The sequence below is a fragment of the Lygodium microphyllum genome, chromosome 3 (assembly GCF_053477565.2).
Source record: "Lygodium microphyllum isolate KBCC chromosome 3, Lygodium_microphyllum_v1.1.10, whole genome shotgun sequence".
Lineage (NCBI taxonomy): Eukaryota > Viridiplantae > Streptophyta > Polypodiopsida > Schizaeales > Lygodiaceae > Lygodium > Lygodium microphyllum.
This window is the reverse complement of record NC_141137.1, coordinates 167966541-168038629: the sequence shown is the minus strand read 5'-3', so window position 1 is coordinate 168038629 and position 72089 is coordinate 167966541. Positions and strand designations below refer to the sequence as shown.

At 40.9% G+C, this 72089-nt stretch overlaps 1 protein-coding gene and 1 non-coding gene across 4 annotated transcripts; both read left to right on the top strand.

The window, feature by feature from the left end:
• The first annotated feature begins 27169 nt into the window (after positions 1 to 27169).
• On the top strand, positions 27170 to 27240 carry TRNAG-GCC (transfer RNA glycine (anticodon GCC)). Its single transcript has one exon. It is a non-coding gene; the product is annotated as a tRNA-Gly (tRNA).
• Positions 27241 to 31708: 4468 nt separating this feature from the next.
• LOC148039146 (uncharacterized) lies at positions 31709 to 64154 on the top strand. Of its 3 annotated transcripts, none has more exons than XM_087675036.1 (15): positions 31709 to 31855; positions 32273 to 32405; positions 32629 to 32672; positions 32820 to 33609; positions 33703 to 33774; positions 33941 to 34033; positions 34114 to 34193; positions 34391 to 34553; positions 56659 to 56743; positions 56929 to 57020; positions 57108 to 57176; positions 57296 to 57466; positions 57551 to 57740; positions 57889 to 59009; positions 63265 to 64154. In XM_087675036.1, exons 2-14 carry the CDS (start codon positions 32334 to 32336, stop codon positions 58989 to 58991), a joined length of 3024 nt encoding a protein of 1007 aa, XP_087531162.1. In that variant the 5' UTR covers positions 31709 to 31855; positions 32273 to 32333; the 3' UTR covers positions 58992 to 59009; positions 63265 to 64154. The 3 variants fall into 3 exon arrangements, with proteins under 3 accessions (XP_087531162.1, XP_087531161.1, XP_087531160.1); XM_087675035.1 differs by having other exon boundaries at positions 34388 to 34553; positions 63269 to 64154; XM_087675034.1 differs by having other exon boundaries at positions 34388 to 34553.
• The last annotated feature ends 7935 nt before the right edge of the window (positions 64155 to 72089 follow it).

Below are 72089 nucleotides of genomic sequence, written 5' to 3'. Positions count from 1 at the left end.
AATGTGAAGTTGAGTGGCGACTTTTGGGATGAGATAGAAGACCCTACTATGTTCAGGAGGATAGTAGGGAGTTTTATTTATATGACTATCACAAGGCCAGACTTGATCTATATTGTTGGTCTCGTCAATCAGTTTATGTAGATGCCTAGAAAGCCTCATTTGGATGCAGTTAAACATATATTGAGGTATGTGAAGTCCACTTTTCATTATGGAATTTTTTATGAGATAGGTAAAGACATACATATCTTTGGATACACAGATGCAGATTAGGCTGTTAGCATGTTAGATAGAAGATCTACAAGTGGATTCATGTTTTCCCTTGGTAGTGCAGCAGTTACATGGAGCAGTAAAAAGTAACCTATAGTTGCTTTATCGAGTACAGAGGCTGAGTATAGAGGTGTTGGTATGGCAGCATGTGAGGTGGTAAGGTTGCAAAAGTTATGGTGATTTGGATGTGCAGGGAGATGGTTCAGTTGTCATTCATTGTGACAACATGGGGAGAATAGAGCTAGCTAGGAATCCAGTGTTCCATGCTAGGACAAAACACATTGAGGGGCACTACCACTTTGTGAGAGAAAAGGTACTTGCAAGAGAGATTGACTTGGTATATGTCAATACACAGGATTAGATAGCTGACATTTTCACAAAGGCATTGGGTGCAGAGAAGCTTCAAAAGTTCCGAAGCTTACTTGGAGTTGCAGAGATAGAGTTGAGCTTGAGGGGGAGTGTTGAGATGGCAAGCTCAACACGTGCAGACATTGATGATGAACCACCTAGCTAGATGAGTCCGCACGTCTACACTTAGCACGTTGGTGGTCATTGTGATACTCACATGGCTACTGACTTATCACTTATTATATTTAGTTTGTTACACCTATCTACAGCTGGCAAAGATATAACGCCAGTCGATTAGTGTAGTTGGTTATGCACTGTTTGACTTAGAAGGCCACTTTCCTTTATGTTGTATCTTATCTATACTTTGTGTATTGTATAGTGTGTGGAAGAAGGAGAAGAAATCAGCAAGAAAACGTTTTGGCCTCCATCTCTCTTCTTGTGTTCTTGAGTGAGATTCCTCTTGTGTATATAGTGTGTGTTTGGTGCAGCATCTCAAGCAAGTCCCCCCACCACGCGGTTCTTGACAAACCACAACCTGCGTCTTGGGTGTGGTCCCTAGGTAAGCACCTCTACAATCTATTAGCTCATGGTGGTTACGAGTTGTGAAAGATTTAGCCTTCACAAGGGGCGTTGGTCATCAAGTGCTTTAACAATCATCCACCAAAGCCAAGGCCTTTCAAAGTTATTACACCTGTGAACCTTTATACAAGTAGACTTAGTTGGGTCGTTGCATTGAAGGCATTGGTGTTGGAGTAGAGGATCGCCCTTGGTTGTGAAAGAATGACTTTTTGTGACCAAGCAGAGGATCAGTTGCTACATTGATTTTGATGCTAGTAATACCCTTTTTGTAATTGATAGCCAAGTTTAGATAGTTTGTCGCTAGAGATATGAAGTGTCGTCTATTGAGATCATGAAATGAATTATCCACAAAGAGGTCGAATAATTTGAGTGGCACATCGCCATAGATAGTAAAAATGTTAGGGGAGATTTGGTTTAAAAATATTGTGGGGTTGGGCACATTTATCAACCTTAAATCATCATAAAAGCGCAAGGTATGAGTGAAGTGTTTAAGTATGTCAAACCTATTCTACAGTGCAAGCTCTTTGCAAAAGTTGTACTAAAAAAAGAATAACTAAATGTTAAACCATAGCAATGAGCAGTTGAAGCTCATAGGGATGCCTTGGCTTTGTCTTTTGGTTTACCCAGCAAAAGCATGATGAAGGTGTTCTCAATCACCCAAGTGTTGTGGTCAATACATTCTTTCAAGTAGAAGAGGTTGGATTCCTTTTTTTCCCAATTGATCCGACTTGCGTGCTTTTTGTCCTAGGAGATGAAAAGGTGTGTAGAATTAGTATGTGTGAAAGCGAGGCATGATTTCTTTAATAACTTGCATAATTCCATTGTCCCCTTGATGTGGTATGTTTTCATAGCACTTCAAAATTCATATGCTGATGAGAGCAGCAATTGAATGTGTTATCAGGGAGATTGATGAAATTTTCAATAGCCAAATCCATTATCCAATATGATTGCATGCGAATGCCTGAGATTAGGTAAACTTTATTGTTAAGCTTGGTTGCCAAATCCATCATGGCAATTTTGTAGAGGCCAAGCATGGATGCTATCAAAAGTGTGCACTCACAGTAAATGCACTTACATGCATTTGTGATCCATCTAAAGTTGGTGGACTTGTGTGCTTTGAAATTTCTCATGAGGAAAGGTAGTCTTTTTTATTGACCATCTCCTAGTTGACTTAGATAGTTTTTGCATATGGTATTCAAGAAACTTAAGGTTTACTTGAGTATCTACAAAATCCACTCCATTAAATCTATCCACATCCAACTATAAGAGAAGCTTTTTGTAGAAAAAGGATGGATTGTTAGATGCTTTGTCTATTCTTAAAATATAGAAATCCCTAACAAGGAACAACGCCTCATTAGCATAGTCATCAAGAGTACTAATCTTCCATTTTTCAAAAGTAAAAGTAAGTCATTTCTGTGTTATGTAGCTCTCAAATTGTGGCTTATAATCAATTGCATTGATTCCTAGCCTTGATAAGAAGTTTATGAGTCCTTGAGTTAGTGAACAAACTACCTCAAATATGTCATAAGATTTGGAGGGAATACGATTAAGTCCCTTAACTAGTTGCCTCTAAGGAACTAGTTATGCACAATATTCAAGTTTGTAGTACCCACATGTTCATAGTTACTAAGGCAATGCTTACTAGCATACTCAGTATGATTGCATGAATGCCATTGGGATGTGAAAGTATCCTAAGGATTACAAAAATGAGATTTCAAGGAGGGGAGAAACTTCCTACCAAAAATGAATTCTTCCAAAGCTTGATCCAAAAGTGGTTGATCTATAAGGAAGAAGAACTCCTTGAAGCATCTTGTAGGGTGCCCTTTATTAACAAGGGCATTACAAAATGTAAGGTGGATGATGGGTTGAAGTAGGAAATTGGTCGTAATATGCAACAACCTAAGGGACCATGTGTTTGAGCAATAGGCACGTGCAATCAATTGAAGAGTAAATTTTTAAAAATAGAGGTGCAATCATCCAAAAGCACACCTTTATTTTCAAGTTTTTTGAAGTGGACTTGTACAAAGCTTGCACAAAGTATTAGAAGAGGAGAAGCTGCCAAATTTTTTTAATCTATAATGCCCTTGCAATCTTCTACTTCCTCTAGCTAGACTACTTAAGTTCCTAGTAGCAAAAGTATAAGTATTACTACCCTATGACCATGCTTCATCGAATCAAAGCTTTTTTCAACCAGTCAGATTGCTTCACCTTTCTTGTTGTTCAAAAGATTTGTTCCATTTTTAGAGACCATGAGTTTTCATCGATGTATAGACCAATTCCCTATACTAAGCAAACACCAATGTGGCTTTAATGGTTTCATGTGCTTCATTTGCAATCCATTTTAAGAACTCCAACATAGAACCTCTTAATGTTTTGGTTGGAAACAAGTTATCAACATTATGCATCATGTATCAAAGAACATCCTCAAACCAAAGGATTGTACTATTCTTGCAATTTGTCCAACGAATTGCAATGTTGTAGCAACATTTGACAAAGGGTCTAAGAAAGTTGAACACACCATAGAGTGATTTAGCCTTTGGATTTCCATCATGATGTCTAGCAGCTTCAATGGAGACACAAACATCATGCGGAGATGCAATCTTTTGCCCTCAAATGACACCGTTGTAATAGGGCCACTTAAGGTCCCTTTTTTTTGGAAATAGAGGACGTGGCATCCAATGCTAGGGCTGAAATTTCCTTCTCCGCCGCACTGATGCTATATCTTCCTCACTAAGTGAAAGAAGCCACATATCAATGGGTATAGATGTCATTAAAGTAAAAATCGCATAAGACCAAGCTTCATGATAAGAGTCTCAGCAAAGATAACTTTCTAGTAGCTTGTAATATATAAAGGCATCTACATAAAACCCTTGGTCTTGCTTCTTGACCCCCTTGGGAGCTTCCCAAGTGGTGCTTAAAAATTCAACCTGTTCCTTAGTGAAGTCATTAGGGACAAGTGCCTTCCTTTTTGTTGTATCCAAAGGTGAAGGAGTTTCCACTTCTAATCCCTTTTTTGGCCTAGGGTTTTCCTCGTGAAAGGCCACACTTGCATGATGAAAAGTGTTGTGTAAGATAGCTTTTGATGGGTCCATCGAATTACTTAGATTTCTCTTTTCTCACTCATAGAAAAGGCTATCTAGGTTTTCAACCATTGTTTTTAGCTTGGAAATGGCTATTTTACTCTTGCAGAGTGTGAAGTGATAAATTTTGATCTAGTAGGCTATGTCAAGCTAAGGAAGAAGTGGATTTTTAGAATCCAAATTATCATTAATTGTGGCTTTATCACTATTAGAATAAGTGTGCATGATGGAACTCCATGGAACCAATGCAGGTCAACAACCCTTGTATAAAGATTGAGAGTGTAGGAAGTGGCTCAGCGTACCCTAAAGTAATAAGATCCGAATGCCAAGAGGCTAGCTATAGTGATTGTTAACCCTCCAAATGATACAAGGAGGTGCAAAATGACACAAGGTGCAAAGAAGGCTTGAGAAGGAGCATAAGAAGACAACCCAATGGAAAAAGAAAACCAATAAAGCATGGGAAATTTTTTTAAATCAAGAACAAAGCGCATAAGAGATAAAGTTCATTTTAGCCCTTCGTAAAAGAGTTCCAAGTTCCCTCCTATGCAAGCAATAAATAAAAAGGTGCATGTAAAGGAGCCACAAGAATAGGAAAGAATAGAAAAAAGAGTGGAAAAGAGGACCAAGGCCGGATGGCCAGTCACATGGAAATGGATTGGGTGCCCCAAGGGGAGAAGGGCATGTATAAAAGTCAAAAAGTGAATGGATCTCTTGGGGTGGGTGTGTGTGTGTGTGTGTGTGCGCGCGCGCGCACGCGCGCACGTGCGTGCAAACTAGCTCTCTTCTTGTTCTTGCTCTTGCTTTCTTCTTGTGCATGAGAGAGAGAAAGGGAGTGTGAGATGGTAAAATGCATGGATCTACAGTGGATGATAGATGTAAACAAGACTCATGAAGACATAGAGTTTACAATTGTTTGTTACACAAGTGAATTAGATTCCAAGATTGAGACTTTGACTCATAAAGACAATCTTGCGTATGTGGACAATGACACAGACACTTGAGTGAAAGGAAAAAAGTGTTATAACATTTTTTTTCAAATGATAGGCAAGTACAATGCTTTATAGCTTGAGGATAGGTAGCACTTTCCACCATTGTGCTTATGGGATTGAGCAAGCCTGCATATCCTTAACCTAATTGCTCCATACAAAGGGGCTACACTCGGTGTGATTGCCTAATTCTCAACACCCCTCTTATCGTAACTAGAAAGGCACAAAGTGTGTAGAGGCTTTAGTGAGTCACCACTTGCAAAGTGTGGGCACTCCACAAACATGGTAACATCCAGAGGCTATCGCAAAATAAAGCTAACTGCAGGTACCAAAACATAGTGGATATCTAGATCCTATAGCAAGGGCTTCACAAAGTGTATAGGCTATAATGCCAAATAACATGAGGAGTTTACAAAGGTTATGACAGAAGCATTAGGGAAAGGTTATACAAGGCTTCAAAAAAGTCTATCAAAAAACTGGGAATAGAAGGATTGATGAGGCTTGTCCTTCTGCTCTCCTGATGGTCTTCTTCTTCTTCTTTTGCTCCATTGTCTTCTTCTTCTTTCATTGCTGCAAGATAGGCCTTCTAAGACCTCTTTTTGGCATGACAAAACTTCTCAGTATGTTCAATCTTTTCGCAAAAGCCATAAATTAGATGGTCCCTTTTGCCTTTGTTCTTGTTTACTGGTATACAATAGTTGTCCATCTTTTGTAATTTCTTCTTTTCCTTTAATCTTCTTTTCTTCTTCTAACAAAGAGGCTTTAATGTCAACCAATTTAGGGTTTTGCATATTGATTAAAGTGATTGAAACCTTATCAAAATCTAGAGGCAAACTATCTTCATTCATTTTTATACGAATATCTTCATTCATTTTCAGATATTTTCCTACAAGCTGGATTACAAGACTTTCCATGTAGTTCAGATGAGATTCTAGGGATGTATTAGGCTTCATGTCTAGTCTAAAGAATCAAAGGTGAGAAGGATCGAAGCTTGCACTCGAGAGCTATGGCGGGAGAGCAAGAGCAAGAAAGAGAGAGACAAGAAATGGAAACTCCAATAGTCACAATGTGTGACTGGGTCTTCCTTTATTCAAACTGTCATTAAAAGAATAAAGAATAAAGTGACAGTGACAGGCGCCCGCCACCTGTAATGTGCAGTGGCGGTGACTGTCAGTGTAGTAATACACAGGCGGCTAGGCAGAGGCACCTTTACCCCCAACAAAGAATTCAATTATCAATCCATACTTAGAAGACTTTGACTGGGCACCAACAAACAATGTGTCCAATCTATCCCAGGTGTCATGGGATGTGTCATAGGCATCCACATGATGAATGTAGCTGTCATCCAACTCAAGCTTTATGATGGCTTGAACCTTGTCATCATTTTTCTACCAAATTGTTGTAAGAGCAGCATCCCATGGCTTCTTCTCTTGTCCATTAGTGATGGCCCATAGGCCCTTTTTCAACTTTATGCGGGTTTGCTAGGTATGAAACACAACTCCTTTGAAGCGACATGTTAGAAAGTCTTCGCCCATGCTAGAGTGGCTAGAACAGCAGCAAATCAACACCAAAATTCTCAAAAACAAGCTAAATTTGAATGTGTCAAGAGACACAAGCAATGACAATGATAAATAATATCAAGAGATACTAGCTTGATCTTGAATCTTCCAAGTTGGATCTTGAATCCCTTCCTTGCTATTGAGAATTTCAACAAACAACTGATAATATATTAGCAAGAAGGTTGATCTTGAGCGTACCGAGGAAGTAAGAGATTAGCTAGAAGCACTTGATGTCAAGCTTGATGATGCTTGATCTGCAAGTTGGTTGCTTGATATTCAGGCATATGGCTTGATCTTCAAGACTACTCCAAATCTTCTTCTTGAAGGCCTGTACTTGCCGAAAACTTTAGATCTAAGTGAAGGAGGCTTCAATTGATTGAAAATAGTAGGAAACATGAAGTGGCAAAGAGCTTGAAGAGTACGTGGCTATGGCAAATTAGGGTTTTCAAAACATGAGTCTAATTTTTTGGTTGGGGCAGCTTGTACAGTGGATCATTTGAGAAACCCTTTTAGTGGGAGAGAGCTTAGGTATGGAGCTTGCAATGCCCTATGGTGGTGGACAACATCACATTGCATAGAATGAGAATTGATAGTACGAATAGAATTCAGCATAGTTCAGACAGTGACTTTGAATTTGAGCAATGTTGGGCTATGTGGTAAGCAATGTCAAGCTCTGAGGTGATAGAGAGGAGCTCCAAGAGCAAGAGAGAAGTGTCCATAATGAAGCTTGTCAAGATCTTGCATGGTTGAAGAGATCTAAGAGCTCAAAGCAGAGCAGGTGCAGTTTGGCCATGGCTACCGAGAGGTAGAGGGTGCGGATGAAGTGAGAAATAAAATCATCAGCTGGACTTAAGTTGAGAACAAGGGCAAAGAGGAGCTAAAAAAAGAGTTTTCTAACCTTAGCCATGCTCACCATGGCTCTGATATCGCGTTAAAATGCATGGATCTAGAACATGGCTATGGTGGATGATAGATGTAAACAAGACTCATTAAGATATAGAGTTAACAAGTATTTATTACACAAGTGAATTAGGTTCCAAGATTGAGACATGGACTCAGAAAGAAAATCTTGTGTATGTAGGCAATGACAAACACTTGAGTGAAAGGACAAAAGTACTATGCTATTTTTTTCAAATAATAGGCAAATGCAATGCTTTATAGCTTAAGGATAGGTAGCACTTTCCACCATTGTGCTTATGGGATTGAGCAATCTTGCATGTCCTTAGCCCAACTGCTCCATACAAAGGGGCTACATTGGGTGTGATTGCCTAGTTCACAACATGAGAGAGGGAGAGTGTGAGTGTGTGAGAGTGAGGGACTGTGGAGTGTAAAGAATCTAATTCCCATAGGAAACAAATTAAATTAAAAATACAAAGAAATTGACTAATTTGCCAAGAAACCATAATGAAGGTGGCTAGGCTAAAACGATATTACTATTAATGGCTGAGAATCAGTTGATGAGAGGCTGCAGCATGGTATGCACCCCAAGTATGGTGGCCGAGAGTATGCACCCTCTTAAATGGTGGGAGGTTGAGACCTCAAATATGAAATGTTAGAAATGGCAAAAAATATCATTGGCTAGTTACAACTTAGCCTTTTATACTTAACCCTAGTAGGCTAAATATTGGCTAAGACATTAAGGCATTTTTACTCTAATACAAGCCATCCTAGCCTAGAAGAGCTTTGTCCTCAAAGCTGAATTTGGGACAAGATACAAGGATGAGTACAAGAATAGCTTGAAATAGATGAAATCATGTTGAAATAAAACTCCATGCTAAAGAAGACCAAATAAGTTGATGAAGAAGGACCATATAAGTGGAACAAACTGTTGTAGGCTCTCCAAAATAGGCTGCAATACAAATTTGGCCATATCTTGAAGTAGAAGTGTACAATTTCCATGTGCAAGCTATAGAAATGTAGAGGACAATATGTAGTGTCCAGCCATGCCATCAAAATCAAATTAAGATAAAGAAATCAACTTCAATACAGAAATTTATCATAGCAAGCTGATTATTGCTCGGTGAGTGAATTATCCTCTTGAAAAAGCTAGGAAAATTATTCCAAATACAAAGCATGCAGCCAATAAGATTCTTCCATAGGCAAACCTTTTCACTTTATAAGGTACTCCACCAAGAAATCGGTTCCTTAGAACCTTCTCCTACTGCTTACCAATAATCTTTTCAAGTTCATAAATGATTAAATTGTCTTCATAAAGGGAAGGTAGTTCTTCAAGAACTTGAATTTCAGGACCAACATACTTCTTGAGCTGAGATACATGAAAGACATTGTGGATATGTGTAGTTGAAGGTAACTCAAGTTGATAGGCAAGATCCCCAACTCGCTTAATTATTTGGTATGGACCATAATGCCTATGAGCAAGTTTATTATGTCCTCCCTTAAGAGAAGCACAGCGGGATTTTGAACCTTCAAGAAAACCCATTCACCTTTGTCAAACTCCACATGTCTTCTTTTCTCATCCGTACAGGCCTTCATTGTCTCTTGATATTTTCCAATGTTATCCTTGCATTGCTTCATAAGACCCTCCATCTTTGGTTTGCCCATCTGTTCGTGGATGATAAGCCATATTACGAGTCAAAATAGTCCCCATAGACGAGAAAAACTCCTCCAAAAGTTGAAAAGAAATTTAGTGTCACGATTGGACACAATCTTCATTTTGGCATTCCATGAAGCTTAAAGACACATTCCATAAACTGATCAGCCACTTTCTTTGTTGTAAATTGAGCCTTGGTTGGAATGAAATGGGTTGATTTAGTCAACCAGTTTACCACCACACATAAATGCTACTCCACCCACATTTTGTTATGGGCAATCCCGTTATGAAGTCCATGCTAAAAGCAATCCACTTTCCATGAGGAATAGGTAGTGGTGGCTGAAGCAAACCATTAAGTAGAAGCGTGGAATCCTTATTTTGTTGACATGGAAGACAACTCATGACATAATCTTTAACATCTCTCCAAAACATCTCTCCAAATACCCTTCTAATAAAAGCTCTTATGGATATTATCAAATCTTTTGAACAAACCATGATGTCATGCTAAAGATGAAGAAGAGTGCATCTCAATTCCTTCATCATTTTGGATGCTTGCTCACCAAGCAAATACTCTTCTTGAATGTCATAGATCCAATCCTTATGCACAGTTGAAATGGTAGAAATGGAACATGCCCACATTCTCGATATGGCATCTGCTACCACATTATCTTATCCAACCATATAAAATATTTCAAAGTCATATCCTTGAAGAGTGGCTAACCATCGTCATTGCTTGGGAGAAAAATTTGACTGTGAAAGGAAGTATTTCAACATGCGATGATAGTTTTTGACCTTGAAACGGCTGCCATAGATGTAACGATGCCAATTTTTAATAGCATGCAATATTGCCAACATCTCTTGCTCATAAACATGTAATTGGCACTCCTTGTCATTAAGCTTTCGACTTTCATAAGCTATGACCCCATGATCTTGACACAAAATATCCCCATTCCTCTTCCACTAGCATCCATACATATGATAAAATCTTAGAGAAATCTAGGCATACAAGGATAGGTGCCAAAATTAAAAGAGATTTGATCTCATTGAAACTTTTGTCAATTATGGAGTCCCAAAAGAAAGCCTCTTTTTTAAGCCTATCCATCAATGGAGCCGTCACATGAGCATAATTCTTGATGAACCTCCTATAGAAGAATGATAACCCAAGGAATCCTCTCAAAGATGTTCCATTTGTAGGATCAGGCCATTCTTTAACACATTTCATCTTGTTGGGATCCACTCTAATGCCTTGCCCTCCCATAATATGACATAAGTATTCCACTTCATCTTCCATGAATGAACACTTTGTCATCTTGGCAAAGAGTGTATGTCTTCATAATGTGTCAAAGACCTCTCATACATGCTTCAAATGCTCATCCTTGGATTTGCTATAGATAAGGATATCATCAAAGAAAACATGGACTGTTTAGAACAAGAAGGGCTGTAATATTTTATTTATGAGGGGTTTAAAAGTAGTGGGCGCATTGGAAAGACCAAATGGCATAACCAAGAACTGGTATAATTCCCTTTCAATCCTAAAAGTTGTTTTGAACTCATCTCCTTCCTACATTCAAGTTTGATGATAACCCAAACAAATATCTATTTTAGTAAAGATTTTTTTATATTTAAGTTCATCCAAAATATCATCAATTTGGAGAATAGGACACCTATTCTTGACCATTGACTTTTTCAAATCCCTACAATCAATGCATATATGAAATGATCCATTCTCCTTCTTGACTAAGAGCACAAGAGAGGCAAACGGTGATTGACTTAGCTGAATTAAACCCATTTGTAGTAATTCTTTGACTTGTTGCTCCACCTCTTCCCTCTTAAACTTGGATAAGCAATAGGGAGGTTTGTTGATGGGCTTTGTGTTGGGCAACAAGTTAATAGGATGGCCAAACCTCTTGCTTTGGAGGGGCAAAGATGATGGTGCTTGAAATAAATCCTTTTATTCCTCCAATAACTCTTCTAACCTTGGATCCATTTTCTTTGGAGAAGAAGATGGCTGATTTGGTGGCTACTCTTCATCTAAGATCAAGTAAGAGATGGCTATTACTTCAAGTCAAGGTTGCATTTGATCAAGAAAATGAAGGCATAGCTTCCTCATGACCATGTTTGCTGATTTCAAAGGATAAGAGGCTACTATAAAAATGGTGCAAACTATCTAGACACCTCTTCTTGCATCACGTGTTGACAAATGGCTAAAGATAGGGCATATAGGTAGTCTACCAATTGCTCAAGACCTCAGCAAAACAATCATCCTCTAGTAGTATAGGTAGCATGATAAGTGATTGGCATGGGAGAGAGATATGAGAAGAAAACTCCATGAAAGCTCTCACAAGGAAACTTAGAAAGAGAAAAGAGAAGCATGCTTCAAAAAAGTAACTGCAGTTTTAACTCTTTCAAACCCTATTTAGACTCCAGTTAAGTCCAAGTACCTTCAAATTTGCCCCAAGTTGACCACGAGCCACTAAAATAACCTTGAATCCGCCATTATTCCTTCAGGCCTTCTTCAAGATGCTCAAATTTAGTAATGACTTACTATAGAGAACCTTAACTAGTCATCGTTTTAACTATGTCAAGTCCTGTGACTAATTCTTGTCCTCCAGCTACCCTATGCCTAGTCTTGTAAAACTAGATCCACCATGACAATGACCTTCCCATTGGATCAAAGATTTGCTCTAATACCAATGTAAATAAGCTAATTCTCACAATAAACAATTAAATTGAAAATACAAAGAAATATACTAAATTGCCAATAAACCATAGCCAAGGTGGCTAGGCTAAAATGATATTACTATTAATGATCGAGAATTAGTTGATGAGATATTGTAGGATGGTATGCACCCCAAGGTATGGTGGCTAAGAGTATGCACCCTCTTAGATGGTGGGAGGTTGAGAGCTCAAATATGAAATGTTAGAAATGGAAAAAAAGGATCCTTGGCTTGTTACAACTTAACCTTAGTAGGCTAAATATTGGCTAAGACATTAAGGTATTTTTACTCTATTACATGGAGAAGCTCTTCTTCTCCTCTTTTCTTCTTTCATTCTTCTCTTCTCTTTTTTTGCACGCACGGCTTGGAGCATGGAGATAAAGCTTACTTGAGCAAGCGCCTTGAATCATGGAGCCATCGAAGGATTCAAGGAAAAGGACTACAATGATTAGATTCAATGGTAAACTCACTATATCCTTTTATGAGAGCGTGCATAACTATGTGAGAGATAGCCATTGCCACTCACTTGAAATGCTTGACTTAATAAGCAATCCATACAATCTCAATGATTGCTAGTGATAGCATGAGATTTTGGTTCTATTGTCGGGACCAACAAACTCAAGCGTGAGTGCTTGAATGCTCCAAATCGAGTGATAGAGTAGGAGTTCATCTTCGAAACAGTACTTGGTTTAGGTAAGAAGCAAAGGAGTCAGAAGGTGTTTGATCTCCTTTGTTGGATAGTTTAGGTTTTGAAAGATTTAGGAACATTAGTTAGATCAGTGTTGGTAGGACATTTTTCATTAGTAGAATACATTAAAGTTGAGGAAATAAGGAAAAAGAAAGAGAAGATAAAATTTTAACAACCAGGAAGCAACGAAAGAAAAGAAAAGAGATTTTGAAAACCTTAAAAGGGAAACAGAGAGTAAGTGAAGAAAGAGAGAGCATTAAAAGAAGAGAAAAGGGGGGGAAGAGCTCATTTGAGCTTGTGAGAGATTGAGAGAGAGAGTAGTAGGGTAGGGGAGAGTAACAACAATAGCGAAAATCCATTGTACCATCACTCTCGGTAATTCTAGGTATGCTTAGAACCTTCCTTATTGATTGAGGAATAAGGACAAGATTATAGCTAGGTGCACATGTGATTTAGAGAATCATTCTTCATCAATTTTTGCCATTCAATGTGTTTTTTTGCCGCTCGGATGGTGCCCCAGGCCTCAAACAGTCAATAAGCCCAATCGGCCCCTTGGATGGCCAAATCACTTTTTTCCTCTTGCACAATTCTCACTCTGACTCAGATAGTCTTTACTCAAACTGTCAAGTCAGTCCACTCTCAAATGGCCTCAGATGTCCAAATTGTCCACTCAAACATACCATCTTGGACTCAGATGAACACCCATGTCCAAGTTAGTGGACCTAACCATTCAGACATGCCAAATTCACCACTCTGATAGTAGCCAAGTCTGGAACTCGAATGGACAAAGACCTACCACTTGCATGTTCGAGTTGGAAGACTACCTGAACCAGAACACATTTTTAGGAACCATATGGATCTCCCAAATATACCAAAGGCTGCAGGCTAATTACCGAGTGACTCTAGTTGGATCCCAAACCTACAAGTGTGACCATAGAGCTAACCAACATCAAAATTTACCCTGACAAGCCCACCAAATTGGCAGACCCCTTGCAATTTACTTCCCAATGGAGACACTATTTGACTGCCTAGGTGGACCACCCATTAGGACTCCATAAAGGATCAAAATTGGATGGCATGTGTGATCGCAACTCATGTAAAAAGGGTTGCAACTACACATAACTAACTGGCATTATGTGTGTGTGTGTGTGTGTGTGTGTGTGTGTGTGTGTGTGTGTGTGTGTGTGTGTGTGTGTGTGTGTGTGTGTGTGTGTGTGTGTGTGTGTGTGTGTTATTTCATTGAAGGTTGCACATTGCCTCGTAGGTACTAAGGTGCATGAGAAAAGTTGAAATCTTGATTGAGCACAGGTCACCTTGCACTGCATCATCCAGGTGTGTGAGTAAGCGTAAACTTGCAAAATGATTTAATTAATAAGAAACACACTAAAGGGGAATTAAGTTTAGAAACAAACCACTAGTAGGACTTGCTAAACCCCTGGGACCATGGAGACAAACCAAGAAACCCAACACTAAGAAGTGAACAGTCTCAAACCACTTGATTAACGGAGTGAAGAAAGGAACGAACCACAATAAGAGACATGTCCTTAGCCAATCTATTCACCCTCATTAACACCTTAGTGGTTTAAGAGGCCACCAACATGGCAGGTGCTAACATGGACATAGGCAACCCAGACCTTGACGTAGGTGATTTTCTAGTCTACATACAACAACTCATATCACGATAGGATCATCAAATGAAAATAGCACATCATGGGAGATCCACAACTAAAATCATAGCTGATCTCGAGGAGGAGAGGAGGCTAGGAAGATTTTCCCTACAACACTTAGCCAACTACAACCAAGAGCAACATACTCAAAGGCTACACTAGGAGATAGAGCTTAATGAGGTCTAATGAGTCCTAGCCATCATAGACAAAAATAGAGCAGAAGGAAATACCAATAGGGAGAAATCATTAGAGGTTGATCTTACATTGAGTGAGCTTCTCACAAAGTGACTATTAGATAACACAACTGTAGAGCAAAGCCAAGCAACCCTAGCAACTTTGTTGCTAGCTAGGCTGGAAATCACCCCAAACGCTAAAAGCCAAACCAAGATACCTATAGTTGCAAAGCAACTTGAGAAGTATCAGACAGATAATGATCCTTACAGCTTTGTTGAGCAATTTTGAGTAGGTGTGTGAGGCAAACAACCTTATAGACCCCTCTCAATGTGCATAAGCTTTTGGAATCTACCTCTAGGAGACAAAAAACGAACTTGGTTTACTAGTCTAGACAATGTGCTTAGCACAACAACTTCAATATCCTAATGGATCTTTTCATTAAGATATTTTTCAAAGCCAAATACTCAAACAACCTCATTGTCAAGTTGATGAATGTCAGCCAAAAAGACAAGGAGGAAATCTGAGACTATGTCACTCACATGAGAACTCTCTACAAGAGGATTCCAATGACAAAATGACCCAATGAGAGAGCAGTCTCCACCATGTTTTTCAATGGAATCCAAAACGAAGAACTCTATAAGACCTTAGCTAGTAACTCAAACCTGCAAAGGGACATGTTAGCCTGGGTCTTTAAAGAGGCAATACATGTGGATGACTTGTTGAGAGAGAGAAGCTCAAGAGCCACACCAAAAGAGAATACCACCTCAAGGAACATCGAGAGAACCACAACCCTTCATGAGAGCAATTAAGCCATAGCATGCAAGATAAGGGGAAAAACATTGACCAAAACCATGATATAGCTAGCTTGAAGTTAGAGTTGGCCAAACTATAAGAGATGTTGAGAAGGTCGATACGACCCCATGTGCAATGTGTGAATTGTAGTGGAAACCATTTTTGAACGAAATGTCCCAACCCTAGGTCACGGCCTTGTGCTAATTGTGGTGGATTTGGACATGATGCAATGCACTATTGCCAAAAAGGCTTCCATATCCACAACCCTATACTCAGCCCTACTATCCACCAAATAGGCAGCCCAACTTTGGAAGAGGAGCTCCATTAGCTCTACTAGCATACCCAATGACTCAAAGCTACCTACCCCTAGGATTGACATCAACCCCATGGGGATTCCATATCCACTTGGACCCATAGTGATCCATCCACCGAGCAATGTGCCAATACACTTTATAGAGGAGTCACTAGAGGACAAAGCATATGTGAATTGCTATGTCTCCTATGATGAGAAGGGTAATCCTATATTGATGGACTTTAGACCAATGCTAGTTATGGCTTTAGGCAAGGGAAGAGGTAGAGGTCTAGGAGGGGGCCCAAACTAAGAGCCGCTAGCATGTTGGACTTGTGGACATCTAGAGCACACTTCATCTCATTGCCTAAAAATAAGTAAGCAAACATGGACAAGGCTAACTTGAGATGTCTAGAGTGTAGAGTTACATGCTTGTACATGGATTTCCCTAGACGAAAACCCTCCACTAGTAAGGTGATTGTGCCATCAGTACGGCTTGGACTTTTTAGTGTCGAAATACCATGATGGAGCCACACCAATCCCACTAAAGGTCATGACCCGAGCTCAAACAAGATGAGCCAATATCTCATTACTTGGACATAGGAACTTAGATGCAACATCTGATGGAAATAAGAGCCAGAGGAGGAGAAGGAAAAGAGCAAACATCAAGATGACACTTAAAACTGATAGTGCCACCACACTGACCAGAGGGAAATGGGCTACGAATACATAGGCAAAAACATCTACCCCTAAGATAGTGGAGAAGGGAAGTGCCAAGGTTGGAGAATACCTCAATCCAAAATACCAATTAGAAGTTGTAGATAAAGTCAAGGAGTGGGTGAAAGAAGCTCAAGCACACTTGTAGGATGCAAAGCCTGTCATGGAAGATGAGATTAATAAGCTCTCTAGCGTGAGTCCACTAGTATCCCCTATACACTTGAGATCGAGAGGCACATCAATATCCCATGTAGCACTACACAAGCAGAATCTAGATACCATGGGTAGATGAACTGCCCAATAGCATTGGCCGGAAGGCCTTTCGTTAGAGGAAAAGAAAAAGGTTGGAAATTTGTTCATGATACTAATATCAACACCTATATCCTTGCTCTTAGGAGAATTGCCTAGGCAAAATCCCATGCTATGGCAAGTGTTGAAGTAGTGGGTAGAAAGACCCCCAACAGACATGGAGTGATCAATTTGCCAAACCATAATGCAGAGACACATATACCAAGTGTAATCTTGAACCCATTGTCAAGATCCCTACAAGTGAATGCCTTTTGGAAGGGCACGGAAATACATGTAGTCTGACCTATTGTTGCACTAGATGATGCCACACAAAAAGGAATTGTGGGCACAGGAGCAAGAGTTAGTGTGCTTAGCCATGCGGTTCTGCAAGCTTGGGAAAACCCACCAGTAGAAGATGCACAGTTGTGTGAGCTTTCTCACTTGGCCACCAAGACCCATGGACAACTTATTCTTCAAGTTTTTCAAGTCGAGTGCAATGGCTACCTCTCACATTGCCATACGCACTCTCGCACCTACGAGTGTAGTGAGCTTACCTCTATGCTCGATCGAGTTATCTCCTCCTTGAACAAGCACTCTGGTATAGCTTCACGATCCAAGATGCAACCTCAAGCATGCTTGATCCTCAAGCTCCAAACTCCATGTTTCATTACCGCATATGAGACAAGAGAAGAGAAGAGAAGAAGAATAAGAGAGGAGAAGATTGAGAGCTTCTCCACCATGGTCCCTCACCCTCACACACTCACTCTCTCACTCCCTCTCTCAAATACAAGCTCAAGCAAGAAAGAACAAGAAGAGGAAGAAGAAGAGAGGAGAGAGAGTTTAAGCCACACAAGAATGATCTTTTCCATTCTCTTTTTGCCTTTTTATACATGCCCTCCTCCTCTTTTGGGCACCCATCCCTTTTTACATGACCAGCCATTTTAGCCAAGGTATTCTTTTCTTAGTTCTTTCCTCTTTTCACAATTCTTTCACTTTTATCTCTCTACATTTACATAGGAGGGAGTGTAGCACTCTTTTACAAAATGAATTACAATGTGCTCGGCACTTTCTTTGCTAAAATATTCGGTGCACGTATTATTGTTAACTACCTTTTGCATCAAGGCTTTTCCTACATTTTTCTAAGCTTGCCTTTCTTTTCTGCTTTTCTCACCTTGGGATGTCTTCCATTTCTAACTTTTTGGGCCTTTTTGTATTGGGCTTCCTTGGGCTATAACATTACCCCCCTCCTAGCTGAGTGCCATTCTCGAGTAGTTGAAGGTTTGCCATATGGGTTGATGATTTGGTTTTGGAAGGTTGACTATGGAGAAGAGACACATCAAAATGGATGGAGACTTGTAGATGTTGAGGATGGATTGAGTGTATGATGGGGGGCTTGTTGGGGGTAAAGGCGCCTCCACCTAGCCCCCCGTGCATAACTACACTGAAAGTACCCACCACTGCACACTGCAAGTGGTGGACGCCCATCACAGTCACTTATTCTTTATTCTTTTAGTAACAGTTTGAATAAATGAAGGCTCGGCCACACATTGTGGTTATTGGAGTTCCCATTTGTGTCTCTCTCTCTTATTGCTCTTGCTCTCCGCCATAGCTCGCTTCTAAGCAAGCTTTGATCCTTCTCACATTTCAACTGGTATCAGAGCAAGGCTTCCCAACTTCCCGAGCTTGGTTCGTGGCATTCTTAGCTTCCATTCAAATACCTATATCATTGGGTCTCCTTCCCGGCAGCCATAGCCAACCTTCTCGAGCTCCTGTCACTCCCTGGCATCCTGAGCATCTTCCAGGCCTATTGAGACACCCTCAGGGCATTGCTATAGAGGTATTGAAGTGTTCTTTTAGTGTTTTTCTTTAGTTCTTAGGTCCTAGTCAAACAGGGAAGCCATAGCTCACTTCTAAGCAAGCTTCGATCCTTCTCACATTTCAACTGGTATCAGAGCGAGGCTTCCCAACTTCCCGAGCTTGGCTCGTGGCATTCTTAGCTTCCATTCGAATACCTATATCGTTGGATCTCCTTCCTGGCAGCCATAGCCGACCTTCTCAAGCTCCTGTCACTCCCCGGCATCTTGAGCACCTTCCAAGCCTATTGAGACACCCTCAGGGCATTGCTATAGAGGTATTGAAGTGTTCTTTTAGTGTTTTTCTTTAGTTCTTAGGTCCTAGTCAAACAAGAAAGCCATAGCTCCCTCATTAAGCTGTAGCAAAAATAATTGCAAAGGAAGGTTCGTTGGCTACATTAAGATTGCCCTCTGGAGAAGTTCGTTCAATATCTCAAAATTGTCCAGCAACTATTGGTCGAGTTGGAAACATTGATACTAATAACGAAAGCTTAGGAAAAGCCGAGTCTAAGCGTTGGCTAGGTAAACGGCCAACCGTGAGGGGCACGGCCATGAATCCCACAGATCATCCCCATGGAGGGGGGGAGGGTAGAACACCCATTGGTAGAAAGAAACCGTTAACACCCTGGGGTTGCGCTGCACTAGGGAAAAAAAGCAGAAAAGTTAAAAAATATAGTAATCCACTTATTCTTCGTCGACGTAAAATTCATTGATTGATAATGGGATATAGGAAGAGGTAATTTTTTATGGTACGCTCGCTAAAAAAAGGCCCTTTTGTAGCTAATCATTCAATAAGAACCATTAAGAATCTGAATCTGTGGAGGGAAAAGAGGGTTATAATAACCTGGTCCCGCGCTTCTTCAATGGTACCTACAACGATTGGTCATACTATTGCCGTTCACAACGGGAAGGAACATCTACCCATTTATGTAACTAACCGAATGGTAGGTCACAAATTGGGAGAATTCGTACCTACTAGAAGCTTTCGAGATCATTCCAAGAATGATAGAGCAAGTTCCTGAAGAATGGGATGGCGTAAAACCCTTTGTAGATAAACATCCTTTTCAGCTCGTCTAAATCCATACAGAAATCCATTACTTGTTCTCGTATGGCCCCCGCTCCTGTAAGACTGGCTCCATTCAAACCGGCATAAAGAAGAGACTTCAGCAGTTTTTTAGGGATATCCTCTCCCCATTTGGACATAATGAAGGACCAAAAATGGCCAGTCTTGTAGGCCTCTAATGTATTGGGTGCTAAACCCCTCCCTGTAAGACCCGCATAGATACCCGTGTGGCAGGCTACCATATCTAGCTCCTCAATAGCCAAATGAGGCGGAATGACTATTCCTTGTAGGAGTTCTTTGAGAACCTTCTTACACTCCCTTTTTAGACAAGATATAGTGCCCGCCCCGTCCACACCCTGGGGAATTAGTATTGGATACCCCCCTAGTTGTGTGTAAGAGGTGGCAAACAACCTCTTAATAGGGCACCGGCGATTCAAAGAAGTGCTGCCTTGCCTCCTAAATAGCCTAAATAGCATATAAACAGTGTCAACTATTGGGGAGGCTGCCCTATTTATTAGGTCGAAAAGGCTTTGAAATTGCGATTGAGATACCTTGAATTGGTCAATAGATTGCTTTAAGGCTGGGGCCAGCGGGTAGTTTAACCCATCCATGGTGGTTGAAAGACACAGCGTGGGTGGTAGCTGAATGCTGACGGTATGCAATTTTGCTATAGATCCATATACCTCCTCTACCTTATCCATGATAGAGTAATCCCTTTGCAATATGATTTTGGCCTCATCCACTAGACGTTCTATGGGCCAGTCCTCCCGTTGGCCAGCCAGTGCGCCCTTTAACCAGGGATATTTTGATAGAAAATCCTCGGTCTTCTGGGCTTCTGGTCCCGTCAAAGAGCCCACCTTTTCCTCAATTAGGCAAAAAAGGCTCCCTCTATTGGATTGGGTTTTTCTCATAATCTCGCCCTTATTAGTCATTGGCCTCTCCCCTAGCCTTAATGGCCTCTTGTCCTGTCCCTCCGCCTTTTCCTCATTGTCTGCCTCAAATGAATTGACTATGGCCATCTGATCCCTTCCAGTATAGAGATTGTCGCCTGATTCCTTAAGGTCGTCGTGGTCGTCATAGTCATCATAGTCGTCATAGTCGACATAGTCGTCATTTCTCTCCTCGCCGGGCTCCTCTAAGGGTGACTCCTCAAAGAATCCTTCCCAGGGTTCCCTCTCCATCAAGTACTTAACTGTGTCCGACCACTGGCTCCTACTTATAGGCTCCCCCTCTTCTAAGCTGATTCCTTTTACCATTCTTCCATTCATTTTCCTTTTTATGACGATATTCCTATATCCCAGTGATCTTAGAGAATCGTTGAACACTTCTCCAAATGAAAGGTAAATGACTGGCTCAATCCCATTTGCTTCTGTGTACTGGATGTATGAATTGTGCAGCCCACCTGGATAGGTATCTTCCTGGGGCCTAACGGCATTTCACTGGGGGGTGATACTTTACGCAGCTAAACAACCATTCCAGAACACCCGATACATCTCGCCCCCCTCCGCTTAGGTTGTTAATTGCTTCTACACTTTGCCCTATTCGAGCCCATTTAGCTGGCATATCAAGTGCCCAGTTAACCAGCCCGCTCGCATCCCTTTTTAGTTTTGTAAGTAAATACGGGTCTCTTCGTATAACCGCCCTGGGCGTAAGTAGGTATAGTATACGCCGCCTAAACCCGCTTGTTCTGTCTTGAGCGTCCCACATGGTGTTGGCGGTGACTATCAGGAGTCCTTTGGGATCTATTGCGTAAATCAGAGCGTTCTTTACCTCACAAGTGACTCTATCCCCCGAAATGATCTTTTTGAGCACAGAGCATTGAGCATTATTGACCTTGGAGGGAATATCGGGAAGTGTCAGCAGAATCTTATCCTGGACTGCCCTCATTTCAAACCTGTTAGTGAGTCGAAGGATATCAAGGGCACAGCAAGATTCTCCAAGGATAGACTCAAGGAGCTGCACTAACGTAGACTTTCCTGTAGCTCCGGGTCCCCAAAGGTACAAACACACCTGCTCTTTGTTATTCTGGGTAAACAAAAGCTTCGGGAAGGCCCTCAATAGATTGATTTTGAACGGGTTGCCATCCATGAGGTCAATAAGAAATCGTTTTTGTACCCCTATCAGGGGGGTACCAGGGAGAAACTCTGTTCCCCCACGAGTGAAGGCCCACTGCCCGGGTTGGGGAGGTAACATGGTATAGCTATCGCTCTTGGGGTCTATCGTCAAAAAACCGTTCAGAAAGGGCAATCCTTGCAGAGGATACGGAGTCTTGTAAAAAGACTGACACATGTTCTCCTTCACCATTTCTTCGAAATAGCGTTGGAGTTTCACTGAATGCGCAACATCTGTGTGGTTTCTCCGATAATAGCAAGAACTTGACCCCTTTCTAGATCCCATGGTAGAATCTTTTTTCCACAAAACGTGAGGAGCTTTCGATCTGATCCGCAGGAGGGAAAGATATTGGGATGTGTATCTCATTTGAATAGAGAATAAAAAAACAAGGTAACTGGGTCATGAAAAAGATAGAAGAGTTTTCCTCTACCGTGCGTGTCTCTGGTTTCAGTGACTGTCGCGGCTTCAACCTTACAATACGGGTGGGTCTGAAGTCATCATCGGATCCTATCCTATAGGAATGGATATCCTTTTTAGGTTACCGACGAATCTTTACCAGACAGCCTTGTTGGGGCGAAAGAAAGAAGAAAGTACGAAAGCTGGATCGATCAAATTGAAGCTCTAATCCTTTTAAAATAGGTTCCTCTTCAAGTAGTAATTAGTGATACGGATAGGCTCATACCGACTCGTCAATCTCCTTTCTATCGAATTCGTAGAATACAACTTGAATAGGACAAAACAGAAAAAAATCATTGGCTAATTGTTCATTCGATTAGACAATTTTCTATCTTTTGATTAAGCATCTTTTGATTTCCATTTGATCTCTTAATCTATTCCATCCTATTGGAGTGAGCTTGGAGCGAGCATCATGGGCATCGCACAAATCGATTGGTTTCTGGAAACGGAGCGATTCATGACGCGAATACCATGGATTCTATATCATACGGGAATTATTATGGGCCCGTATTAGTACTCTCGAACTGATCGGCAAACACAAAAGGGTGAGGTACCAGATTTGTAAAGTAAATTTCTATCTGTAGGAATGAAGATTACTTCGTGTTTAAGGCATTCAAATCAACAAAGAAATCTCTTTCTCCTCACTACTTCTTCAGAATGCTTACGAGAGGTTAGTAGACTGATTTCAACAGAAGGAGAAGTGAAGGAGGGAAGGGTGAAATGCAAAAAAGGAAGAATTGAAAAGGATTGAAAAAGAGAGGGCTTTTACACCCCCTATTTCATAGATTCTTTCATATGGAGAAAGAAAAACAACGAGAGAGAGTTCTAGTTCTGTAATCCTATTCTGAATTTTCTTTGAATGACGAAAGTCGCGAGAGTTCGGTTAACCTCTAAGTTTGAGGTAACGGCTTATATACCAGGAATTGGCCATAATTTGCAGGAACATTATGTGGTCCTTGTGAGGGGCGGAAGAGTTAAGGACCTACCCGGTGTAAGATATCATATTGTTAGAGGAACTTTAGATGCTGTAGGAGTAAAGGATCGTAAGAAAGGGCGTCCTAGTGTGTTGCACAACACGGTCGTGACTTGTATCATCGCGATGATTGCGTATCAATTGTTTTGATATGTCAAACGCATAGCTGACCTGAGAATGGAAGTATTGACATGGGACTGAAGCCTGCTATGGCAAAAACGGATGATTATCCATTTATTTGTGTGAAACAATTTAGTGTCCAAGGTCTTACTCTTTAGTAGGCTGAGTCTCACCTGGATTCCCACCGCGAAGATCTTCAAATGTCTTTTCTCTTTTGGAATGGGTTCAGACTACCATTAAGGAGATTCTCCAAAGATTTTGTCAGCATTTGGTAATCAAATCGAGAAACCCATGGACATTTTGAGTCAGATGATTGAAATGCAAGATTTTCTCTTTTCTATTTCTAGACTTTGATCTTTCTCTATTCCTAGAGAAATGATAAGTAGATAGTCCTAGGAGAAGGAAGAGGAAACGGATACTCGATGCCTAACGAGTCAATATGATTTTTTGAGGTATTTTCAAATTACTTTGATCTATTCTATTCAATCATATGGAAAGCTGCATACGACGAAAGCCGTATGTGCAGTTTGGAGGGAGATCTCCAACTAGCCGAACGATCCACCCTACAATATGGAGTCAAAAAGCCAAAATAAAGTCTTAAGTAAAAGACAATTGGGATAGGAGACGAAAGACACATCTGCAAACTCATGTTACATTGGAGCGTCGTAGCGAACAAAAAGAGAACCATGGAATCGGATCCGATTTATCGGAATCGATTGGTAAACATGCTGGTTGATCGAATCATGAAGGATGGAAAAAAATCATTGGCTTATCAGATTCTTTATCAGGCTATGAGGCAAATTAGGCGAGAGACAAATAGAAATCCACTGTTTGTTCTACGACAAGCCGTGCGTGAGGTGACTCCTGATGTTGTAACGGAATCCAAACGTGTGGGTGGATCGACTTATCGGATTCCCGTTGAAGTCGTACCTGCAGAAGGAAAAGCTTTGGCTATTAGATGGTTATTGGTTGCATGTCGAAAACGTTCAGGTCGAAGTATGGCTTTAAGATTGAGTGATGAATCAATGGATGCTGCCAGAAATTCTGGTAGTGCGGTACGAAAGAGGGAAGAAATTCATAGAATGGCAGAAGCTAATAAAGCTTTTGCTCATTTCCGTTAGTCTCAGATTTGTTTCAATCCACGAAGAAAAAGAAAGTCGTGGATTGAAACCTTCCGTTCGTTGTGCAGTGGCGGGTATTAGGAATCGGAACATGCCAGAAACTTCTAGTAAAGAATCGGACGACGAAGAAGAAACATATTGGAATCCTAAGAGAAGATTGATAACGATTGATTATACTCTGAAAGTCTCTTCCTCGAATGCCTTTTCCTTATCGAAGGGGAAGAGACTGCAGAGTTGAGAAACTCATCGGAGAAATATTGATACGAGATCCATCGTGGAACCAGAACAAATTGCGGCATACGTCGAGGGATCTGCGTGCTCCAAGCAATTGTCACGATTTGGGAAACTTTTTCTAGTTGCGAACCGGGAACAAAACCTTCATGCTTCATCCAAATGTACTGAGCTTCAACTTCGACCCAAGGGGATTTGACTGAGAAGAAATTTCCTTTTTCCTCACTCATTTCTTTTGTGTCACTCGCAATCTTTTGATTCTCTTCGAGAAATTCCATTTCATGAAAAGAATCCCACCATGGACAAATATATTGTAGTCCCATTTGTCATATTAGGATATTGGTTTCTATAGGGGCTGGGAATCCATATTGATTTGGTTGTCAATGGATGATCTACATTTCTCTTCCCAATGAGATACAGAAGAGAACTCCGCAATTCTTTCTTACCGAAGATTGAATACATAATGCATAACAAGGATGAGAAACAGAGGCGTTCAAAATATCAATAGACCTTCCCTTCTTTTTCTGCATGTTGAAGAATCAAGATTAGTTGACACGAATAGGATTTCATGATATAGTATAAATTAACAAGCGCACTCGCCTGGGGAATCACTCATTGTTTTGAAAACCAAAAATTACCATGACCGCAACTTTAGAAAGACGCGAAAGCGCAAGCCTATGGGGTCGCTTCTGCGACTGGATCACCAGCACCGAAAACCGTCTTTACATCGGATGGTTTGGTGTCTTAATGATTCCTACCCTGTTAACCGCAACCTCTGTATTTATCATTGCTTTCATCGCAGATCCTCCCTGTAGATATTGATGGTATTCGTGAGCCTGTTTCCGGATCTTTGCTATACGGGAACAACATTATCTCCGGTGCTATCATCCCTACTTCTACAGCTATAGGTTTACACTTCTACCCCATTTGGGAAGCAGCTTCCGTTGATGAATGGCTATACAATGGTGGTCCTTACGAACTGATTGTTCTTCACTTCCTACTTGGTGTAGCTTGCTACATGGGTCGTGAGTGGGAATTAAGCTTCCGTTTAGGTATGCGTCCTTGGATTGCTGTCGCATACTCAGCTCCCGTCACAGCTGCTACCGCCGTATTCTTGATCTATCCAATCGGTCAAGGAAGCTTCTCAGACGGTATGCCTCTAGGCATTTCTGGTACTTTCACTTTTATGATTGTTTTCCAAGCTGAGCACAACATTCTAATGCATCCTTTCCACATGTTGGGTGTAGCTGGCGTATTCGGCGGCTCTCTATTTAATGCGATGCATGGTTCTTTGGTAACTTCTAGTTTGATCAAAGAAACAACTGAGAATGAGTCTGCTAATGCAGGTTACAAGTTTGGTCAAGAGGAAGAAACCTACAACATTGTAGCTGCTCACGGTTACTTCGGCCGTTTGATCTTCCAATATGCTAGCTTCAACAATTCTCGTTCTCTACACTTCTTCTTAGCTGCTTGGCCCATAGTAGGCATTTGGTTTATTGCTTTGGGTAGTTTATTGCTTTGGGTATTAGCACCATGGCATTCAATTTGAACGGTTTCAACTTCAATCAATCCGTGGTTGATAGTCAAGGCCGTGTAATTAACACCTGGGCTGATATATATCAACCGTGCTAACTTAGGAATGGAAGTTATGCACGAACGTAACGCTCATAACTTCCCTCTAGACTTAGCTTCTATTGAAGCTCCTTCTGTAAACGGATAATACTTTCCTGGTCCTGCAGTATAATGAAATACCAAGCCTTTGAAAAAGAGAAGGCTTGGTATTTCACGAAACTGAGACGAAACCGAGTCCTATCGAACAGATAGAAAGAATTGTTATTGTCTGCCGTGACTCCACGCGATGGGCTCTCGATTCTGAATCCTTCAAAATATTTAGAATACTCTTCTACAACTGTAAGAAGCATCCAAATTTTTTTTCTTCCAATTGACAAAATGGTTGTAATCCCGCGCTCATTGCAATGAATCGAAAACACATTCTTTATGAGATAGGAAATTCTCGCTATGACTATAGCCTTTCAATTGGCCTTATTCATATTAATTGCAACATCATTTTTATTAGTCATTGGTGTGCCGGTCGTGCTCGCCTCCCCCGATGGTTGGTCCAGTAGCAAAAATATTATTTTCTCAGGAGCTTCACTATGGATCGGTTTAGTCTTTTTAGTAGGTATACTGAATTCTTTTATATCTTGAGGAACAGATACGCCAATTTTTTTAATTAGAACTAGAATCATTGTATAGAGAATTTCCTTACTTTTTTTTCTTTGCTGGTATGATAGGTGGGTCAAGATGGTTCCCTAACCACTTATAGATAAGATCCTTATGAGATCGATGCGGAATACAAAAATACGATAGCTTCATCAAAAAAGTTATTCTACACTTTTATTATATTGATCTGGGTCTCAAATAGATAGATGGATTTTTCCTATATTCGACATCTTGACCAAAGCCAAGATGTCGAATATATCTATATCTATATATAGATATATAGATATAATATATTTACATATCGTAATACATTGCGCGGATATAGTTGAATGGTAAAATATCTCCTTGCCAAGGAGAAGACGCGGGTTCGATTCCCGCTATCCGCCTTCGTCTAAGCAGAGAGGAGGAGAGTGGGTATACCTATCCTCGATTTTCAAATCAAAATGATTGATAGATCTTTTTCATAACTCAAAAAAATGATTTTGAAACAAAAAGAATAGACTACTAGTTTACGAGATAGTTTGTTGGTGAATCTGATGAAAAATTAGCATTTGCAACCCCTTACTTACAAAATTTAGCTTTTTCATTTGTGAAACAGAGATGCGCCAAACCAAAACCAAGTTTGTCCGGGAATCAAATACATCAAGGGTGGCATATAATATCCTCGTACCATAACTATCTATTACTAATCGTTGTGCAAATTTAAAAACAATTCTATTTTTGAGAAATAGGTTCTTTCATGGAAAATTGACAAAGCTTCCCAATCTATCACATTTTTTTGAAAACAGAAAAAAGAGAAAACAACTCACTAAAAAAATGTTGATTTCTTTTTTATGTATTATGCGACACAAGACTTTTTCAACTTTTTGTGGAGATGAAACCAAAAAATGTCATTAATCATGGGGACTACAAAACGAATAGTTACATAACTCAGTAGAACCAATACTTGCTATTCCGGTTCCCAAATCTGTATTACTCGGATAGAATGAAAAGGATAGCGCCCTAATCTAATTGTATTGACGATTTCCGTTGAATCTGTTATCATAATAGAGGGTAATTCAGCCCCCATCGTCTAGAGGCCTAGGACATCTCCCTTTCACGGAGGCGACGGGGATTCGAATTCCCCTGGGGGTATCCATTCTACGCGTACTTCGCAAGTGCAATATAGAGAGGTTGATCAATCCCACTGTTTTTAATAAGGGACAAGAAATCTACTTATTAGATTCAACCAAATGAATTCTAATTTGACACTTCTGGTTCTTTTTCATAGAATTGATATCTATGGGTCGATGCTTGAGTGGTTAATGGGGACGGATTGTAAATCCGCTGGCAATGCCTACGCTGGTTCGAATCCAGCTCGGCCCAAGTCTCAATATTTAAGATCTTCCCTAGGAAGAGAGAAAAAAAGATTAACGCAAATTGTCTGAACTGTTTAGTACTTAACAATGTTATTACAATAAAGCGGGACTGACGGGTCTCGAACCCGCAACTTCTGCCTTGACAGGGCGGCGTTCTAATCGATTGAACTACAATCCCATCGGGTTTCTTACTCAAGTCTACGTAACTAGTGCTGGAAAGTCAATGCCTTACTTTTTTATTTGTTATTTATAACAAATAAATCTTAAGTAGGATTTAATTCTTCTTCTTTTTTTTGAAGTAGAATAATAAGAATGACTTGATAAATTTTTTTTAAAGTATTATTGATGCTTCGTTTTGTGATATACTACCTAATCAGTAGTACAAACATATTTAGTCAGATCCGAAGAAATCAAAAGCTCCCATTTATTTTAGATAGTAGAATGAAGAACGATGTTTTTATCTCTCCGTTTTCCCGACGAAAAAATTTTAGAAATTAATGATTTAAAATAGAGTTTAGGAGTTTTTCCCAACGGGATCCGCTCAAAGCATTACCTAATTGAATCAAATTACTGATACGGAAGTGAATATTCTTGCGTTCGTAGCTACTGCGCTCTTCATTTTAATTCCTACAGCTTTTTTACCTATTCTTTACATTCGAACAGCCGCTCAGAGTAACTAACTAATTTATTGAACGTTAAATGGCTATCTGTCCATGGGCAGGTGAAGGGGAAACAGTAGTCGTGGGAGGGGCAAGCATCGATCATCTAATTATAGAACAAACAGTAGACTATGCTTCTACTTCGGACGAGTCGTTCATAGGTTCAACAATTTGTGACAAACCGCGAGCTCTCCCCCTGACTCACATTCTGACCTGTTAACAATTAAGAACCTATGATCCGTTTCAATCTAATTGAATCATGTTTTCACATAGGAGAAATATGGTTTAATTGTTTCCCAATTACTAGTTTTAGATGGATAAACTCTGAGGATTTGAAGAATTTTTAAGTACAAATATATTGATATCAGGATCAATTTCTAAGAATAATAATTAATATTGATCAAGCTTTCTTGATTTTATCCTCTTCTTATGATTCATATGGAATTAGGACCCGGAGCGGCTGTTGGAATTGGGTCAATAGCAACAGGTGTATCTTCGTATGCCCTCGGAAAAGGGGAACCTAGTGTATCTAGAGGTGTGATCTCCAGCGTACCTGTGCAATTCAATATCCTCAACATGTTCTTTTTGAAAAGGAGAAAGTGAAACTTGAATGTGAAACAGAAATCATAAAAAGTTTTGATCTATGACTAGATGGAATCAATATGATTGTTCATACTTCTCAAACTGATAAGAATAAATTTAGAATGTTCCAACTATTCTCTTTCCCAAAAATATCTTTGGTTTTGGTTTCTCATCTCTGGAGGAAGAATCCATACATGTGATACTTTTTTATATAGGCGGTAAGCTGTAGGAAGCTGTACCAATACATCACCAGTCACAAAGAATTTCCTTGCATTTTGAAAAAAAATCTTCCCGAAAGGAGAAATTGAGTGAATCCTATTTTTAGTTTTGTGACGCTAAACTCTCAATTTTTATAAAAATGAAATTGTTCAGCAAATGAATGATTTTATCAAATTGTTTAATAACTTCAATATAACATGATTCTGATCTTTTCTTCTGAAACTCACCCGAAAGAATTTCACCTGGTTCCTAATGCCATGCTATGATTACCCGAATCATCTGAAATTTATTGGGTGAAGGCATAGTATAAAGCCATACAAATCATTGGCGCTAAGCGTGAGGCAGTGCTATACGTTTGGTGATTTCCCCACCGGTTAGGATAGAAGAACCCATAGAAGCGGCTAATCCCATACAAATTGTATGTACATCTGGTACCACGAACTGCATAGCATCATAGACTGATATTCCTGCTAACACAGCTCCACCAGGTGAATTCACATATAAGTACGTATCCTTGCTTTCGTCCTCTCCATTCGGATACATCATAATACCAATCAATTGATTTGCAATCTCATCGTCTACCTGTTGACCCAAAAATAGTAGTCTTTCCTGATAAAGCCGGTTGATCAGGATAGGTCCTCTTTCCCCCCCCCCGCAGAACCGTACGAGCCTCGTTAAAAACATACGACCCCCTAGATTCCGGAATGTATAGAAATAAATAGAAACAGTAAGATGAATATGTAGGAAAAATTAGTAAAACCCCCTCCCTTTTTTATTTACAATCTTAAGGACCAATACAAAGATAGTTCTTGCCGAATCTTTCTGTTTCTACAAATCCTTGGTTCTTTTATTCTTGGTTCAATTTTGTGTGTGTCTCTTTTTTCTTTATTTCTCAATGATCTTGAACCACTTTGTGATTGGCGCACTGAGAAACATGCCTCTTTCTACCAATCCGTTCTTTCTTGAAATTAGGTGCTCATGAGAAGAATCTTTGGGTTCATTTTCCACTCCGGGGTGGCGATCCAAACGACATCCGCACGTGTAGGACGGATGAGTCGAGGCCCCTTTTTTCCACTCGATTCCACTATTTGTATCTATTAATTTTAGAGTACTTTATCTCGTTATTATAGATTCTGCGGAATTAACGAACGAAGCCTTGACAATCTGTTAGTCTCCATTAGCCGTGGATTCAAAAATGATTCAGAAGTGAAAATCTCATTAGGTTTTTTGCTTCAAAAGCTGGTTGATTTTAGATGGTACAAAGACATTTTGACATCCTAATCATATGTTAAGTAATCAAAAAGGAGTGTGTTAGCCTAGCTTTAATCGATTAGTTGTTCTACACGTCTACCCAAACTGCGTCCTCTTCCCCAGGTAGACGAAAGGGCACTTTTGGAACACCAATTGGCATGGACTAATAATCAAAAATTTGTATTGATCTCTGGAACGAAAACGTGAGATCCAGAAAGAATTAGGGTGTATGCTCCATCGTAACATAGCCTGTCAGAATCAGATCCAAAATAAAAGGATTGATATGGACTTTGCTGGAAATGCTAAAACAGTTAGGAATCCGGAGAATTTTGTGCTACGGATATGCAACCTCACATGGTTATCGCAACATAGATATCAATTTTGTTTTTCTTTGGAAAGAAAGGAGATAATAATAAAAATTTCATTGATTTCTAGGTATTCTATTTTTTAAAGAATATGATATACATCTATTTCTTAACCTATTCTATCTTCTAATAAATAAATACAAATAAATGTAAAGAGAATTTGGATTCTAAATTCTAATAAGAAAAACAAAACTATATTCTTCTTTTATCTTATTATTCTGTTTTGGTTGGAGAGTGTTGTGTGTTCGCCATAGAGGATTGGCTTTACGTTCCTAACATCCGTGCTTTGTAATATAATATAATATAATATAGATATTAATATATTAAAGTATTATAAAATATTGATGTTTAACACAAACGAGTCGCCATATACCATATATATACAAGACTCTGGGTGATTCGGTGGTCATTTGGGTTCAACTTCCTTAGCTCTCTCTCATAACATTCATTACCTGTTGCTCTCTTCTTCCACCCCTGCACCAGCAGAAAGAAAGAAAGAAAGAGAGAGAAAGAAAGAAAGGACGTTATTTTCTTACAGAACCGGATATCGCCGAGCACCCGCGCACTGTAAGTCTGTTGTGGCTTCTGCCTGTTTCCTTCCGTCGTTATATGCGTTGTTTTCCTCAGAGCTCTTTTCAATTCTGCTACCATGAAGCATACTTTTGTTTTCTGTTAGTTCGCCTTGTTAGGGTTTAATATTGGGACAGGGGCCTGCTTGTCTGTCTTTCTATTGTTGCTAGATCGGTTGTTTGAAAAAGCAACGTCTCACAGAGTGATGGGTTGATGTCGATACATAGGGGAAAATTTAGGCAGAAGCTGTTTTAGATTAGGAAAAACATGTGTAGGGTACTGGTGCAAAGGGAAATGAAGCTGTTGAAGCTTAGACAAGGCCCACGCTGAGCGAACAAAGGTCCCGTCATCGTTCAAATTTTATGACAGTAGTGTACCGCCATAACCGTTCATGTGTGTGTGCATCCATTTCAGGACAGGGATCCCTGAATGCTGCAAACAATCCACTCTGAAGTAGAGGTGTTTGCTCGAGAAGATGTGGAACCAAGAAGATCCTTTGGATGCGGGGAGGTTCCTGCTGCATCAAGGAGGATGGGATAATAAAAGTGTATGATACACATGACAAGCTGCATTTTTCTCCTTAAGTCAGTTTTGGGGTGAACCTACAGTTGCTTCCAAGATTTTTGGATCACATGGTTCTCATCCGTAGCTTATCCATCATCATAAACAGCAAGCAAGCGAGACCATCACCACTCATGGAAAGTGGAAGTGGATGTTACTGATAAGGCACCTTCTATGCTTCTGCTGACTCACCGTTATTTTTTGCACAGGCTTTGGAGAGATACAACCCAGTGCATGATCCAGATTTTGGCAGGTAATGAGCTAGCCAGCCGTGCACTTTGAATAGACACTAATGTCTTTTTGTCCTGCCTGCATATTTGAAATTCTTGCTTTTCATGTTCGATTATGCACTTCATGATTACCATGATTGTATGGCATGTTCTGGAATGGAAAATCCCAGAGTTGGTGGGCCTTATGGGGGCAGGGGTTTCCCAGAAGCAGGATTTCCTCGTGACAATGGGTACTCCAGAGGTGGGTTTCCAAGAGATTTGCTCGTGGAGGGAGACCGATTCCAGATGGGTCCACCTCCTGTGCTTGGGATGTGGCCCCCAGGACGAAGGGCTACACTGGAAGAAGAATTAGCTCTCATTCGAGGGCCCCAAAGACATGTAAAGGTTGGGTATGCAGATGGTTATGATTCATATAGAGATATTGACTTCAGGGAGGCAGACAGTTTTCATGATGCCAATAACTTGAGAGATGCTGATAAGTTCCATGATATCGATACTTACCAAGAGGTTGAAAAGTTTCGGGAGTATGGTTTTGACAGAACGAATAGATATGCCAACCCAGAAAGGCGTGACTATGATGGTGAAGATTACGCTCCTAGGAGGCCAGCTGTCAAGAGTAGCAGAGAAGGGAGCTGGGAGAGGGAGCACACTCATTCAAGATACGATGATTTTGATTCAGATCCTGATAAAGAAAAGAGAGAACGAAGTCGGAGGAAGGCAAAGAAAAGGGACAAAGAAAGGAGGAGGAGCAAGGATAGAGATGACAGTCCTGAAAGAGGCCGACGAAGAGAACGCTCTCGCTCTCATGGTCATGATCATCGGTCAAGGAGGTCGCGATCCTCTTCTCGAAGCCATGCGAGGGATAAAAGAGAGCGTAGTTATGATGATGACTACTATGAGTCACACCATGACAAGAAGCGCAGCAAGGATGACAAGCGAACTCGAGAACAGTTAACAGTTGTAAGATCTTTAGTCTGCCTCTGAGTTTGATTTGTTGGAGCATTTTTTTCATTCAAATTTGTGTTCCACCCGACTGACGGTGTCTTGTGACAGGCTCCATCAGCAACCGTTGTTGTGAGATGGCTTTCTCAAAATACTGTAGAAGAAGACCTATATCAGGCCTTGGTATGTTAATTATCCTCTTTTACCACATGAACCTCATAGCTGATTCCCATCTACCATGTTAACAATTCTTTTTCCCCATTTTGTGATCAATTTTGACTGTTTATATAAAGGCCAGTCTAGCAGTAGAAAGTCTCTGAATGGGTTTGTCACTCTGAAACCAATACAGGCCGAATGGGGACCTCTGAGGCATGTTCGTGTAATCAAGGAAAGGAACACGGGTGTCTCTCGAGGCTTTGCATTTGTAGATTTTCCCTCTGTGGTGAGTTGTTAGTTATGTGTCTCTTATGGAACCTGTTTCTAAACTGTCACCTGGTAAGCACAATAACTTTTTGAAGTCAGGATGCTGCTCGAAAAATGATGGAGGCTGTAGGAGAAAATGGCTTGGTTCTCCATGGGCGGCGCCTTTTTTTTGAATACAGGTACATGTAAAGATGGGTTATAACTTTGGTTGGCATCTGAATATAAACTGTTGAAGTCCATGGAGACTTTTGTGCTTGCTTTTTTGTGTATAGTTCTACTACTATTGGCACCCCAATTCCTTGAAAATGAAAGTTTTGTATCAGCTCTTGAGGTTAATTGTGCCTTTGATCTATTTGTCATTTTGTTGTCTCAGTAGCAAGCCAACTGGAGGTTTAGGAGGCCCTCAAGCTTTATCTACAGACCTAGCAACAGGATCCGCTACCAACTCTTCAAAAGGAACCACTGCTGTATTGGCTGTTGACTGGATGTGCACAGTATGTGGCTGTGTAAATTTTGCTAGACGCACTTCATGCTTCCAGGTAAACTGCTATTAGTATTCTGTGTTTAACAAGGAGGAATCATGATCATGTTAGTATGTTGGTGCAACTTTTGATCCCTTTAGCTTGATGAGCTAAAATACCTGGTAGCTTTTATAAGTGCAGCTCATTGTTAGGTTGAGGGATGTGAGCCTCTAAGTTGACTATATCTTGAAAATCTTCCTCTATGCATTCACCCGAATGCTTTACTCTTTCAGATTTGTTATCCCTTTCCACATGAGACAGAAAATTTGATAGAAATAGTTGTTAAGACAGGAAGACATGGGTTCCTGGCACTATAGTTGAAATTGATGCTTTTGTGAGTGTTTCTGAGGCTGCACAACTGCTTGCCAGCCATGCTGTTGCTACTGGTGCATAGTCAGAAGTGGTCCTATGATAAGACAAGGCCCACATACATGTATGCTTCAGACGTGTGTTACGAAATACAAAGTCTGAAGGAGAATGCAGCTGGTGATTGTAGGCTGGTATCTGTGATCCAGCACTGCCTATGCCACTTGGGATCCACCCCGATCCTGCTCTCTCTCTCTCTCTCTCTCTCTCTCTCACACACACACACACACACACACACACACACACACACACACACATATCTAGGATGGATGTGTGCATCCTTATATTTGTGCATGCACGGTGAGAATGAGGCTCCTTGTTTACTGTAAGAGTGCTTTTAATTTCAGCAGGGAAGTTCCATGTTTCTAAATCCACTTGTGATAAACTCGATTCTAAATTTTACACCAGAGAACATGCAGCCCTGGCAGTGAGTCCACAGATAACAAAAAGCACAAAGTTCTTACCTATTCTTTTAGGTTATGGACCCAAAGGAAATCCAATATATCTGCCTTTCAATAGGTGCATGATTTTAAAGTACAAGAAGGGCGTTGATGGCACTGCTTAAGGTTTTGTAATAATCTGGTCATAAAGAACCAAAGATTGTTGATACTTGTTTTCTCAGAACCCATCGAATATTGCTTGTTGGCAGCCTTGGTTTCTGCTGATGGTATCCAAACGTTTAGAGCTTTTTGCACCATCAGTTTGTCTTGTGCATCTTGGCTTTTGGGGGGTAGCTATGTATTGCTTCTTTTTTCTCTATCTCTCGTCACACGCATGCCCAAAATATGTTCAGCTGCACCCAAGTCCTTCATGGAAAAGGCTGAATTCAGCTGTCTTTTCAATGCATTAACCTGGCTCTTATGCTTACCAACAATAAGCATATCATCCACATAAAGCACAAGGATAATAAGGCTTCCATCATCAGCCTTCTTTGTGTATAAGCAGTGATCTGCATTGCTTCTTTTAAACCCATGTGAGAGCATGAAGGCATCAAACTTCTTATACCACTGTCTAGGAGCCTGTTTTAAACCATACAAGCTTCTCTTAAGCTTGCACACCAAATGCTCCTTTCCTGGCATAACAAAGCCCTCTGGTTGTTTCATATACAGCTCTTCTTCTAAATCACCATGCAGGAATGTAGTTCTAACATCCATTTGATCAAGTTCAAGATCCATAGATGCAACAATAGCAAACAATACCCGAAGAGTCGTCATTTTGACAACAGGTGAAAAGACTTCCTGAAAGTCAATCCCCTCTTTCTGAGTATAACCCTTAGCCACAAGCCTGGCTTTGTATTTGGGTTTGCCATCCACACATTTGATTTTGTAGACCCACTTGTTAGGAATAGCTTTCCTATCTTTGGGCAATGAAACCAAATCCCAAGTATCATTCTGATACAATGACTTCATTTCTTCCTGCATAGCTTGCTCCCACTTTTTCTTTAACTCACATGACAATGCCTCTTTATATGTAAGAGGCTCACCCTCATCTGTGAGTAAAATGCAGTCCAAAGAGGGATCAAACCTTTGTATGGGTCTCCTGACACGTGTAGACCTTCTCACCCAATGATTTGTGTTATCAGGCAATGGATCTACATCCAAAGGAATGTCTATGATCTCATTATTTGGCTGCTGAACTGCATTTTCAGGTTGCTGTAATAAATTTTCAGGCTGCTGTAATAAATTTTCAAGCTGCTGTAATTGATGTTCAGCATGCTGATTTTGTTGCCCAAACTGATTTTCAGCATCCCTTTGCTGCCCATTTGCATCTGGCTCAATAATGACATGCTGATTATCATAACCAGCATCAGATGGAGCTGAATTTTCAGTGGCTGATGGCTATTTAAGTGGCTGATCATGCTGAAATTTCACTTTCTTTTTGTCTACATCACTAGATGTGGCATTTTTCAGCAGCTTTGATTCATTAAATACCACATCTCGGCTGCGTAGCACCTTTTTCATGCTTGGAACCCAAACTCTATAACCCATTTCACCATCATCTCCATAACCCATGAAAATGCCTCTGAGGGATTTCATGTCAAGTTTAGTTTTGCTATCAACAGGCACATGTACATAGCATTCGCAGCCAAAGACCCTTAAGTGGTCATATGAAGCAGGTTTGCCAAACCAAACCTCTTCAGGGATGCCACTATCAAGTGCACGATATGGAGATCGGTTGCAAATATGCACCGCGGTTTTAAGTGCCTCCCCCCAAAACAATTGCGGGAGATTAGCTGTGGACAGCATGCACCGAATCTTCTCACATAAAGTGCGATTCATTCGCTCAGCCACACCATTAGATGACGGATTATAAGGGGCTGTAAGCTCTCGTTTAATCCCATTTTCATCACAAAAACTATTGAATTGTTTAGATACGTACTCTCCCCCATTATCTGTTCTTATGCATTTCAGTTTTAAGCCCTTTTGAGTACTAACGAATGCATAAAACCTTTTAAAGGCATCCAATGCCTCACTTTTCTGCTTAAGCAAATAAACCCATAGCTTTCTAGAGTGGTCATCAATAAAAGACAAAATAACGGAAACCACTATGAGTTTTTATTGGCATGGTACATACATCGGAATGGACTAAATCCAAGATACATGCCTTCCTAGAGGCTCCATGAGAGTATGAACTCTTTACATGTTTTCCAAAGACACAGTCATCAGAAAAGTCAAGCTTTGAGTTTTTCACATCAACTCTTCCAAGTGAAGAAAGTGCATCCAAACCCTTTTGGCTCATGTGTCCAAGACGCTTATGCCATAGCTCCATGTGTGACTGTACTTCTGCAACTGCAACAAACTTTTCAGGAAGTGCCTTGCAATGAAGATAATACAAAGTTCCCTTTTTACCACCTCTAGTGACCAGCATAGATCCTTTCTGTATTTTCCACATTCCACCACCAAAGGTAGTGTAGTAACCCCTGCTATCTAACTGCCCAATAGAAAACAAGCTCTTCTTAATGCCAGGTACATACCTAACATCATGAAGAATCAATTCCTGGCCATTTTCAAGAGCCAGGTGTATGGTGCCCACTCCTTCAATGTCACATGCATGATTATTCCCTAGGTAAACTTTCCCAAGATTACCTGCTGCATAAGTAGGAAAACACTCCAGAGATGGAGTTACATGAAATGAGGCACCACTGTCAACAATCCACGATTGTGACAAACCATCATGAGCAGATAACAAGGCATCTATCACATCCCTTTTAGTGATATACATGTCTTCCACTGTCATAGCATGTGGATCTGAAGATGCAACCAGCAAATCAGCATCTTTATCATCTTCTATCTCCTCAATGACAACACTAGATACCATATTTGTCTTTTCTGTTTCTTTAGGGGTAGAGCTGCTATCCTTCTCATTCTTTTTGCCTTTTGCATTAGCCTGCTTCTTGCGTTCTTGCTCCTTCTTATAGTACCTACAATCGGGCTTTTTATGCCCTTTGCGTCCACACTGATAGCAAGTGACATCTTGCTGTTTTTCTTTGCTTTTGCTGCGATTTTTATGCTTATTTGCAGCATTTGACTTCTTTTCAGTCTGTCCTCTAACATTATAGGCTGATCCACTGTTTTCCCCACTAGACTTGCGTCTAATCTCCTCATTGAGGATAGAACCACGTACACCATCAAATGTCAAGTTGGGGTTGTTGCTCAATGACACAACCAATGCTTCCCATGAATCTGGCAAAGTCATGAGCAAGAAGATAGCCTTTAGCTTAGGATCAAAAGCCGGCAAGCCTGTATCCTATAACTGACTTAAAATACCTGTAAATGCAGCCAAATGCTCTGAGGCGGGCTTAGACTCATCAAGCTTTAAGTTGACTAACTTTCGCATGAGATGGACCTGATTAACAGGAGTAGTATTCTCATACGTAGCCTTGAGTTTCTCCCAAACTGCATATGCACTGTTGAGTCCCTTGATATCAACCAAGATATCATCAGTAACTGCCATTTTGATGTAAGTAATGGCCTTTTTATTCATTTTAGCCCAATCTTCATCTGACAAAGCAAGAGGTTTTTGTTCTGCCAAAGCATCTTCACAATCCTTCAGAAAAAGGATACCTTGCATACGATCTTTCCAAAGATCAAAGCCATTGCCATCAAATTTGCGAATCTCAAAAAGATTCTTTGTGTCAGCAGTGGATGCACTTCCAGCCATTTTTCAGCAATTAATTTCTGCAATAGAATGCTGAATGCAATTAGCCAATAGCAAGGTTGCTATATATAACAGCAAATACACAAACTTGCACTTCAAAGTGTGCCCAAGAAGCAGATATTTTACTGTAATTGCAGTCCAAAGGGCTGATTACAGCATATACACAGATTACAGCATATACACAAAGCAAATCTGATACATGTGCATACAAGACAGCTCCCACTTCAATAATACATCATCGTAATGCCCAAATGCAATAACCCGAGTGCTGTATGTGCCACTGTTTCACTGCACAATGAGCATTCAACAATACATGTACCAAGAGAAGCTGCCTTTTCATAACATTTGATACATCCCAAGTCCAAATTTCTCCCACTTAGCAGTGAATCTGCTGTAATTCCACTGTCAAAGCACAAATCGGCTCAAAATACATCACTAATGTGAAAAGCCCTAAATTTTCTGCAATAAATCTGCCCCAATTGCATTAATACATGTTCCCGAGAGCATAAAACGGGCAAATTCAATAAAATTTCATAAAATTTTGCAAAAGCCCCAAATTTTCCGGGTCCAAGTGTGCACGAATGTCAACCAATCTGACTTAGCTGAGCAAAATTTCACCAATACCGCAAAAGGCCCAAATTTTATGGGTCCAATGTTGAGAAATTTTACTCAAACGAGCAAAATTTCACCAAATTTGGCAAAATCCCCAATTTATACGCGCACAATGTCTGCAATTCTGACGCAGATGTCTGTATTATGCATGAACAGCACTAAATCTGGAAAAGCCCCAAATTTTCTGGCTTAAATCTGCACAACTGTGAGAACTGTGCTTACGCGCGCGAACAGGGGCCTGTTTTAATGTGACAAGTCACAAAAATTGCAAAAAATGACTGTCGTGACCTGTCGACTGATCACACTGATCAGAAATGAACTGCCGCCTGTCCACGCTGACCTGTCAGCTGCTGTCGCCTGACTGTCGCTGAGCAGATTTGGCTATCGCCTGTCCACGCTGACCTGTCAGCTGTCGCCTGACTGTCGCTGAACAGAAATGTGACCTGGAAAGCTGATGACCTGACCTGTGCCGACCCGGAATGGCTGCGCCTGATCTGTTTGGTTACAGATTGAGTAAAAACGACCCTGCAGCACTGTCTCGTGTTTCGCGCGTGCTCTCGCCTGACCAGCAGAGATGATGACTTGCTGATTTCTCACGAGCGAAGCGCTGGCGATGTCTCGCACAGGCTCTGGGAAGCGCGCACACCTTAGTCGAAGCTCTGATACTAGTTTGAAGGAAAGCGAAAATACCTAAGTGGTGTGCGCAGCTAGAATGGAGTATGTTCAGCAGTAGAGAGTGCAGAGAGAGTAGAGACTTGAGTTGGGTGTGTACCAGTGTGGCACACACAAAGAATGAAAGAATGTATTTATGTTTTAGGGTACGGTACATTTACACCCGCAAGAGTGCGGTCACATATACAAGTAAAATATATACACGGGAAGTGTAGCGAAGGGCCTTTGCACCCAACACCATATTCGCCAGTGGCTGCACAATCTACTATAAGGGGAGTGTGTTGAGGAGATTTTTGTTGGGCCCTGAGGCTTCTATGAGGTGCTGTTGAAATCTGAGAAGCACCGTGCTGATCTCCTGTCTAAATTGCCATTGTTCTTTGATCGCCGTTTGGTCCATGTTGTGCCATGGTTGCCAATGGCAAATTTTCAGCGCCTACTTCAACGTGAATGCCCGGTGTGGGTTGAAGTGAAAAATTGTACGGCTGTATATTGGCCACCGTTATAGGATGCCATGGCTGTTGTGGGCACGGTTCTGGTCCCCCGGAGCCTAAGGGCCATGAATCGTAACCGTTTGTGTATGTTATGGGACACTGCTAGGAAAAGGCCTGCTTGGTTACGTCTTAATTGCTCTGGCATGCATTCTTTGCACTTTCGTTTGAAATGGGGCAACTTTGCAGGGCACTGCTTTTCGTGTGGAAAATTGGGGCATTTTATGGTCGAATGCCCAGAGAAGCAACCGACTTCAGATGCTGAGCATGTTGTGTTGCCCATGGAAGATATGGTGCTTGATGCTCTGTCGCAGGATGCAACCCAGCCATCTAAAGTTTTGGATAAAGGTAAACAACAGGTTTCGGGTTTGGATTCTCGTGGCAATGACTGGGTAGATGTACGTGCAAAAAAAGGTAAAAGGTTTGATGTTGGCATGGCAGATACTGGGCCTAATGCTTCACAAGATTCCATGCGCACTTATATGCGCAGGAAAGAAATGTTGTCTTTAGAGCACAATGCTCATACTATGGTTTCTTCTTCTCCTCGGAATCAGTCTACTAGAAAAGTATATACGGGCGGTCCAAAGGGCCCACCTGCTAAGTTGGCTTTTGATACTAGAGGTAATGTGATTACCCCATGGGATCGCCGTTATCCCCGTTCCATCCCCAAGATAGTGGATATTCCGTCTACCTCTAAAGTTGGCCGTCAGAACTCTTTTGCCGTGTTAGCTGATTTTTTGGATGAGGGAGTCCTTGACATTCTAGCAGAAAAGGTTAAATCGAGGCAAGCTGTGCCTCGTTCTTGAATTTCTTTTTGAATATACATGAAGATAGGCACGTGGAATGTGCGAGGCATTTGTTCTTGCCATAAGCAACATGCCATGTGGACTGTATTGCATGAGAATCAGTGGGATGTCTTGTGTGCTGTTGAGCACAAGAGTCACGGTGAAGCAGGAAAAGTTGTGGATTGCCATGGGTTTCGCTTGTTTTATGCAGGGACACATGCCATGCATTATTTTGGTATGCTTATGATTGTACATGAGAAATATCAGTCTGTTCTTATTAAAAATGATGTACATGGCCGTTTTGTAGTGATAGAAGTTTTATTTGAAGGAGAGATCTGATGGTTGTTGGGTCTCTATGCTCCGAATGACCCTTTATCCGGGCGGGATCTTTGGAATACTTTGCAGACCTCCTTGTCACTTGGCAGACGGGTTTTTTTGATGGGGGAATTTTAATGTGTGTTGATTCCTCACAGTCCACATCAGAGCACTCGGTGATGGACGCTCCGGAAAGTCGTATGTGGAAGGCGTTTGCTCTTGCTGTACTTAAGTAAGATCTCTGGTCTTGGCTACACCCTTCTTCTACAGGGTTTACTTTCCATTCTGCGCAGTATGCAACTACATGGTCGCGGTTGGACCGCATGTACATCATGTAGGATGATGATTTTCTTCCTGAGATGCTAGAAATGAAAGTGTTGCAGCAATATGCCTTGTCGGACCATTTTCCTCTACAGCTTGAGATACTTGCACAACCCATTGCACCTTTTAAGCAATTTCTGGATAGACTCCCTTTGTGTTTCAACTCGTCCTATTTGAAGCATTCCATCTTTCAGGACTATATGCAGCAATTGATTGATAGATTTTTATTGGAATTCGCCTCTGAGGGCAATGTTGCTTTTAAACGATTGCTCTCTAATGTGCAGCGGGTTGCTCGGCAGTATGGGATCCATCATGTCTCTCTTTGTCAGCGGCGTCGACAAGCAGCGGAGGACTTATTGGCTTTGGTTCGTTCTGTGCTGATGGACACTCCAGATGATGTATTTTTGCTGTCACTGGTGATGCGTTTGGCTGATCTTATTAAAGAGTTTCAGTTGAAATCTTATTAGCAGGCCAAATTGCAAAATTTGACTGGGAATTTGCAAGATAGTGCTTATCAGACTCATAAGTTCTTTCGAGCTCTACATGCATCTCTTGCTCGAGAAAATATGACTAGACTCCAGGATCCAGAAGGTCGAATGGTCATCGATCCTCAGACCATTGTGAACATGTGCAGGAATTATTTTCTAGACCTTCTTGGTTCTTCTCCTTCCCCTTCTGACCAAGTTACTCAGGCACACTCAGTTTTCTATGATCTGGTCCGCAATCAGGTCCCACTTGATATGCAAACTACTTTGGAGAGAGAGATTTGTGAGGTAGAGGTTATGGATGTTTTGTTACACCTGCCCAAGGAGAAAAGTCCCGGTTGGGATGGTCTCACCAATGAATTCTTTGAGATTTCTGCTACCCAACTGGTGAAACCATTGACGACTATGTTTCAGCAGGTTTGGGAAACGGGGTTCATGCCTTCCTCATGGAAAGAAGGTCTTATCAAACTGCTTCCAAAAGTTCCCTCGTCGTCAATGTTGAAACATTGGAGACCAATTTCTTTGATGGGTTCGATGTATAAAATCTTTTTCAAAGTGATGGTGAATCGGCTCCACAAGCATCTTCCGGCCATTGTGCATCCTCTTCAATATGGTTTCATTAAGGGCCGAAACATGTGTATAATATCTTGAATGTGCAAATGGCTATTGACTATGCAAGGCACTCTAATCAGCAAGTGGTATTGATTCAATTGGATCTCGAAAGGCTTTTGATTATTTAGATTGGTCTTTCATTGCATAACTTATGTCTACTATGGGCTTTGGTACTCGGATGCCCCACTTGATCTACACCATTAGTGCTGCGGCTTCTTCGCGAGTTATGCCAAAAGGTGGTGTTACTGAGCCATTTGTCCTTGCATGCTCTGTGAGACAGGGTTGCCCTTTGAGTCCTCTCTTCTTTGCCCTTGCGACTCATCCGGTTCTTTCCATGTTATCTTCTATGGTAGCTTCTACTCAGTTGGTTGGATTGTCTCTTCCTTTCTTCCTTTTGGACAGCACTTCATTACTCAATCTTTGGCTGATGACAGCTTTATGATTTTGCGTGTGGACAAGGATAATCTTCGCAAAGCATTAGATGTTTGGACGCTCTTTGGTCATGCTTTTGGTCTTCATATCAATGCTTTCAAATCAGCCATTCTCAGTTGCACGGAGTCCGATTTACAGTCATTGGACTGGCAGGGACAGGTTGTTCCCCGTGGTTTGGTTCCATTGTCAGGAATCTTGGATACCCTTTGGGTGTTGATGTTCGGCCAAAGCAACTACTAGAGTGGATTTCACAGAAACTGGCAGCTAAGTTTCTGTATTGAAAGTCGCAGGCTTGGCCCTTCCATGTTCGCCTCAAAGTGACTCAGACAATTATGTTGCCAATGCTCACATATTTCTTGCCATTGCTGCCGTGGACTACTACTACTTTGAAATGCTCTTACTCAGCACATTCGTTTCATGTTATGGAAGAAGGATTTCTTGTAGGTAGGCATTTCATGGATTTCTTGGTCGCACACATGTATCCCCAAACGCATGGGTGATGGGGCTATTTTGGATGCTGAAACTCATATGTTGGCACGTCGTTGGTCTCTTTTTCGTGCCATGTGCGTGGATCATCACCCGTGGGTCGTTATAGCCCGTTATTTTCTTAAGGATCACGGGCTTGTGCATGGTAATACACAAATTCGGAGCTCCTGGTGGCATGTTCTTAATGCAGACTCTCGGTTTTCTAGTCCTTCCTTATCCCTGCTCCTTCATTTGGTCTGCTCTTAGAAATTGGTTCTCCAGAAGGCGCGTTGGCATCCAGCGGAGGACCGCTTACATACTAACTCCTTTCAACTGGAATTGTTGGCAGCCTCGCGATTACTTTCTTGGGAAGGCAAACATGAGCTCAGACCAAAATTTAATCACATGGCACGTTTGGGTTTGACTTCAATTGCAGATGCCACCCTTGCCAGTCGTAACGTCTTGATATCGTTTCGTACAGCCAAGAGGCTTTTCAGAATCCCTCATGGATACCGTGATTTATGGGAACAACTTTTGTTGGTGCTCCAGAGTAGGCAATCCTTTCTTGCCCTTGCTTTAGATCGTCCTTGGCAGGATTGGGACCTTGCAGGTCGGTTGAATTTGGAAAAGGCCTCAGCTAACCTGGTGTATCATCTTTTGATTAAAGATCATCAATGACTGGTTACTAAAGCTAATACTGTATGGGGATTGTGGAAATCTCAGTCATGGTGGAACGCAACTGTGATGGAGGGCTGGTTGAACAAGACACCTTTCAAATGCAAGGTCTTTCTTTTGAGGGTGATGTTTGGTGGTCTTCCGCTTGCTTCAGCCCTTTCCAAGCATCGAATCTCTAACGGCAATTGTTTCTTTTGTGCCTCTATTGTGGAATCGGCCCGTCATCGATTTATTTCTTGCCCTCTCACTAACAATGTTTGGTCGCTCTTGTCAACGGTTTGGCGAGCAGTGGTTGGTTTCTTGCTAAGCCCTTTTGATTGGGTTTTTGTACGGCCAAAATACCCCACACCGGCACAGTCGTATATGAAGATCTTGTTTCACTTTCTTAGATACTGGGGATGTTGGCACAATTGGACCATTCGGAATGCCTTTCTTTTTGATTCGGCCTCTAATGTTCCGGGACATATTGCAAGGCTTAAAGGTCTCTTGCATTGGCAGATGGATCTCATTCGGCACTCTGACTTACTCCCTCGGGAGGACTTACTTCCCTGGCATATGGCAATTTCCTCTGCGTCTTTGCCATGACTTTTGTAACTCTTTTGTGGTTTAGTACTAAGATTTTACACACGATGGCTTAGAGCCATCATGTATCTTGTAATCATGTAAACTTGTACCTTTTTTTGTAATTAATACAATTACCTTTTACGGAGAGAGAGAGAGAGAGAGAGAGAGAGAGAGAGAGAGAGAGAGAGAGAGAGAGTGTGTGTGTGTGTGTGCCCCCTTCGCCTTTATAGGAATTTATTGAAACCAACCACTGTGACGAGATGCTCTAAACAGAAAAACACAATACCAATCGTACGACAAAGCACAAACTGATAACATAGAACACATTCAAGGTTAGGGTAACTCAAAGACAATGAACACAGATAATAATGAAATGAGTGATTGCTAAATATACAATGCTCATGCAGCAAACACACTATGCAAAGAGTGAATATTGTACCACAAACTCTTGTATCTTGAGGATTAGGGCAAGGGTAATGAGTTGGAGAGTGTGTCGTACTCTGAACGAATCCCGAAATATAGCAAGGCAGCCTATGGATGTTGAACACCAGCAAATGCAACCAAGGAAGGTTGGATTTGATGCAGACAATAGTGTAGGAGAGAGAGAGAGACTAAAAACGCAGGTGAGAGAAAATTGCAAAATGCAGCTTGTTTAGGTTGGGCGACAGCTGCAGGAGAGAGAGAACTGCCAAACGCAGTGGGTGATAGTTGGAGGAGAGGGATGTGGTAGGTTGGTGACAGTAGGGAAAACCATTAGCAGCATTCGCTTGGTTGAGATCAGCTCCGAATAGTGGGTGGAAGGCTAGAAACAGGTGCCAGACTATTGTAGACAGCAATGGTCAGCTTGGACTGTGATATCCTCCGCTTTTGGGGTGTGGGTAATAAGCTGAAAGATCTGAAATCTGCAAAAAACAAGATTAGGGAGAGTGGTGGGCTACATGCCTATTTATAGAAAGTTTGGGGCACCCAAATTAGGGTTGTGCATGAAGGACACAATAACTCTCTAGGATTGCGTTTCTTTTTAAAATAGAAGGTTTTCTTCACTAATTAAGCATGTTTTGAGGCTGTTTAAGTTAGGCTAATGCATTTTTAGCTCAACACCCCCTCTCAGGCCCAAAATAGAGCCATGAGAAATAAGCCCTTAACATATATAGTCTTTTACCACAAGGCGTCCCAGCCCAAAGTAGCTAGGGCATTGGGCAAGAGATGCACACTGGCTGCCTAGTGACCTAACATCTGACACCTTCTAATTGCCGTGTTTTGTTGATTCTAGCCATCTCTTGTGTGTTGATTATCAATGATTGCGAGTTGGACAGCTTGTGTGACTGATGTAGCTCATGATAGCTTGTTCCTAATTGTCTTCATAGAAGCAAGACGTAACTCCTTGTAGGACTCCAAACCTATTTTCTCAGCTGAATCATTTCTCTTTTGGAGAAGTGTTTTCTACGTGGCCTTTCACATTCGGAAATATTTCACTTTTTCCCGTTTTCCAACATTATTGAAATGTTTTTAATCATTTAACATAAGTTATGCTTTTTGAGCTTAAAATGTTTCGTTTAATGTTTTTGAACTAATATCATTGTGACAACCAGACAAAAATCATTTGCACTTTAAGTAAGTCATCATCACAATTGACCCACATTGTTTGTGTTTTTGATTGTTGAGCCATCGTTGCTACATATACACATAAGCTAAACAATCAATTGATTGTAATTGACACTGTTACAACAAATTATTTTTGTAATAGTTTGATGTTTGTGGAGTAGATTGATGTTAAAGTATACAAAAACCAGATTTGCATACAACTTGAGAATGCCTTGCTGTTTACGCAACATGAGACCAACATTGATGTTAGAGTATGCAAAGGCCAGATTTACATACAATGTAGGAATGCTTTGGTATTTGTGTAACATGACATCAGTATTGAAGCATATGGTGGCTGGTTCATAATGGGAGCCTATTTCTTGCATAGCTAGGATACAATTGTGCTATACCATTATCCAAGAGGATTATTGGCCCACCAAGCTGAAGCATTTACTTCTTCTTTACTTGCCTATTGTAAAGTTGTTGCTCTATGTGGACAATAATGCTTCCTATATTGAGAAGACTTATGAGACAATGGATCAGATTGTAGAACACATTTGAAGCATTGAAATTGATTGAGCTAGATTACGTGAGATTGAACAGCTTGTGGTAGTCAGGTGGAATTAGTATTACTCTTTGCATCATTGTGAAACTTATATGTTGGAACTTGAGTTTCAACACAAGGGCAGAGTTCTGTAGGTAGATGCAAAGGTGGCTTGGGTTGGATTTCAACTCTTTAGAAGTTGGTTTCTACTTGAGTAGAGCAATGTAGATCGGTGAAAGATTAACTTGTAAGCTCTTGCAATGAGGAGGGAATACTTGGATTACTTGATGCTCAATGTGATAGATAATCTTATTGATTTTTTTAAAGTCTCAATATAATCACTTTTTGGTAATATAATCTTAATTAATAAGAGTTATATTTAAGTTGTAGATTTCATGTTGATGTTGTGACTTGGTGGGAGGACTATGTACAAAGTCACTTGAGCTTCAAAACTTGACCATTAGAGCTCTTAGCTAAGCTTACCAATCTTGAACATTTGAGGGGCATTGGAGCACGTCTAGTCAGTTCTACGCAAAGAAAATATTTGCTTAGACATTCCAAGAGCAAATGACCTTGTTTTTGTCAATGCAAATATATATTTCTTGACAAAGATGAAGTTAGAGCACTCTTGAGACATATATATAAGCTTCCACAAAAGGGAAGAGGATTTTGGATTTGTGTAAGATGTAGGTGTCGGAAGTGGATGCAACAATGAGAGTGTATACATATGCTGAAATAGATTGCTGAACACAAGACAAAGAGAACGTAAGAACATTGCAAAAGAAAAGTAACTCAGAAAAATGCTTGGGAAATGGATCCATATACCAAGACATGAGACAATATAGAACCAATGTGAGTCATTGGTTGTGAAGGCACTAGCACAAGCTTCCCTCTCCCCCAAGAACTTATAGATGACATATGAATGATAATGACTGTGGAGGAGGAGCGCTTGATATAGAGCAAAAAATGCCGAAGAATATGACAAGTCAGCTGGTTGCGCAACCCACCACCAAGGTGCATGGGAGAGAATTGACGTCGATTGTATTGGTCTCTAAAAATAGGAAAGGATCATAGTGGCCCTCAATGTTTATCAACAATGTCTCATAGTAGCAAACAAGACTATCTTGTCAAAAATGCCTCTAAACATATGTAACCATGGATTTGTTGCCTGTGGCTAATCTGCCATAGTGTCCCCTCATTTGAGCATCAGACTAGGAGCCAATCTCGCTTTTGTCACGTACCAGCCCATCATGAATGTGCATTGCAATTCCATCTCTAGGATTTGAACTTGCCAAACTTCAGTCAATGCGTCAGGGATGTCCCTCTCTAGAACCTGTGCACCAGTGTACAGATGAGTCACACTTGCTTCAACTTAACACCCTCTCACTCTCCTTCTTTGGCACTAGAGAGTCATGAGGGATGGCTGCATCACTTGTCTTAGAAAGTGGCTGGAGGGGCTACGAAGCCCTTCTCTCCATCCGAAGATGAGGATTCCTTGGACACCTTGGCCTTTGCCTTGGTCGGAGGATTTGAATCAGAGTTCGAGGACTTAGGAGGAGGATGGCTCGATGGAGGAGTCCACATCTTGTGTCTTCTTTTCCTTCTTCTTGGAAGCGATCAACTTTTTACAATCCTTCTGCAAGTATCCTTTTTCACCAGAGTGATAACTTTGGGCCTTCAACTTCTGTTTGTCACCTCTCTCTAAAGGTGCAAGAGCCTCGTGAGAACGCGTACAATGAGATGGAAGCCTACCTTGTAGACACAAAGATGCCTCATGCTTAAGTAGCACGGAGGACATATGGGTAAACAAAGCATTGGCCACTCCATCAAACTCTGCAGGGAGTTTGTAGAGTATCATCTCTACAAGATGTGCCTCTGGAAGGGTAGACTGCATGTGTCGAAGCTAGTCCTATACTTGTGTAACAGAGAGCAAAAATAAATGATTAGTGTCCTTTGGCTTGAAGTTCATCTACTGAAACTGGCCATAAAGTGTCACTGCGCGCATGATGGAAGGTGCCTTGTACAACATTTGAAGCTTCATCCATACCTTTGGAGATGTCTTGTAGGAGGTAACCACCCCTAGAACTTCTTTAGAAATACATTAGAGAAGAGTAGAATAGGCATGTGCATCATCCTTATTCCATGTTAGTACATTTCCTTATGGTTGTCCTCATCAAAATCTTCTGGAATAAGAAAAAGGACGATGAGGATGCAGAACAACTCCACAAATCATGTACCATAACCGTTTTGGCACAAACTAGGCTTTCATAATAGCACTCTTAAGTTAGATAGTCAAGACCATGTAACTTATTATTAGTAGAAGTGCATGAAGGAGCCATGTAGAGAGGATAGGAAGAGAAGAGAGTGGAGAGAAGGTATACAAAGAGAGAATATAGTGAAACCAACAGCAAAGATTGCACAAAATGAGAGTTCACATGCAATAAAAACTAAAATCTGATTTAGAAAATAAGGGCGGCTCCTGCAAGAAGTTGAAACTACAGCCAAAAGATGCCACAAATAGCAAAAATGACTTGTACACATAGTCGCTCAGTGAACAATCAAGGTCAGAAAACCAAAATGCATGTTGAATTGAGCAATAAATGTCGCAAATTGACGATGATAGGGTACAATGTAGGATGAAAACTGAGGGTTTTGGGAACAAAATGCAAGTAATAGTGGACCATAGATAGGCTGGATAACATGCAACAGTAGGTCGCCTAATTAGAAGAGGGAAAAAAAGGCTTGCAATCAGCATAAAAACATTAGCAAGAGCATAGATCTTGTAGTCTGATACCATGCTAGAAGTGGATGTAGCAATGGAATCGTATACATATGTTGAAATAGATTGCTGCACACAAGATAGGTGAATAGAACATTGCAAAAGAAAATAACTTAGAAGAATGCTCAGAAAATGGAATCCATATATCAAGACATGAGATAGTATAGAACCATAATGAATCATTGGTTTTGAAGGCATGAGCATCGGCTTCTCTCTTCACCAAGAACTTGTAGATGACAAATGAATGATAATGCTTGTGGAGGAGGAGTGCTTGATATAGGGCAAAATAATACCAAAGAATATGATAGGTCGGCCAATTGGTTGAAAAATGCTAGAACCACATCATAAATGGCCAAAAAAATGCCTAAATAATGAGGAAAATGTCTTGATGCCCCAGCCCACTGAATAATGTAGAGACTCAACCATGATCTAACATATTTGCTAATAGTAGATTCCCTTGATAACATGATGTTTTTTTGTTTCTTCCTCCTCGAAACTTATGATTTCCATTTTCGTTTCCTTTTATGTAATGTTTTCTGTTTTCCTTAACTATTTGCCTTTTTGTTTGAGCCACGTGGACAGCTATGTTTTTAGACCTTTGATTAGTCGCCTACTGTTGGACAGCTGTTAGAACTTAGTTGCATGTCATATCACGAGAGAGAGAGAGAGAGAGAGAGAGAGAGAGAGAGAGAGAGAGAGAGAGAGAGAGAGAGAGAGAGATTTTATATCCTTTCTATTATTTTATATATTTAGTCATTTATTAAATTTGTTTTATTTGCACTTATTGAATATAAAGAAAAGTGCATTAGAGCTGGTCACAAATGAACAACAATGAAAGAAGAGGAAAAATGGATGTATTTGAGGATATTGGAGTGGAGGATGATGATGGAGATGGATGGGGCCAATTTTAGGCTATCTTCAGCTACTATAGAAGAGTTTGCAATTAAGAAAGCTGATCTAGAATGAAGACAAATGAGCTCTCTTTATAGGAGAAAGGGGAGGGCTAGTGCCAAAGGAAAAGCATATTAGCACAAGACAAGAGTCCAAATGTCACGAGTGGTAGGACATTTGGAAGCTTGTGTGTCAAGTATCCTGATACTTCTCTCTTTTCTATGGCCTTCCTTTTAGTTGACTATCTCAAGAATAAAACCAACCAAATTTAGTAAGTACTTTAGAACATAAAACTTGCTATTTTTAGAATGTCATCCTTATTTTTTAGGATTGGTATTTTTAGGTCAATACAAGGCTCCTAACATTTAGGAATCATAAATAGAGATTTATACACTATTGGCTTTGAGAGCCCAAGCTCTCTAAGTAGCATTCCGAATCCACAAAGTCACCAAGTTGTCTTGTTTGGGATATCTCTTTTATTTGTCGCAAATTACATGAAACAATATTCACCTTGATTAAGCCACAAACACTTCGGCTTGCCTCGATCTCATTCATGTGTCTTGCCTTTGTCAAAAGATGACGTACTAGTGAGACAATAGGGTTTGCAGGGAGGAACATGGAGTGAACTTGGCAAACATGGAGAAGAGAAGAGAAGAGAGAAGAAACTTTGATGAATGGAATGATGAAGATCTGAATCATGGAGTGGATATGATATAGGGCAACAAGGGTGCTGTAGCACAGGGAAGATGATGAAGACAGCTACGAACCATGAACCGCAATGTCCTCTTGAAGGGGTGTGAGGGTAGTAGAGAGGTTGGAGAGAAGAGGTGACAGACTGAATGAATAAGCCGTAAGGAATGAATGAGAGATTGGCCTATAAATAGGAACAGTCAGTCTAGGATGACGCTTCTTGTTGGGGGCTGCAAATCCTAAACGCAGAAATGCAAAAACGCAAAAACGCAAACTGTGGGTGAAGGGTTTCTCAACACCCCCTCTCAGGCCCAAAAAGGGGAACAAGAGAAGAGTGAGGTGGAGATGCAATGCTACATGTTGAAGAATGCTCATGAAGCAGGTGCCACTTGGACAATGTCGTGCATGGAAAAATTGTTCACTTACCCAAGCGCCCTAGTATAAAGATGATGAAAACATGTTATGCATAGGAGGAATGTCGGACTTTGTGTGGTGCCGAGAACCATAAGGATATGCCCGTACTCAATCTCGGGAGTTAGCTCCATGTTAACCAAGTGACCAAGGCAAGAAGAAGAGGAGGAAGAAGATGTAGAGGATCCCTAGGATCCAAGATTTCCACCTGAAAGGTAACTTGCAAGAAAGAACACTAGGTAGAGTGAATTGGAGAACCCGAAACTCAACCTCGGGAGAGAAGCCACTAGCTCCGTGCATCCATGCAAGAAGGAATATGAAGGTCTCATCACCAAGTTGTGGTTGAACCTCCAAGGCCTTGATCTAGGTAGATCCTCGAGATCCTAGGTATTAATAGGTGAGATGACTGTTGGAAGGTAGCCACCCCATCCAAGGGTAGAAGAAGGTAAAAGGCCTTCGCCAGGGTGTGCGAAGGATGGAGCGGTGGGTGGGGACCCTTTGAAACCGGAGGAATAGGAGCCCCCTCTGAAGTCGTAGTAGATGTAGATGTCCCCTTGGAGGGCAAAGAAAGATCAGCCCCCTTTGAGGTAGATAGGGATTCAAAAGCTCATGGATCACGGACTTGGAAATGTCTGAGGATGAAGGAAGTTTGCCGATCATGTCAAAGAAGGTATCTGGGGTGACGAAGAACTCCCAGAGGTGGCCTCTCGAACTTGAGTAGGCGAGGGTGAAGGTTAGGTTTCAGACTGAGCAATGAGTGGGCAACAGTCGCTTCATCCCAATGGAGTGGGTCTGGGAAGCCGAAGAAGAGGAAGGAGTTGAGTAGCCACTATCTTTCGAAGGAGCGGACCGACGAGGAGACGGTATTAAACAATCATGGTCTCTCGATGGAGCGGATTGTAGAACCGTGGGCCGTGGTAGCCACTGTACACGAAAATAGGTGGGAGAAGACTGCCGTTGGCATTGCGATGATCTCCAAGAGGTTATAGCACCAATCCTTTATGTGCTCAAAAGGACTTAGTGCGCATCGGATGCGTCTTATTGCCTTGCGTATAGTACTTTGATAGCCGATGCAGAACGATCTTTGTGGCCCAGAAAGGAGAGGTGGCAAAGGTAGTGCTAGGTGGGAGATGCATATACTCCGGGGGGTGGGAGCAAAGGTTGAAGTTGGCAAGCATCGGTGATGTGTTCGGTGATGCCACAGTAGAAGCATCTAGTAGTTTGGTCACCTGTTGGTAAAGAAGCCATGGGTACCATTGTGCCTTGTTGAAGAAGGAAGAGGTCAACCAGGAACCACGAACTGCAATGTCCGCCTCAAGGGGTGCGAGGGCAGTGTGAAGCATGAACCGCAATGTTCGCCGTAAGGGGGGGAGGGTAGTGGAAGGGTTGGAAGTGAGCTGCCAGTGGGAGGAGGATGCTACCAGTAGTAAGAGGTTGCAACCAGTAGAAAAATGCAGGTGAGGAGAGAGAAAGAATAAAAACGCAGGTGAGGAGAGAGAAAGACTAAAAATGTAGGAAAAACCACCAGCAGCAGTGAATATGCTGAAATCAGCTCCGAACAATGTGTGGTAGGTTGGAAACGGGCACCGGACTGTTATAGACAGTAATGACAGCTTGGACCGCGATGTCCTCCACGTTTGGGGTGTGGGCAGCAAGCTGAAATATCTGAAATCTGCAAAAACAAGATTATTTTCTGAATGGTGAGTGATTAGCAATAGTCGCTCTATTGTAAACAGCTGCAAACTGCGGGTGGAAGCCTAGAAATAGGCACCAGACTGTAGATGACAGCAAGGGACAGCTGAGACTGTGATGTCCTTTGTAAAAGGGGTGTGGGCAGCAAGCTGGAGACATCTGAAACCTGCAAAAATGAGATTTTGATGCAGTGGAAGAAGAAGAGAAGTGGATGTTGAACCCGCCACCGGTCTTTGCTGTTGTTTGAGCAGATCCAGCTCTGATACCATGTCAAAAGATGACGTATCAGCGAGACAATAGGGATTGTGGGGAGGAACACGGAGTGAACTCGGCAAACATGGAGAAGAGAAGAGAAGAGAGAAGAAACTTTGATGAATGGAATGATGAAGATCTGAATCATGGAGTGAATGTGATACAAGGGAACAAGGGTGCCATAGCACAAGGAAGATGATGAAGACAGCCACGAACCACAAACCGCAATGTCCTCCTGAAGGGGTGTGAGGGTAGTGGAGAGTTTGGAGAGAAGAGGTGACGGACTGAATGAATAAGCCGTAAGGAATGAATGAGAGAGTGGCCTATTAATAGGCACAGACAGTCTAGGATGGCCCCTTTTTGGGGCTGCAAACCCTAAACGCAAAACACAGAAACGAAAAAACGCAAACTGCAAGTGAAGGGTTTCTCAACAGTCTCTTCCACAATTTTTCTCTTGCGCGCTTCCACAATTTCTCTCTCGTGCACTCCCTTGACCATGTCGCCTATCCCATCATTTGCCTAGAGTGCGAGCACATGTGCATATGGGTGATGCCTAAGTGCATGCAAATAGATACTAGGTTATGTGTTGTATAATTTGTAAAAAGTGAATAGAGAGTACAAGCCTTAAGATTCATGATCTATACCTAGAGTGGGTGTTCACACAGGAAAAACCCCTCTCATGCAAGCGGATAAAGTGTTTGGTGATAGTGTGTGTTCACACTAGAATGATTGGGAGGAGTATCCAATGTTCAAAAATAATTACAAGTTTTTTAGTATGTGATCTGTTTTTTAGCATGGACAACATACTTTGAATAGTATCATATATTTGGGGTTCTTCACAAGATGGTTCACTGAAAAGATAGTGCTGATGTTTATAGTTCAACTATCTGTAATGGACTCGTACGATTTGTTTACTGCTGGTGCAAAAAGTTTGGTGGTGTTTTTTGCTCACAAAGTGTAACATTTGCTGATATATTTATGGTGCTTTGAAGGCTGTCAATGCATTATTTTGATTGTGGCAAGATTGTTGTGAATGCCACAACTTGGCTTTGATGCACATGTATTGCGCAACTCACATTTGCATTTAAACTTCACAATTATAATATATAAAGGTTGACCTAGGTTATTGCCATGCCATGGTGATTTAAAAGCCAGGTTGGAAATGTGACATTCTTATTTTGAAGGTCAAATGTTACATCGGACATGGGGATGGGCCTTCACAACATTGGCCAAATGGTCATCAGAGTGACCTAGTGCGTTCACACTAGGAACACTTCAGGTTTAGGGCAAGTGAGTCCTATTTACAGGATTCAAGGCGCATTATGCACTTCATTGTGTGATCGCACTCTTAGACTTTAGGCCTGTTGGTTGACCCATCCATACATTGGGACAGTGTGGGTTGGTGGTATTGGTGGTATGGGATGCCGGCTCTTGGGATGTGGTTGTGATGTGGTATGTTGCTAGCTCCTAGGCTAGGGGAGTGAGTGTGTTTGAGTTTACGGTTGGGAGCTTTGTTTGATGTTCATTCCCTTTATGTTCTATGTTGTGGGTATGGCATGAGTTGTGCCTTGTGTGCAGGTTGGATTCTAGGGGGATGTTTCAGTTGGTCCTTCACATATGTTTATTCATGCACAAATCTTTCATACATGGACTTTTGTTGTATGCTATGAAACAAGGCCATTCATGATTGATGATGGATCAGATAATCGTTTGTGGTCATCTTCAGGACTAGGCGATTGGGAAAGACATATGTACTAGTGATTAATATTGCTACAGCTCATAGGGTCCTTGAGCCAGCGCTTTAATTTGAAGGGAGGCTTCCCAGTTTGAAAGAGAAGATTCTTTTTATTGATGTTGCTAAAAGAACTTCTGTCCCTTTTCCTGGAGAATATATCAGACATCTTGTTATGTTATCTGAAAGTGTAAGATCTTGTAGGCTTGTTTGGAAATCAACCTCAGGCATTGGCTGATTGATTATATTTTAAACTTCAATCATCCTTAATGCACACTAAGCCATTGCCAAATCTTTGTCATTAAGAGAGCTTCCCCTTTCCTAAATGGTATGCCTTGCAATATCATGTTAAAGGGTAGAATATAGTGTGCTTGTTTGGAAGTCAGACTCATTGGCTGGTTGATTGTATTCTGACTAATCCTTACTGTGCACTAAGTGATTGCCATACCATACCTTTGTAACAAAGATGTACGTTTGAATTTGGCCTTGTGCTTGTGTTTTCATTCTTATTTTCATATAAGGAAAGTTTGTAAAGTAATTCTACATCCCCAGAACTTATCATTTCTAAAACTGTTGTTATCAAATGTTTTTGTTTTAGTGTAATGAAGGACGAACAGATGATGCACCTCCTGCTGACATATCCGTTGCAAACTCATCAACTGGAAAAAAGGGTTCTGAAGCAGGTATGATTAATTTAGTCTGGCCAACCAGTAGATGATGGGGATAATTTTACTTTGGAACAGGTTGATGAGTTCCTTTCCATGTAAACAGATGAATTCAGCTTTCTGATGTGTAGTTTCTTATTTACTGGCCGTTTGAAACAAATCCAACACAAAATAAAGACTGATTCATTTTCTTTTCTTTTCAGGTCCAACCCATGTCTTGGTTGTTCGTGGGCTGGATAACAATGTAAATGAGGAGATTTTACATTATGAGTTTTCAAAATATGCACCCATTAAGGTGATCCATCTTCACTTAAGAGCAGTTAACATGGTGATTTCCACCTTTTTCAGATCTTCAAACTTTTCGTCTTGCCTTGGTTTGCAGGATTTACGCCTTGTTCGGGATAAATTCACACACATATCAAGGGGTTTCGCATTTGTACATTTTCATTCGGTATGCTATATGATGATGTTACATAAGCATTAACAAGGATTGAGGGCATCGAAAAAGGCCATTAGCCAGTGGATTTCCTTGTTGATTTCTCATGTGATAGAGCTCCTGGTCTTTTCAAGGTGGAAGATGCAACAAAAGCCTTAGAATCAAGCAATGGTACAACTCTAGAAAAGAACGGACAACCTTTGAGAGTAGCTTATGCAAAAAGTATACATGGACCTCCCCCTTCATCTAATGCTAGTAGCAGTCTTGCTGCTGCTGCAATTGAGGCTGCGACCTTTGCTCAGCAGGTAAGTTGTTGATTGTTAACAGTTCATGTTTGACAACAGGTTGTTGAGTTGTAGACATGCTTCACATAACTTGGTTGGCTGCAGTACAATGCGGCTGGTTGGGCGCCGAAGGAATACAATCCTGATCAGGTATCAACGTCTGAAGTTAATAATGAAGCAGGAGTGGGAAGTGCTATGGATGCCAATGGAGCTCCACAAGCTGGATTTGTATGGGATGAAGCATCGGGCTACTACTATGATGCTGTTTCAGGGTTTTACTATGATGGTCACCGAGGTATCTGCAATTTATAAGGTTGACTCTTTAGTTTCTAAGATACTAGAAGTAGATTGATTGGAAGATGCAGTTCTCGATGTGCCTATTGCCCAGGTTCTTAAGATTTAAACATGAAAATTGTAAATTTCTAAAAGACTTTTACTTTCAGGGTTGTATTATGATGGGAACAATCGCATTTGGTATTCATACAACCAGGTAACTCAACAGTATGAGCCCTATGTGGAGCAAACAGTGGATGCTTCTGCTGACATGTCAAATCAGAAGCCCAACACCAAATCTAGTGATGGAACTACTAAAATTAATACTGGGACTACAAGCAGGAAAGCAGTTATTTCAGCCCCACCTGCCACAATCCATAAAGAGCCAGAGCTTTTTGAAAAAAAAAAGAGCGCAGCAGAAGCTATCAAAGCAGCAGCAGCAGCAGCGGCACAGGCAACCACGAAGAAAGAAAAAGAAAAGATGAAAGAAAAAGAGAGGGAGTTGCGGTTATCCTTTAAAAACCTTTTACCTTCCAGTAAGACAAAGATAAGTGGGGTTTCAACTATGTGGAAACAAAAACAGCACGAGAGTCAAGTAACAATAATGGATCAGCAGAGTGCCTCTAGTGCTACAGCCTCTTCTTTTCTTGATGACAAGTCAAAAAGCATAGCTGCAAAAGCTGCTTCAGGCACTGCAAACAGTGGACAGATGTCTTCTGCAGCACCTGTGACAACTACCAAAAAGATTCAAGGAGTTATACATACAAAACAAACTCTAAGTAGAGCTGTATCAGAAGATGCATATCTGCTTGACAATAAGCAGAAGCCAATTCCTGCCAATAGTAATCTATTGGCTGCCACAGGAACTGGAATGACACCTCCAATGAAAAAATTGGAAGGTATTATAAGGTCTAAAGAGATTTCTGGTAATGGACAGTCCGCAGGGAATCCTTTTGGTGGTGATTATCATCCAGCAGGGAACTCCCTAAAGCCAAGACAGTCAAGCAAAAATTCAACAAATGTGGGTGCATTTGATGCAGGGGACTCTAAAGTCATAGATCGTGGCTCCAATGTTGATGTGCCATCAAGGATGTCATCTAACAGTCTAAATGCAAGCATTACCCCCTTCAGAACAGATGCATCAGCCTTGGGTTCATATGGACCACAGGCTGGAGGACGCCGGAGATTTACCGAAGCACCTCAGCCTGGATACAGAGACAGAGCTGCAGAAAGGAGGAATCTTCATGGAGCTTCTTTGCCTGGTGATGTTTAAACTGTGTCTTGCCAAAAGGTACTCTCATGGATATTCTCATTTTTTTCATATGATGGGTTAGCAATTAACCGTCTAGTTTCCCTTCCTCAATTGTTGTATCCTGGAATGTTCAAATTGCTTATCTACATAACATCTACATCTAGTCGCAACCAGAATCTTGTGGCCTGTTGCAGTTTGTTGGATTGTACACCCAGTTGCATTCCCTTATCATACGGAATGGATCTGTACAATCTGTGCAGTACAATCGTACGGTTGATGTATGATGTTCTTGTCTAGTACAAAATGGTGAGCCAAATAGTCCAGACTTCATTCAACTGTTGAACTTCTTGTTTGGCCTTCACCCTCTTGATAAAAAAAGGGGTCTCCTTGCATTTGATGTCACACTTCTCGATCTACCTCTTCAGTATTGAATCTACGTCTTACCACTCGCCTCTTCCTCCTCTGGAGTCATCCTCTCCCTCTCTACCTCTTCGGCTTTCATCTACCTCTACCTCACCGCTACCTCTACACCAATCCCCACACAACCCGCCACCCCTCCCCTCACACAACGAAAAAATACACGCATCCCCCTCCGTTTTTCTTTTCTTTTCTCCTTTTCATCCACCTCAAACCTCTCTCTCTCTCTCTCTCTGCCACAATGCCTAAGCCTCTTCACGAAGCTTTTGAATTGTATACCGCAGACCTTGAGAAGGCCTCAGGTCAGTCTGATTGTAACCGATGGACTTGCAAGTTTTGTGGAAGTCTTATACAAGTAGTGTGACTAGGCTTCTTATTTACTTGTCCAAGATGGGTGGACAATCTGGTTCATGTCTTGGAATCCCTGGAATCCCTGAAGTAGGTGCTGATGAGATAACAAAGTACTTTATCCCGAGTCTAACCAAAGTAGTAATGTATTCTCAAGCATGGCCAATGCTCAAGAGGAGGTGGTTACCCCTGACATGGAAGTTGTAACTTACCTTTTTGTATGACACTTCGGAAATAGAACATGACTCTTGGTGTTGGACTCTTGTACTTATATCCTTGTAGCTGTTTTCTAGTACACGATATTTGAACTTCCTATCTTTAGATGTGTTATGTATGTGCAATATTTGCTATTAGTAAAGTGGATTTTGCATGTAACTTCTAATGAACATACACAAATTTGACTACCTTGCATTTTAGGTTTGTCCTCTTTATTTAATGCACTCTCAAGCTTGTTATTCCCTTACTTTTGTTATGGATATTTCTATGATGTAGTACTTCACTTGATTTATGCTGGTGCTGAGTTGGCAGGATTTGTATGGATACATGCAACAGTATTTGTCTAGAGCATACTCTTCCAAGTTGCAACTAGACCTCAAGAGAGATTTGATCGCCACATTTTGTATTTTATATATAGAATGACATTTTATATACAGACGATATTCAAGAATTACCAAAAAGTTTGGATATTTGATGATACGGTACTTCTTCAGTTGTTTTCTCTCATCTGTCAGATGAAGGATCACTCAGTTGCAGGGGTTACAAAGTTGCAAAACACACTCTTGAATGACCTAGCTATAGTGCTTCAAATCCCATGCTATATAGCTAACTGATATCCAAGTTTATTTAGGAGCTTGTAGATAGGTGACTCTTGAGTGTTTTTGAGAAGTTATTCCATTAGGTAATTACATTCCCCCTTCACCCTCAGATTCTACCCTACTGAAACACAAGATCTTATGTATAAGGTTGATGCTTGCTACAATATGTGAACAAATCAAATGAATTTCGAGTGGTAAGCCATTTGAGTTCAAGGCTTTCCCTTTGCCCATGCAAACTCTTTTCTGCATGGGGGTAGAAAAGTCATATTGTGAGGATCTTGACTGCACTTTGTTGTTGCTAGTGTACATGTTTTGAAAGTACCAATTGGTAGAAAACAGGATCCAGTTGTTCTAGTAGAACATGTTGAGACTTCTTTTACTATCTAGGCTTTGGTTGGATCACTTCAAGGAGATATAGCTTTGCACAGTGAAAGTATTGATACTTTTGCCTGACTAACAGGGTTTGGGAGGTCATTTTTTGGAGAGTATTGACTACTTGTTACTATCTTGCATGTTGGGTTGTATATATTCTGTCTTTCTAGATCATGCATGTTTGGAAGCACCATTGGTGGGTAACAGGATCCAGTTGTTGGAGAATACTGCTGAAACCTCTTTTATTGCCTCAGATTTCCATCAGTTGATTGTGAAAAGCTTTTGTTAGTGCATTAGGGTATTGATGGCAATGTTGGCATGATTTAGCCCAATTCAAATTTTGCCACTTAGTTTCTCCATGTGTGTTAAGATAGTAGGATGTTGGTATTGAAGTTGGCATTAGTGAGATTCATTTTCAGAAGGTTCTCCTTAGGTTGGCTAGACACCACCACAGGCACTCAAATGGATACCGTTTTTGGGCACATATATTTGGGTGGCAGGTGTAACTAGGCTTCCTCCTCGGATAGGGTGGTAAATAACCTGATTAAATACTAATTACAACAAGTATAAAATTCACATAAACTGAAAATGCACACTTTATCACTTTAATCTTGGACATTGGACACCTTGTTGGCCCCAAAATTGATTCCCTTTTGGTATTTCTTTAACTTGATTGCTAATGGAATGACTATAAGTTGAGATTCACAATCTCCTTTGTTGTTTCCAAAAGCCTCTTTGTTATAGCAACAATTAGCAATCAATTCAGGCCAATTGCCATTTGATTTTCCACCCAAGACTTGCACAAATGGAACCACCAACTGGCGAAGTGTTGCCCCAAATTACAATGAATGGACTGACATTTGAATTCCTTGACATTTTAGGTGCTGAATTCAGTGTACGATGCCTTCACCGATTAGCCGGGTCTTGAGGTGGCTGTCAAACCCTAATTTCTACGGAAATTTTGGGGTTTACAGCAGAGATCTCTTTGCTGTGCACCAAATTTGGTTGAGATTTACTCAAAATGGCTGAGAAATGTTGAGATCTCCTAAGAATGGGTTGGAGGTGGTGGGAGAAAGCCAAGATGAGAGAGAAATTTGATTTTCTTCGTGAGAAACCCTAAATTTTACTTGCTACCTGCTCTAGCCTGCATTTAATGCAATCACCTATTACCAAGCATCTCCAAAATGCTGTTGATAGCCCTTGGAAGGTGACTTCTTGCTATCCCTTGCTTGTTGTGGCCCCTAGATGGTTGTCTTTTGCAACAAATTGCTATTCTTTGATTAGAAAATGGATCAACAGCTCTCTGTTCCCCTGTCCCAAGCTGTAAACTAATTGAATGGTTGAGACCCAACCCCCAAAAACGTTTTCTCAGTTTGCATGGGCATTTTTGCCAAGTGGCAGCCTTCAAAACCCATTTTTCAGCATTATCCAGCCATTTAGTTAATTTTCAGGATTCAATAATCTTGAAAATTAATTTCAGTCTTTCTCACCCTACCCAAAATTAAATATGCCTAATTGGCTAAACCATTTGCAACTTGGAGTGGTCCCCAACCTTTGTTAACCCTTAGATTGACATTAATTTGTTAATTAATGCTAGTCCCTAGTGTCGCCCACTGACACTTGTTGGCCAAATAACTATCCCAAGGTCAAAACTGACACCAATTGACCTCCAAAGCCTAGCTAGCACAATTTATCACAACTTTTGCATTTGACACCCAGAACATCCTTGGGGTCCTTGGCCTATTACCATGAAATAACTGCCATGTGCATCCATGTGCTTAAACAACCTTGCGCATTTGATTAATAACTTAATCAAATGTTATTAGTAAGATTAAAGCATCTCAAAATTTCATGTCCTTGTGACAACAAGCCTTCACACACAGGGTAATGGACTACTGTTTGATGTTAACTTTGTGGGTGGGCTTATTTTCTAGTCTTTAAAGTTTGACCGCTTGCCACAACATATTCTAGCCCCACACAGGAAAAAGGAAAAAGAGGAGCTTATGGGCAGGGAATGTAAGTGCCTTGCCGCATAAAAGCAATGTTTTCATTGGTCCTTTAGCACATCAGCTGGGAATCCCCCGCCCTGGGTGTAGCTACCCGTACTGACACATACTGACCTACCATGTGAGCTGCCAGTTGCAGGTAAATGTCTTTACCTCAGCATAGTTGTGCTTTGACAAGTCCTTAGGCCTGGTTTAATTTGAGTAGCTTAAATTAAGGTTTTTTTAGTTTTAAAAATCTAACAATGCTTCTTTCAAGCTTTGTACTAGCAGGGAAGAAAGTTTCAAGTTTGATTTTAGGTGGCCCAAAAATAATGTTCAGGGCTACTTTGTTTGCAGGAAGGCCTCTTTGGGATGAATGCAAGTATTTTGAGAGTGGCAATTTACCTGTTTGTACTTATTACAGGCCACTCAAATATCATTAGTGGAGTAGATGAATGGCTGTACAAATCTTCCTTTTCAGTTATTTGCTGTTCAGAATTGCAGTTTATTCTGATCTCTTATGAAAAGCAGCACAATATGAACATGTTATTCAAAGGGGGATGACTTGGGAATGTCTTTAGAAAAGTCTTTGTGTGATTACAGCCAGATCTGCTCCTTGTTACATAAGCACTATGCTGGAAACAACCCTCAACTCATTTGCATGTGCTATGGAATCTGTGGAAGCTCAAAGTTTACATTTCTATGTAAGGATTCTAGTAGGTGGCAATCATTTCAACCCAGATGTATCACTACTTTGTGCTGAATTATGCTAGAGTCATCTGTTGTGTTCCTTTTCTTCTTAAAAGGGGGAGATGGATGTAGAACAGCATGTCAAATATGCAACATGGACCACACTCCTTGGAACTTGTCTTGCCAAGATTGGTGGTCTTATCAAAATGCAGGTCAAAAGGCATATGGCTTCAAGCAGCAAGCTAGTGGAGGATCTTCCACCTGTGGAAAGGCTGTTCAGCAAAACGAAGCATTTTCATGTGTTTCTCTGTTTGGGATACTTGGAAACTTAGATCCAAAGCATTCTTTAAATTTGAAACTTACCTTGGGTTGAACAGGACTTGGTTGTGTTATTGTTCCTTGTGCTGTACCCAAGCAGACTGCTATACTACAATGTGGTGATTGCAGTTTCATAGGCATCAAAACTGTATAATGTTTTGGAGGCATTAAGGTGCAAAACATATCTGGATATACCTGAGTAAAAACGTTTGAATATACCTGGAAAAGGGGTTTCATCACGTGCTTTGCTTGTGTTCCATCCTTGTACCACTGACGAGTAGTTGCAACTAGGGTAATCCTGCTAGATAATTGTGACCTTTGCATTCGGATCTGCAAGAATTACTGAAGTTTAGAAAAGATTTACTTGAGTCGAGGTCAGGAGCGTAGCTCGGCTGCTTAAAAGCTCACGGCTACGAGCACAGCTGTGTGTTCAATTCCCAGCTCCTGTGAAAAATTGGGCTGTCCTCATCCACCGAAAGGCATTTAAAACACATTAAAATTTACTGAAGTCTAGTTGAGTTTCTTGCATCTATGCAATGCGACATGGCTGGTGTCTCGTGCAGCTGTGTTATCCAGCTGTATGCGGAAACAACTGACAAGGCTGGATGCATTTCTGGAGTCAAGTGGAGCTAGCAGAAATGACATGCAGAGTTCGTGTTGAGACTGCACTTTTAGATGCATTATATTCTAACAACTGTACCACTCCTTGGATCATGTTGCAAATAAACTGTACATACATTGGAATCAACTAGCTATCAATGAAGTACTTTGAAGGATGGACTGAACAGTGGTGTAGTTTACAAGCTAGCGGAAATGGCACTCAAGTTTGGAGGCAATTGTGTGGCCACTTGTCATTGATTTACAAATAAAATGTGCAAATCCAATGAAATCAACTGGCTAAAGAATGGGAATATTCTAACCTAGCAAATTTAATGTTGAATGTTAGGCTCTGCAAGCCACACACTGAAGTTATATGCGATTGGGATCTCTTCCGCTTACTCTCAATCTGCTTGATTGAAACTAAAAAGGTCACATTTTTCCATAGCTTTTAAAAAATACCCAAAAAGTGCATGAGATTGCAGTTCATTCTCTTTCGGATCTTAGTTTGTAGCAAATTGGAAAAAAGCTATATCAAAATGGAGAAAAGCATGATGATTTATCTAGGATTGTGTGTGATTCGATTTATGACTCCCTTGAAAGGTAGGAATTGTTTTTAGAAAGATGCTTTGAAATGTTGGTTTCATCCTAGTGATTGATGCACAACATCCTATGTGCATAGGAACACTACAGGGAAATTCTTGAGTGAGCATGGAAATGAAGTTGATTCTAGTTTGAGTCTCATTTGGTCTACAAGTTGAACTTAATTTGGATTGAAAGAGTTTACTTGTCACCGAGTGTGCAACTTGTAAACCAATTATTACTACCCACAAGAGAAGTATTAAAGCCATCTATGATCATAGATATTTCAAGTTTGGAGCAAAAGTGACATAGTACTATACACAATTAGACTTTATCAAAGCTTTTGAGTCTTCCAAGGTGAGAGTGGAAATGCATCTACAATATCGATACCTATTTTGGAAAATTCAAAAATTGATTGAAAAAGTTAACTTGAATTGCAATATAAAGATTGTTGAAAATTTTGGTCTTTGTGTTGAGATTTGAGAATGGACCATAGAAAAGATATTATTCTCCTCTTTTCATCATCATCTTTTTCTCTTCTATTTTCTTGTATGCATGGCTTTGGTCCTAGAGACTTTGTTGATAGGAAAGAAACCCCAACTTCAGGTCGGTCTTAAGTGGGAATAGCCAGACACTTCCGCTTGGGGCTAACTCGGGAAGACTTAGATCGTAAATCTTGTGACATTCCTTGTGAGTGTCAGGCGGCGCTTTTTAAACTCTCTTCTCGATGGGCTGCTAAGACGTGTCCCACAAGTGGACGAGCGGACATGTTACAGTTAGTATCAGAGCGAACCAACAAGATCTAGAGATTGTCGGTTTAATTTTATTATTTTTTAACAATTGTGAATGCTTCAGTTGATGTGTAGAGTAGGCGGTGGTGGTAGTGGAAAACACTAGGTGGTAGCATGTATTCAAATTACATAGAATAAATGATCATTTTTGATGTGTGCGCGTCTTATTATTAATGGCGTGGCGGTAATATTTATTTAGGTGTGCTTATTTATTGAAGTGCTTGACAAATATTTATTATTTTTGTATGCGCATGGACGCACGGTTTAAATATTTCATTATTAAACACTGCATTTGGACGAAGGTCAACTCTTGGGCCATCCAAGTACTTTAATCTTTATTTGGACAAAAGCAAACACAAAAGCTAAAATATGCTTCTTTGTAAAATTAGGCTATTTTTGAGCTCTGAGCTGAATAAATTTATAAAAACATGTCTTGTGGAGCACTCACACAAGGCATGGAGGGAGATTATACCTAGTTGGTCTTTTTTGCCTCATGTCGTGCAAGTCTATTTTCTTGAATTTTAAGATTAAAGTAGAGTTATTTGTTCTTGGGGACATTCTGGCGCTTGCTACCCTAGCATTTGATTTGTGCACTAGTGGTATCAGAGTGAAGCTGAGATCAAGGGCTTCTAATTGGAGTATGGAACTTTGCACCACATACAATGATAAGATTTCCACAAGTTATCTTCCATGAGGAATCGCCAAAAGAAACTACATAACATGAATCATCCAAAGTCCCAGTAGAGATAAGGCTCTTTGTGAGAGCCAATACTTGACATACATCATGAAGAGTAAATATGCAACGTGGACCGTATCTGGACATCACCAATATCAACTATCTCCAATGCTAGGTCATCACCTAAATGGACAAATCTAGTCATACTGCGATTGGAGTAAAACCACTCTCTGTGTGATAGGTCACATAAGAGGAAGACCTTGAATCTATCTACCAACATTGAGTATACCCTGACAAAGCATTAGTGAGCTGTGAAGGATCAAGAGAACAAGTTGCAAGTATAAAATCATAATCAGAATTAGTCTGCACAATATTAATCTCTTCAATCTTAATGCTAGACTTGTTATGGACAATGCTGCGATTATTATTTTTGTCTTGTACTTTATCCTTGCCGCTTTCCTTGTGCTTGTCTTTGTGCATTTTATGGCATTGCGGTGCTTTCTCACAGTAATGACAAGCCAATGATGACTGACAACCATGAGACTTATTGCAAGACTATCCTTGCGACTGAGAACGAGACTATTTTAAGAGTCTCTTCCATGGCATGTATTACGGTGCCTACCATTATTGCCTCTTAACTGTCAAGGTATGAGAGGTACGAGTATCGACATTCTTTTTGTTAATCTCTTTAGTCAAGAGTTCACCCTCTACATCCTACAAATGTACCCCATTAGTAGGCATGTTAGCATACATAACAATACAAAATGTATCCCATGATTCAAGTAGTGTAACTAAGAGGAACAAGGGAATAAGAGTACCCTCAAATTCAATCCCTTGTGAAGACAAATGATTGATAACGGAATGAAACTCATTTAAGTGAGCTGACATAGAAGTGCCCTCCTTCATGCGAAAGTCCATGAGTTGCTTTAGCCAATACGTTTGAGAAGTGGGGCTCTATTGTTCATAGACATTGCAAATATTTTCCCATATGTCCCATACGGACTTTCCATCAGAGACAACATTCTAGAACACTTGCTTAGAGAGGGACAATATGATAGTGGACTTACATAGCTCACCTAATTTAGCCCAATTCTCTACATCAATAAGTTTGGGCTTGACACCCTTACATTTCAAAGGACCAACTTGCAATTTTTGCACTAAAACTTGCCAGATTTGGGCCTTCTAGTAGCTGTAGTTGGTGCTATCCATCTTGTCAATATTAAATATAGCACTATCGCTCCAACTACTAGCCATAATGAAGGCAAACAAGTGCATAAAGCAGACTATGGTAATTATTGCAAACAACCCTAAAATCACTGCTAAATCAAGTTAAAAACAAGGGGTACTGACCAAGTAATGAACTTTCCACAAACTCAATGCAAAGAATTGTCAAATGGAGGTGACTGCTTGTATAACCAATGCAACAAAGTGCAATTACAACATGCTGAAAATGAAGTATAATAATAAGAAATCAATGTCAAAGATGGGCAATCACTGATATACGACAAAGTGCAACTATCAGAGAATAGCTCCGACTAGTAGTGAGTGAATATGTGATTAGCACTGAGAACTATTAAAGAACCAATGTGTCAAACTAAGATACATCCCATAGGCATAACCATCATGCATAGAGTGAGTCCTGTGGGTAACAAAGGCCAACTAAATGCACAACGGACTGAGCAATATAACGGAAGCTCAATACATAATCAACCAAGATGCATACATCGTTGACAACATTGTGTGACGAAGATAGATGCCAGCCTAAGAGGGATGTCAGATCAGCCCACTAAGCATCAATTGCATACATAAAGCATGACAAGAGCATGTACATGTCACCAAGTCCCACGGTCTCATTGGAAGACTTTCAAGCTCAACTGTGTAACCAAATGCTCAATGTAATATCCAAGTGTCAAGTAGCAGGTCCGGTTAGATCAAAAGTTGAATTCCAGATAAGCAAACAAAGCTCAAAACATCATTTGGAAGGCATCTATAGATCCAAGATCCAAGTAGCATATATGTGGGAGCATTCGATCCAAGTAACTTGCCATGCTCTTACTGGAGCATCAAACAGCCATACATAACAATGAATGATACCCAATGTCAAGATTCATGAACCATAAGCATTAGAATATCGACCTAGGTACTCGATAAGCACTTGAGAAGAAATAGACATGTATTCCACTGATCAAATGCGCTTCAAGCCTGGTTATTACATTGGCAAAATCTCTATTACAAACTGAGTAAGAACAATGCTTAAATCAACTCCAAAATGATCTCCAAGTAGTGGATAAGCATCCTTGAATGTAGATATCAACCAACCGTGAATGGACATCATTTAATGCATCATCTTTGAGCAAGAAGCATCAATGATAAGGGGTTGCCATGTTATTACATGTTGCATATTGAATACATGATCAATGAACCGAATACAAGTTGCCCAATCTCAATGTTAAGAGTTGGAGCCAATGTTAAGGCCAATGCATATGGCAAGAAATGTTGGGGGGTAAAGGCGCCTCCGCCTAGCCGCCCGTGTATTACTACACTGACAGTACCTGCCACTGCACATTGCAGGTGGCGGGCGCCCGTCACAGTCACTTATTCTTTATTCTTTTAGTGACAATTTGAATAAAGGAAGGCCCGGCCACACATTGTGGTTGTTGGAGTTCCCACTTTTGTGTGTCTCTCTCTCTTGGCTGTTGCTCTGCATCCGCCATAGCTCTCACTGCCAAGCTTATTAACCCCTGGGTTCCACTTCCCTTTCAACTGGTACCTCCATAGTGAACATCCAAGAGATAGCCCCTCCAGCATAAGTGAACACATAGCCAGAAGTGGACTTCCTACTATCTGCATGTCCTGCATAATCAGAGTCAGTGTACCCCACGACTCCTATATCCTGGCTGCCATAACAAAGACACATATTTGCTGTGCCCTTCAGGTACCTCATGATACCCTTCACGATATCCCAATGTTTCTTGCCAGGTGTAGCCATATAACGTACCATAACCCCAATTGCAAAAGCAATATTTGGTTAGGCCCTTTGCTTGCAGACCTTGGTATGACAAATGCTATGCCTACACTGCATTCGGATTCTATGAGTGCCATTTAGTTGGCCAAGAATCCGGTTTTCCATGTGAAGACGAAACATATCGAGGTGAGGTATCACTTCATTCGCGAGGTCGTTGAGGACATGTCTGTTGACCTTGTCAAGATTCCGACTAAGCAGAATCTTGCAGACTGGCTCAAGAAGAGCCTCACTACTGAGTGCTTTGCCTTCCTCAGGAGATTGATGGGCACTGGATGAGATGACGTCTTTTTCCTCATCTTGTTATACATGTGTACATGTTGTACTGTCTTTTCTTTTCTCTCTCTCTCACTGGGACAGATTCGCCTTTAAGTGGGAGGTTGTTGGGAGTAAAGGTGCCTCCGCTTAGCCGCATTTTGAATAAAGGAAGGCCCGGCCACACATTGTGGGTGTTGGAGTTCCCACTTTTGTGTGTGTGTCTCTCTCTCTTGGCTGTTGCTCTCCAGCCGCCATAGCTCTCACCGCCAAGCTTCTTCCTCCTGAGTTCCACTTCCCTTTCAAGAAATACCTGACATGATTTTCCTAGATGCCAAAGGCCACACGGAAGGTGGGAGGGGTTTTAGATCTTGTAGGGAGAAGGGCTATCCAAGTAGGCGCAATCATGTGGGCTACTACTAAAGGGGCTGCCTTAGGTGCTGGTGTTAGTAGGCCTTGTGGCAATGCTCAATGGCCTCTAGCAAGGCCCTAGATCATACCTCAAGAGAGGGGGAAGAAGCCGAGAATAAGATGGAGTTCAATGCATACCTCGGGGTGAAGAATCCATGGTTGCCATTTAAATTGTGAGCTAAATCTTTTTTCCATAAGTTGAAGTGGGTCAGCGGGCTCGAGCTCTCAGGGAAGATGGCTCTAATACCAGTTAAAGGGAGTGAGCCCTGAAGTGGAAGCAGAGAGTGGAAGCAAGAGCTATGGTGGAGAGAGAGAGAGAGAGAGAGAGAGAGAGAGAGAGAGAGAGAGAGAGAGAGAGAGAGAGAGAGTGTGTGTGTGTGTGTGTGTGTGTGTGTGTGGGAACTCCAATAGTCACAATGTGTAATCAGCCTTCCCTTTATTCAAATGTCACTAAAAGAATAAAGAATAAAGTGACAATGATGGTGGGCACACCACCTGTAGTATACATGTGTGCGGGTATGCAGGTATTGCGAGTGTAACTAATACACGAGCGCCTAGGCACAAGTGCCTTTACCCCCAACACCTCATAGCTATTTGGGTAATCTTGATTATACATATGGTTTTGTCTGCTATAATTTTTGGCTATTTTTGTCTATGGATGTGGATGATCTCTATGTGTTAATTTTTCATCAATTTAAGTAATTCATGTTTGTTTACTTGTAATTTTCTAAAACTAGCATGACATTGGTTATTGTAAATATGTGTGGCTGTCTTCTACCTTTGATTCTTACTATCTATATTTTGCTAACTAATAATTATGAGTCTTAAAGTTAATTTTAGTTTAATCCTTTGCCTTACTCACCTATATAGATTTGGTAAAATGGGAAATGGGGAGTCACTTGTAGTTATTTATCTTTGACATGATATGCATGTACTCTTATCCCTTTCTAATGTGGGTATTAGTAAGAAGTAGGAGCTTTATCATCTCTAACACTTAAAGAACCCTACCCTCATAGGTGATGCCATACTCATTTGCTAGTCGAAAAACTGTCCCTCTGTTCCTTATTACTTTGGTAATCGTTGCTGCGACACTTTTGAATTTGTCAGAAGAAAACATCACGATTTTAGATCATAGGCATCTTTTCTATGTTGAATCAGTCACATTCAATTTCCTTTGTTTATGATAGAATACATATGACTATTACCATGAGCAATGTAAGATACTATACAAAGTCTAGTTCATAGTCATCCTTGGAAAGCCCGCTCTCCGTGAGGCTGATTAGCTTGGATTTGTGTAAGTTAACCTTGAAGCTTGTGGCCTCTTTGTAAAGTTTGAGGATCTATAGAGCCTTCTCAAAGTTGACCTTGTTGGTCGAAAAGCCATGAGTAGGTCATCAGTGAAACCCTGTCCTGTGAATTGCTTCCCTTTCACCTCAATGCCAAGGAGTTCACCCTTTGTAGCCGATTCATCTAAAAGATAGAATAGAGGGTGGGAGGCTATGGCAAATAGTAGCGGACTGATGGGGCACCCCTATGTGACCCCCCTATGGATCCTGAAGGGCTCGTGAGGTGACCATCAATATTCAAGAACTCTCTCTATGCGTAAAGAATTGTGTACTATATTCTATGAGCTATGATAATGCACTATAACCTATGCATTATGATTTATGATCTATAAACTATGATATATACACTGTGATCTATGATGTATATAAGACTATCATTAACAAGGATGGGAACGTTTTATTATGTAATGGGTGTTCTTTTCCTAGCTATTGAATCATAGATTTATGAACTATACATTTGAATTATCAACTGTGCTCTATGATCTATAATCCAT

Bases quoted from the DNA above. Each gene is read 5' to 3' on its own strand.
- LOC148039146 (XM_087675035.1), top strand. From the start codon at position 32,334: ATGTGGAACCAAGAAGATCCTTTGGATGCGGGGAGGTTCCTGCTGCAT. The intron at 33,775-33,940 runs GTATGTTAATTA...AAACCAATACAG, and splicing joins AAGACCTATATCAGGCCTTG to GCCGAATGGGGACCTCTGAG. The intron at 57,467-57,550 runs GTAAGTTGTTGA...GGTTGGCTGCAG, and splicing joins CTGCGACCTTTGCTCAGCAG to TACAATGCGGCTGGTTGGGC.